This window comes from Vigna umbellata, chromosome 10, assembly GCF_029865625.1.
Source record: "Vigna umbellata cultivar VRB3 chromosome 10, Vumbellata_1.0, whole genome shotgun sequence".
NCBI lineage: Eukaryota > Viridiplantae > Streptophyta > Magnoliopsida > Fabales > Fabaceae > Vigna > Vigna umbellata.
In genome coordinates, this window is record NC_142174.1 from 22,195,793 (window position 1) to 22,267,881 (window position 72,089).

The following is a 72,089-nucleotide window of genomic DNA, read 5'->3' on the forward strand; positions in this document are numbered from 1 at the left end:
TTTAAGATTATATATTATATATTAATCTTTATATAATATAGTTATATTCATGTTAATTAACTATACAATAAAATTTTACAACAACTTAAGCATTTGTTTTGTCTTAAATAAATTTTTAAGTAATGTGTTTTGATTTTGGCCTTTATTATTAGACCATCATCAGCCTTAATGTCAAATGTTGGTATATAAAAACTAAAGCTCATTAGTATATACTATATAAATATAACAAAAAATAATAAAATTATTATTATTTTATGTATTTTGTAGGTAATTTTATTATAAATAGCTTTTATGTATTATGTAGGTAAGTTATTATACATAGTTATTTTAGTTTTAAAATGATTAAATTTAAAAAAAAGGTCATTTAAAGAGTAAAATTGGTAAGATGATTATTTTAATTTTAAAAAATGGCTTAAAAGTAAAGAGAAAATACGTACACAAAAATATAACACTAGTGCATATATTGCATTTTAACTTGAACAATAGGTTTCAGTTTAGAAAAAACCGAAACATATCAAAACATGGTGACACTTTTGTAGTTTCGACGAACTTATATGCCTCAGTTCAAGGGGAATCGAGGCATAAAACCTATATTAGCTCAGTTAAATTAGGAATCGAGGCTTAAAACCCCTCTAAATTTCCACGTGTCCCTTTGCTAAAGAGACTTTTCACCTGACACCTCTTTGAAAAGGTCATATTGTCTCGGTTATCTGACCAACATCGATTCTATATGGAACCGAGGTAGTATGTCATGTCCAGCAGCTGACAGTTCTAATTTTTGAATGTTCCAATTCGTTTTGTCAACCCTTATGACTTCGGTTCTATTAGAGCCAATGTTAAAAGGGTTTTATGCCTCGGTTCAACCGCGAACTGAGGCGTATAGGATGAAAATAATTTCAAAATTGTCATTTCATATTTTATTTTGATTTTTTTCTGACTAGTTTAGGCATCAGTTGCATTAATAACCGAGGCGGTAAGTGGTCTATTGCCTCGATTCTTTACTTAACCGAGGTAGTATCTCTTTCGATAGTTAACATTTCACAAATGCAAAAAATTATAACCTACTTTTCCTTCTTCTTTCTCGCGCTCCCTTCTTCATTCTTCTTCCTCGCACAACCATTCTCTCAAGTGAAGTTGTTGGTCCCCATCTTTGTTTTCATTGCCTCCATTTCTCTCTCGCACGAAGTGCCTGGTGTGGTCTCCATCTTCGTTGCCTTCATTTCAGTCGTGCCAACATTGCTGCCTCCATTTCTCTCGCGCAAACTGAGCTATTCGTTGCTGCCACCGGTCGTTCGTTGGACCACCGACCATTTGTCGCCACCACTGGCCGTTTGGGCCTCCACTTGCCGTTGCTCCTTACTGCCTCAATTTCTTCCATTTTTTATCTTAAGAAAGGTGAACTAAATACAAGGCTTTACATTAGTTATTGGTTGTAGAGGATCAAAGAAAGAGGATTGAAATAGAAGGAAAATGGATTTATTGTTTGATTTAATATGGTTTAATCCTTTTCAACATCCCTATTTATGTAGGAATGTCTCAGATAGGTCCTCGTTTTCTAAAGTGTATCAAAATGGTCCTTAATTTTGAAAATTGAAATCAATTGAGACCTACCCGTTAAGTTGGCTGGACGGCGTTAAAAAAATTGATGAGTGGGATGCTGAGATGACCAAATGGTACTGACGTGGCACAGTACTGTTGTTGACATGGCTTAATGGTGAGTTTTTTATATTTAAAAAAGTTAAATTTGTAAATCAAAACGCAACGTTTTGATTTTTAACATAAACAACGAACGTTTTATTAGAAGGAGGAATCCCTAAATTGAAGAAATCCCCAAATTGGTTGACGAGAGCGAGGTTCGCGTTGGAGGTTGTTGAGGTTGTTGCAAGAAGGGAATTTTGGTTCGACGTAGGTGGGTGGGTTTAAGAACGTAGTTGTTCGAAGACGATGTCGAGGGAGCATTCTTGTTGTTCGTCGACATGCACTGTGTGGCAGAAGGAGAACCGTAATTTGTGTTCACCGATTTGCCACTGTGGACTTAGATGTGCGATGAGAACTGCTAAAACTGTGAAGAATCGTGGCAAGCAATTTTGGGGATGCTCGAAGTATAAGGTATGATTTATTTGACGTTTGTATTATGTGGAAGTGTTTTTGAGAATGGATTGTTGTTTATATAGAGTGGTGCTGAAGAGGGTGGTTGCAACTACTTCAAATGGTTCAATGATGTTGTGGAAGAGGAAAGGGGCAAATGCTTGAAGTGTGAAGGAAAGAAAGAAAGTTCGGTGCACAGTGAAGAAAGGGATAGTAATAGGAAAATTTTAGTTAAGTTTGAGAAATCTTTGTTGGTTGTTCAGAACTGGATGAAGGTGTTGATATTTTTGGTTTTTCTTTTATGTGTAATAAATACAATTTGCGTATCAATGTTGATGAGAATGGGCTGATGGGTTGTAACCGTGTTGTACTTTTCTTCCATTTCAATGAAAGTCAGACTTCTTATTAGTGAAAAATTTATTTTTGTTATGAAATGTGATGAGTAAATAATGTTATTATGTTGAAGTTGTAATGTTTTTATGAGTCTAAAAAAATCTGCATATTTGAGGTATTTTTATGAGTCTCCTATCATACACCTGCGTCATGCATATCTGAGGTGTTTTTATGAGTCTAAAAAAATCTGCATTGCTTAGGGTCACTTTTTTACGAGTGTCCTATTCTCGTTGGCCGACCGTGCACTGAGCGTTCTCTGTGGACGAGCGTCCTCTTTTCGCTGAGGGAGCGTTCTCTAGTGCGTCCACACTGGACGAGCGTCCACATCTCTCTGAGCGAGCGTCCATTGTGCGTCCAAACTCAGCGAGCGTCCTCTTCTCGCTAGGCCAGCGTCCTCTCGTGCGTCCACAGGGCGAGTGTCCTGTTCTCGCTGGACGAGCGTCCTCTCGTGCGTCCACAGGGCGAGTGTCGTGTTCTAACTGGATGAGCGTCCTCTCGTGCGTCCACAGGGCGAGTGTCGTGTTCTAACTGGATGAGCGTCCTCTCGTGCATCCACAGGGCGAGTGTCCTGTTCTCGCTGGACGAGCGTCCTCTCGTGCGTCCATACTGGACGAGCGTTCGTTCGGTGGTAATACAATTATTTAGAAGAAAAAAGAGGATTTAACATAAAAATTAGCATTATCAACTGTGTAATAGAAAAAGATTACCAAAGTACTGTCTAATACAAAAAGAGCACCAAGTTGCTGTCTAATACAAAGAGACATAAAAAAAACATTAAATTTGTTCATTTATCCCCTTAAACTGCAGCTTCTTCTTGATTTGATGATGGGATGTTTGGTTGAGTTGATGGGTTACTTTGTTGTGTTTGTTGAGAGTTGAAATCAGTTGTTTGTTGTGCTTTGGTGCAAGAAGTCCTATTGTGGCCGAGTTCCTTACAAATGCCACATCTTTTCTTTAAACCACCCTTCCTCATTCTTTTGTCATCCTTCACCAACTCCCATTGCTCCAACCTTCGCTTCTTCTTTCGTCTTCCAGGCAAAGTTCTTTTTGGTGGAGGGAGAACATCTTCATATGTGGTAATCTCCCACAGATTGTTACCATTTATTGGATAGACAATTGAAGAGTATGTTTCTTCATATGTTGACTTCCTAAAGCAACATGGAATGAATTCCTCTGCATCAAGATTTAGGAATTTCATAGCAGCTAAGGAGTGGCAACATGGTATGGCAGTGATTTCCCACTTCCTGCATGTACACAAATTTTCATCTAAATTGACTACAAATCTGTCACCAGCTTGGGACACATGGCGAACTTCAAAAATCTTGTTTGCTGACCAACTGTAAAATCAAAACAAGAAACACATTATAATCATAAACCACTAACACATTTTAAAAGAAATCATAAGTGAACAAACCTCATTCTTACCACGGTATCCAATATTTAGTTAACTGAGACTCCTTCTTTAGTCTAGTCTTGATTTTTGGACAAATGTTCCCAGAAAGTGATTGACTTTTTGTCCTGTTAGTTGCCCATCTCTTCATCAAGTAAAGCCGGATTTCCTCCATCATGCTTACGATTGGCTTAGACCTTGTATGCACCATTACACTATTGAAAGCCTCTGACAAGTTGTTAACCAAAGTATCACACTGAGGCTTGCTGCTAAATCTTGATCTTGACCAGTACCTAGAACATATATATGTTCATCAATGTTACTGTGAATATTTGCCAGATTTTTAACAATAGAAATTTAAATACAAACCTGGGAGGAATTTTTAACAAGTATTTGAAAGCCTCATCGTTAAGTTGTTTAATATTTCTCATTTCTGCTTCCCATGCTTGTGGATGGGTTGCTGTAGCTGCCTTCCACATCAAACGCTTGAGTTGTTTTCCAGGGAATTTCTTTCTAAAATTAGCGTATAAGTGCCTAACACAGAAACGTTGATCAACTCCAGGCACCACTTCTTGTACAGCTTGTAGTAGTCCCTATTGAATGAAATTATGACAGTGTTGTTAGAGATATGATTTCAACCTCAAAGATAATTAACATAATCCGGGAATAGGTCATGTGCATTACCTTTTGCTGGTCCGACATGAATGTAAATGATGAACTTACTTCCTCCCCACCGAGATCTTCAACCAGAAGTTGAAGGAACCATTTCCAAGTATCCTTGTTCTCTACTTCCACCACGGCATACGCAAGCGGTAACATTTGATCATTTGCGTCTCTACCATTAGCAGTTAACATTTCACCACCATATTTTCCTTTCAGAAAAGCACCATCCAATCTAATTATTGGCCTGCAGGACACAAAACTATCCTTGCAGGCCTTTAGACATGTATAAAACCTCATAAAACTGATTCCATCCACATTCTCTTCAACTTTGACTTTTATTGTGGATCCTGGATTACGAGCTAAAACCTCATTGGCATAATCATAAATCCTTCTATATTGGTCTTTGAAAGACCCATCAACATGGTCTGAAGCAATGGCCTTTGCCCTATAAGCCATACATCTAGATACACCTACATTCCATTTTCGATTTATCTTCTCACGAATTTCCTTTCCCTTTACTTGGGGATTTTCTCTAACAGTTTTTTCCAACCTTTTACTGAGCCATTTTGCATTAAGTAATCTTAATTTGTGCTCTCTACTACATCTGTGGTCATCAACAATAGTCCTTAATTGCCACGTATGAATGGCTTCCATATAAGCACAATATGCCATCCAGGGGCACTCTCCTTTAACACCCAAACATTTTAGCCTCATTCTCTTCTTATCATTTTTAATATATTTAATATTTCTGCCATTTGCATATGTTTTCATGGCATCCACAAAGTCTTCCTTCTTAGCAAAATAAGTTCCCACATCCCATTTATAATCTACCATTGTCTTAGGCATGCAGAAGGTTACAAACTTCCCACAACCCTCCTCTTCATCATCTTCTGCTTCACTTTCTACTCCACCGGCTAATTCATCGGATTTCCATTCATCATCGGACAAACCTCTATGATGATCACTATTCATTCCATCATCCACATCACTATCATCAGATTGCACATCAACTTCGACATTACCAAACCAATCTGCCACTCTATCTCCTACCTCCTCTTCTAAATCACACTCAACATTAACATCAACCAGACCTTCCATACAGTCGTAATTAACCTCCTCATTGCCATCATCATGACCACTACTGGTCCAGCTTCGAACATCACAACCATCCTCTTCAACCTCACCCACACCAACATGTGTTTCAATTTCTCCTTCAACAACATCATCATCCTGACCTCTCTCACCTTCATTGACAGCCACCTCAAATTGTCTTTCACTGTGTTGTTCACATTCACCCCCACCAACCTCTCTTTGAATTTCTCCTTCAACAACATCATCAGCCTCAACTCTTTCTTCTGAAACCACAATAGTTTCCTTGATTCCATCACACTGCCCTCTCTCACCTTCATTAACAGCCACCTTAAATTGTCTTTCACTATGTTGTTCACATTCACCCCCACCAACCTCTGTTTCAATTTCTCCTTCAACAACATCATCAGCCTCAATTCTTTCTTCTAAAACAGGTTCAACAACCATACCCCCAACTTCCTCTTCACCTTCACCCATAACCATACCTACAGGTTCAACTTCTACTTCATCTGTATTTTGAGGAATATATTCTAACATATGTATCACCTCAGGTTCAGAGACATTGTGAACAACAAATAGATGAACCTCACCATTAAGCCTGGCTAAGGTAATCATGTGCATGACTCCTATGTCATCCAACAAAGGTTCCAACCTATTTTCCAAAACAGAACCACCACCAACGCAGTACAACAACTCCTTAAACCCATCATAACCTAGACCTTTTACTACACTGACTACAAGGAAATAGCTCCACATGTCTGGGTCAAAGGATAAACTTGTACTCTCCCCCTCATACTTAAGTTTTCCTTCATTTATGAACTTCCCACCATGGTGAAAAACAACTTCAAAATTTCCTTCCATTACGTACAACACAACAATTATATTTTAACCTATAAAGTAAGAAAAGACTTTAACAATGGGGGACCACATTGCAACCGACCACAAAAAAAAGCATTAACAATATATACAAACCACAACCCACTGAAAAAGACAATCAAACAACGCTTTAATAACGAGGGACCACATTGCAATCGAAAACGAAACAATATACAACATACAACAGTGTACGACAACCATAAAGGACAAAATCATCACAAAATTCAATCAAAAGCACATTTACTAACCTGAACACGTGGTTCACTTCGAACACTTTCGCCACTGCTTTCCACGTGCTTCACCGCCAACACCTTCTTGATTCTACCGAAATACCACCGATAGATCACTCGCAAATCTAGAAACGATACCTATTTAGTCACCAACTACACCAAATAACACCGATATACCCTATTGTCCCCCAAATTGGAACCACAAAAGACAACCCTCGACAAAACCCTCTTCAATTTAGGGATTCCTCCTTCTAATAAAACGTTCGCTGTTTATGTTAAAAATCAAAACGTTGCGTTTTGATTTACAAATTTAACTTTTTTAAATATAAAAAACTCACCATTAAGCCATGTCAACAACAGTACTGTGCCACGTCAGTACCATTTGGTCATCTCAGCATCCCACTCATCAATTTTTTTAACGCCGTCCAGCCAACTTAACGGGAAGGTCTCAATTGATTTCAATTTTCAAAATTAAGGACCATTTTGATACAGTTTAGAAAACGAGGACCTATCTGAGACATTCCTACACAAATAGGGATGTCGAAAAGGATTAAACCATTTAATATAAAGTATGAAAACTGCATAATGGTACACAACAAATCATATTCATACATACCTTGTGTATTACAAAACAATCAAACGTCACATTATCATTTTGATTTCATTACATTTTATTATGTTATTGTGATGAATTTTATTTGATCTGCTATTATTAATCCAAGCATAGCCTTATCCAAAATTACAAATAGTTAAAAAGAGTTGTGGTGAAATAGTGGTGTGGCGTGGAAGTGGGAAACAATGCTTTCGAATATGCTAAACTTATTTGTCCCGTTGTAGATAAATAAAGAAAAAAGTTGATTTTGAATATACAATGATGATAGAAGGGTGGTGATTAAATTAAATGGAGGGTTCAAAAAGAGAAGATAAAATAAGAGCAATAAAATGAAGAATGATTAGAGGGTGAGATCACATGAAATGAGATGAAATGAAAGGAGAGACAGTTACACATATTAATGGATGCCATACAAGTGTACAAGGTTACAATAGTTGGAGTGTGTTCCATTCCATTCACACTTCAATAACAAACACTTGATTCCTGTGTGCCTGCTTGCCACATGTTCTATTTCAATATAATAAGTTTGATATGAAATTTTATAATATTTAGAACTCTAAAATTTTCTAATATAAAATATGTAGTATAAGAGTTATTATATATATAGTTATATAAATTGTTTTGAATTAGAGATATAAAAATTAGGGGAGTGGAAATTTGAATTGTTTGTATTAAACTGTTGATTTGCTGATGAAATAAACTTTAAGGTTAGGAATCATGAGACTAATTAATGTGTTGTTCGTTTTTGTCCAAATATTGTATTTTTGTGGTAAGGTTTTATAGCTTCCAAAATGTAGACATTCTCCATTGTTGACCGACTTTTACACTCCAAGTTTCTATTCTTAAAAAGTTTCTTTTAATATGAACATATAATTATTTATTTGCTTGAATATATTGTATGTTGCATATGTAATTATTTGTTTGCTTGAATATATTGTTATTTTGAATTAGTCTCAATTTCCCGTTTGAGATTTAATACAAAAATTATTTACTATCTCCAAATATTTTTTAACAAATGTACTTTTTACAAATCAATACAGAGGAGATGGTAATAATAATTTATAAGTATTGAATCTTGAATTTTTCAGTTGAACAATTTAAGAAGAGTAATAACTTTTTCATAGTTTATTATTATATATAAATTTTAATATACATGTCTTAAATTTCGTGAAATTTGCAGTTGTGTTTTGTATTGATCTTCAATTTGATTGTGATTTATAATCACTTTCATTTCGTGTAACCTAAAGACCAATGCGAAATGCTGGTACAATTTTGTGAAATTTTATATATGTTGTTTAAAATTTATGTTTAATAAATTAAAAAAAAAAGTGAATCTTCTTGAATGGGATAGGGTCACACCTCGATTACAAAAGCGATCAAAGTGATCATTCAAGATTATTGAAATTGTGTAAACAATTTCATTAAATAAGCGTACAGATCGACATTGGATTATATCAGTGTTGAGTATGAGAAAGGCGTAGAAAAATTTATACAATTTGCGCAACATAATGAGGGTAGATTTGTAGTTTGCCAAAAAATGTTAGGTACATCATAACTCGATTGTGTTCATTTTTCTTATAAATTTGTGGTAAAGTCATTGATCCTGCAAAGTTAGATGAACTTCTAGGCGTGATTATAATCATCTTGTGTCAGCTAGAAATTTTTTTCCCTCCATCCTTTTTTGACATCATGTTACATTTACTTGTTTATTTGGTCAGAAAAATCAAGTTGTGTGGACCAGTATACTTAAGATGGATATATCCTATTGAGCGTTATGTGAAGATTTTGAAAGGGTACGTGATAACAGTTGAAAAACTGTTATTTTCATGCTTAAAAGTGATACTAAAAGCAACCTTTAGACTTAGAAACTAGCTTGAAATCATGCATTTTGTTTATATTTTCAGAAATAAGAGAGCTGGACAGGTTTATGCTTGATTTAAGTGTTTTTGTGCAGGTTTTGAGGTGAATTTGGTGAAAGAAGTGAAGAATAAGAGAGAGGACATTAGAAAAGACAAGAAAGAGTGCAAAAAGGAGAAGTCGAAGGCACCGCTCAGCGGCAAACTACCGCTGAGCGGCACTCAAGAGGTGACGTTGGAACCGCTGAGGGGCAAATGGCCGCTGAGGGGAAGAAAGAAGACGCGTAACCACCGCTGAGCGGTAAATGGCGCTGAGCGGCACTTTTTGGGCTTGGACTTTTATAATCTTTTGTAACTCTAGATTAGTATTTAAGGGCTTGCACGTCCTTTAGTTAGGATCTTTGGCAGAAACGAAGCAAACACTCTCTCTTCCACCCCTTGGGGTAGATTGGGAGATGGTGACAGCTCTCCTCTTCTCTTTCACGGGTTTTTCTATCTCTTTCATTCTTTCATTGTTATTCATCTAGGTTCACCATGAATATGGTGAACTAAACCTTGTATGTTTGTTGGGGAATCAATGTAATCTCTTGAAGCTCTCATATATGGATTTGTTGAATACATCTTTGAATTAAGACATATGCTTTCTTTTCATCATTAGTTAGGGTTTTTCCTCTTTGCTCAATGCTTGCATTGTTTAACTCATTCTAATGCATGATTATTGGTTTTGTTGATACGGACACGTACGGGGAAATCTAGATCCGGGGAATTTCTCCCAATATTTTACTGACAATATTATATTGGTTGCCTTAAGCTCCTGCGGTAATGAACTAATCATTAGGAATGCTAGGAATTGTATGAACTATTTGATTAGGGAGAAGCCATCTAGAATGGTACATTAGTGAGTGGCATTAACAATGATGATTTGAATGTTGAATTCCTAAAATATATGAGAGTGGATGAGATGAAATTGACCCCCAACAACATATTCATTCATATATTCCATTGAAAGTGTTTATCTTTTATCTTTGCCATTGATCAATTCATGCATACATGTTTATTTTCTGTCTTGCATTTTAAACCCAAATATTTCGTTCGTAAGTCTTAGTTAATCAAGAAACCACATAACTAAACTAGGCCGTGAGTCCTTTGGGAAGAACGATACTTGGTCTTACCAAGTTTTATTACTTGAACGATTCGGTCATACTTGCCGATTGTGAAACAAGTTTGTGACATCATATTTTGGTGCTTACAAATTTGTCCATCAAGTTTTTGGCGCCGTTGCCGGGGACTCGTGGTTTAACTGGTTAATTTGTGTGATTATTGATTATCTTTGACTTATTTTTTTTATTTTTAATTTAAATTTCGAATTTTTTTTTATTTTTTTTCTGTTTATATTTTACAGTTTGTATTTTATTTGATTTTATTTTATTTTTCTGTTTTCTGTTTTTTTATTTTTTCTGTTTTTATTTTTATTTTATCTTTTTAGATTAGATTTTTTTATCTTTTTAGATTAGATTAGATTAGATTTGATTTTATTTTATTTGATTAGATTTTATTTTATTTTATCTTTTAGATTAGGTTAGATTAGATTTTATTTTATTAGGTTAGATTTTATTTTATTTTATTTTATTTTATCTTTAGATTAGGTTAGATTTTATTTTATCTTTTAGATTAGGTTAGATTTTATATTTTTTAGATTAGGTTTTATTTTATTCTATCTTATTTGATTCTATCTTCTAAATCTTTTTATCTTCTGAATATTTATCTATCTTCTCTATCTTTATGTGCTAACAATTATTTTCTAGAGTTTTGTGCCTAACGTTTGCAGGATGCAATTCGAACAAGAATTTAATAGGCACTCAATTCTACTAAGGTAATTTCAATCACTGGTGGGATCTCACTCAAGCATGAATGATGATCAATTTTGGCAAGCTGTCGAACAATTTAAGAATCTACCACCACAACAAAGGCAGAAAAAACCCTCTCCATCAGTAAATTTGGATGACACTCAACAATTTTTGAAAAATTTGGAGATGCACCTTCGTTTCATTAGACAAAAATTGAATGATGAGGTTAATACTGAAGTTAACCTTAAGGAGGAAGGGCAAACCAATGTTACCGAAAGTGACAAGATTCTTGATGAGGAAAAATTAGAGAGAGAGGAGGAAAAGGTAGAGAGAAAAGAGAAAGAAGAGTTGAGTGAGAAAAATAAAGATGAAGAAAAAGAGAAAGAAGTGGTTGAGAGAGAAGAGAGAAAGAAGATTTGTGTGAAAAGAAAGAAGTTGAAAAGAAAAAGAAAAGGGAAGAAAAAAATAAAAGAAAGGAAAAAGAGAAATTTTAGGGAGAGAAAAAGGAAGAAAAAGAAGATGAGAGGAAAGAAGAAGAAATCATATGAAAAATCCCATCCTCATCTAAAGAAGAATCATGGGAAGGAAAAGATATTCAAGTGCTTTATGGAAATCTTCAAGAAATTGGAGATTAAAGTTCCTATGATTGAAACACTGCAACAGGTTCCTGGTTTAATCAAATTTCTGAAGAAGTTCAGTAGAAAGAAGAAAAAGAAGAAGGAACATGAGCTTTATTGGGTCAAGCTAATGACGTTAAAAGAGCGCTTGCTGGGAGGCAACCCAGTGATTTAAGAACTTTTGATTTTATTTTGGTTTTGTAATTTTTAATTTAGGGACATTATTTTTGTAACTATTTTGTTAGAGATAGCATCTACTGAAGGATGCTAGGTGGTTGAGTATCTACTGAAGGATACTAGGTTTGTAACACCTACTGATGGGTGTTAGTGAGAAAATTTTGCACCTACTGATGGGTGCTGGTAAGTTTGAAACACCTACTGATGGGTGTTGGTGGATTTTGGGTCAGGCTCGTGACGTTAAACAAGCGCTACCTGGGAGGCAACCCAGTTGATTGATTGTTTTTGTTTGTTTTAGTTAGGGTTTGCATAAGTATTTTAAACATTGAATTGCAGGGAACCAGTGGGGGGCATGTCTAGGAGGCACGTAGGTTAAGAAAAGAAGGAGAAGAGCACATCACGCAAGTGCCGCTGAGCGGTATTTTACCGCTGAGCGGTACTCTCGCAGAATGGGCTTTAGTTCCCCTTAGCGGGACCCGAGCCCATTAGGGTATTTTTATACCCTAAGCTGCGCATAAGCTTCTATTTTCAGGCTCTTCTCTGCACACACACTCCCACATACCTTTTCCAAGGTTTTCCACATCTTTTCACTCTTCCCTCTTAAGAAAATCTCTCTTCTATTCATTTTTTCACTAGTGTGCCATCAAAGTTTGGGGTTGGAAGAGAGCATTCTAGTTTGAAGGCATTCTCATTGCATCTAGTATCTCCACCCAAGTAAGTAAAATGCATTTTGTTCATTCTAGGGTTCTTGAATTTGAATGTGATTGTCAAAGCATGAATATTTAGGGGTTTTGATTTCTATGCATGATTTGATGATATATTTGATGTTTGAACCGATTAAAACTGCATGATTATGAACTGGAAAACTGAAAATTGCATTTGGGTGGAGTTAGGGAAGCTTTAAAACTGATTTTTCAAAAATCTGCAGAGTTACCGCTGAGGGGTAAATTACCGCTGAGCGGCACTCTGCCAGATTTGGTTTTTTCTGATTTTTGCGTGTTGGAATGTGGCGCTGGTGGCGCTGAGGGGAAATTCTGGCCCTCAGCGGTGGTTTAGCTTCAAAAGGAGTTTTGTTTTGTGTTTACTAATGATTAACATCATGTTCTGTGGTTTTGGATTTATGTTTGAATGCAGGAATGGCATCCTCTTCAGGAAAGAGATTGAAAACCATGGCAACCAAGAGAAAGGAAAAGGAACCAGAGCAGCCCCATAATGGCAGGTTCCTCTCTAGGAAACATGAGAAGCACTTTAGAGTGGTTCAGGACAGGAGACTTCTAATGGAGAGAAAGGTTGGAATGATACCTAACTTTGCTCCTCAATTTGGAGAGCAAGTGTTAGGGAATGATTGGGGGAAGCTAGCCACTTATCCATCACCTGCCAACATAGCTGTGGTGAAAGAATTCTACACCAATGCAAAGAAGATTGGTGATTATCCAGCTGAGAATTATTTGGGCTATGTTAGAGGCCATGCTATCAGGTATGATCCTGACTCCATAAATAACTTTCTGGATACTGTGTGGGCTGGTGAGCAATGCCAGTTTGCTCTTAGCATGGAGGAAGGTGCTGATTATGAGGATGTGGAGAGAGTATTGTGTATACCTGGAGGACACTTCCAAAGGAATAGATCTGGCTCAGTGGTTAACATTAGGAGGACAGATTTGACTCCTCTTGCAAAGTATTGGATGGCATTTTCTCATGCCAACATTCAGCCATGTTCACATGTGTCAGATATTACTCTCAGCAGGGCACTCTTCATCTACTGTGTTATCAGAAACTTGAATGTTAATATTGGGCAGGTGATAGCTGATGAGATTAGTGTGTGTGCTAACACCTCAAACAACAAAGCACCACTGGGACATCCGTCTTTGATCACTCACCTTTGCAAGCTAGCTGGGGTGGACACTTCTGTTCCACCATTTGAGAGGCCAAGAAAAGCTATAGATGAGGCATATTACAGACAGTACTGTGGAGGTGAGGAGGCAGCCCAGCCAGTGCCACCACGCCAGGCTCGTAGAGAGAGAAGGCCAGCACAGAGCAGGACTTCTGTTGATACTCATGAGGCAGAACCATTCCAGATGAGGGACATGTATATGTCTCTTATAGGTGCTCAGTTGCAGTCCATCCACAGAGGGCAGGTGGCCACGGCTGAGATGATAGTGGGGATGTATGATACCCCTCCAGCACACAGGTGGACTATGGATGAATTCCATAATGTGGTAGCTTGGCCAGAAGAACCAGTATATGGAGGAGCTGGAGCAGCTGAAGCTTCAGCCAGAGATATGGAGGAAGATGAAGCAGAGGAGGAGGATGCATTTGATGAAGATGATGATGAAGAGGAAGAGGAAGATACAGAGAGCTCGGACTGATGAGGAGCTGAGATAGCATTTACTGATGAATGCTATCATATGATTATGCTTTTATGGTTTAAGTTTTCTGAACTTATTTGTTTTTGTTTTTAGATTAGGGTTTGATGTACTCTATTGAACACCTGGTTTGTTATGATGGTTTGCTATTAACTGTGATTGTGTGATAAGTAATGCTTGATGATGCTTATTGATTGATTAATGTTGAGATGATGTGCACATTAAAATGCTTATACAGGTGATTCACAAGCTTTGTGAACAAATGCATAATATCATGATTGTGATTGTGAAATTAAGCAGGATGTGCATGTCAAATGTGAATGAGCTTATATGTGAGGTTTTGAGCTCCAGAGTTATTATTGTTGAATGCTATTACTTTGAAAGCATGAATGACTTTGCCCAGGTTTTCTATGATTGAATCAATTGCTTGTTTTGCATCATATGATCAAAGGCCGTGTTTTTGAAACCCTTTTTATTGGCCAAATTCATAAAGTTAGCCTTCTAAAAGAGAACACGTTGTGTTCTATCCTTTGAACCTTTAGCCTTAAATATACACTGAACACCCTTGATTGAAAATCTTTACCTTGAGTTAAGTAGAAGATCTTGTGTGGTATTGTTAAATGTTCAAGTTTGGGGTTATTGGGGAAACATGAAAAAGGAAAAAGCATTGAGCTAAGAGCTAAAAAGTAAGAATATGCAAAGAAAAGAAAAGAAAAAGAAGCAAAGCTCAATGCAAATGCAAAAGCAAAGGCAAAAGAAAGTTGGGAATGAATAAGAAGATTGTGTGTTATGATTCTCTTAACTCAAGGATTTTGTGATCCAGAAAAACCAATTTTCTTGTTAGCCCAGCCACATTATAAGCCATTGAAAAGTCCTTGTGATGATGCATGCTTGTGAATGTATTGATTGTGGTTAAATGAAAGGCAAAGTTGATTCATGTGACATTGTGATAGTGGAGTGAATGAGTGAAACACTTTACCTCTTATACACTTGTGTGTTGAGTGAAACACTTTACCTAGTGAGGAAATATTCCATAAGCACATGAACATCCATGCTTAATTGATTGATCATTCATGAAAAATAGCATTTGTTGGAATTTAAATGACTTTGTGAACACTAAAGCATGTGCACATCTTGAATTAACTCTTGGTCATAAGTTTGAGTGAAGTTATTACTTATCTTGAAAAGAGGATTTTGAATGAGTGAACCATCATATGAATTGGTTGGAGATGGAGTTACATTTTGTTTGCTTGAGGACAAGCAAAGTTCTAAGTTTGGGGTTGTGATAACAGTTGAAAAACTGTTATTTTCATGCTTAAAAGTGATACTAAAAGCAACCTTTAGACTTAGAAACTAGCTTGAAATCATGCATTTTGTTTATATTTTCAGAAATAAGAGAGCTGGACAGGTTTATGCTTGATTTAAGTGTTTTTGTGCAGGTTTTGAGGTGAATTTGGTGAAAGAAGTGAAGAATAAGAGAGAGGACATTAGAAAAGACAAGAAAGAGTGCAAAAAGGAGAAGTCGAAGGCACCGCTCAGCGGCAAACTACCGCTGAGCGGCACTCAAGAGGTGACGTTGGAACCGCTGAGGGGCAAATGGCCGCTGAGGGGAAGAAAGAAGACGCGTAACCACCGCTGAGCGGTAAATGGCGCTGAGCGGCACTTTTTGGGCTTGGACTTTTATAATCTTTTGTAACTCTAGATTAGTATTTAAGGGCTTGCACGTCCTTTAGTTAGGATCTTTGGCAGAAACGAAGCAAACACTCTCTCTTCCACCCCTTGGGGTAGATTGGGAGATGGTGACAGCTCTCCTCTTCTCTTTCACGGGTTTTTCTATCTCTTTCATTCTTTCATTGTTATTCATCTAGGTTCACCATGAATATGGTGAACTAAACCTTGTATGTTTGTTGGGGAATCAATGTAATCTCTTGAAGCTCTCATATATGGATTTGTTGAATACATCTTTGAATTAAGACATATGCTTTCTTTTCATCATTAGTTAGGGTTTTTCCTCTTTGCTCAATGCTTGCATTGTTTAACTCATTCTAATGCATGATTATTGGTTTTGTTGATACGGACACGTACGGGGAAATCTAGATCCGGGGAATTTCTCCCAATATTTTACTGACAATATTATATTGGTTGCCTTAAGCTCCTGCGGTAATGAACTAATCATTAGGAATGCTAGGAATTGTATGAACTATTTGATTAGGGAGAAGCCATCTAGAATGGTACATTAGTGAGTGGCATTAACAATGATGATTTGAATGTTGAATTCCTAAAATATATGAGAGTGGATGAGATGAAATTGACCCCCAACAACATATTCATTCATATATTCCATTGAAAGTGTTTATCTTTTATCTTTGCCATTGATCAATTCATGCATACATGTTTATTTTCTGTCTTGCATTTTAAACCCAAATATTTCGTTCGTAAGTCTTAGTTAATCAAGAAACCACATAACTAAACTAGGCCGTGAGTCCTTTGGGAAGAACGATACTTGGTCTTACCAAGTTTTATTACTTGAACGATTCGGTCATACTTGCCGATTGTGAAACAAGTTTGTGACATCATATTTTGGTGCTTACAAATTTGTCCATCAGTACGTCAAAAATCAACATCGTCTAGAAGGTTCAATGATTGAAAAATATATTGCTAAAAAAGTATCAAGTTTTTTCAGATTATATGATGAAAGCAAATCCAATAGGAGTCCCTCGCACATCATGGTTGAATAGATATTCTACAAATAAAAGCATCCGAGGTGTGAATGTGGTGACGAAAGATCGTGAAGAATTATTGCAAGCACATCTATACATATTAAACAACACGTATGAGGTGATCCCGTTTTTATAAGCACACAAAAGCCGTTGTGAATGATAAGAATCCAAGAAAATCAGAGAAATAACAGTTGATAGAGAATAATAGAAAATTCCTGTCCTTGTTCAAATATGAAGTTTAGAAAGAGTCACGATCTTTTGAGACTTTGTTGTGGCTAGAAAATGATTTAAAGTTTGATGTTGTATGTCGTACAAGCTATGAAATTAATAATTACACATTCTATACGAATACTTTGGATGATAAAAGCATAATACAAAATAGTAGCATTAGTTTAGAAGTTGACTCACTACAATTTTCCACATCCAAAGATCAAAATCTTGTACTTGGATCAATGAGATATTATGGTAGAATAGAAGAGATATGGGAGGTTGATTATACTATGTTTAATGTTCCATTGGTCAAATATAAGTGGGTTGATAATAAGAGTAGTGTCAAAATAAATGAATCTGGTATGACACTAGTTGATTTTCGAAGGTTGGTTATTGAGACAAACGTTTATCAAGGCATATCAAGCTAGTTAGGTTTTTTATGTCAAAGATCCTAAGTCTAACCATTGGTATGTCGCTCTTCAAGGAAAAAAAAGAAATTGAAGTTAACGAAGAAAATCTAACTAATCTTCATATTACTAATAACCATCCATTTAAAACGACAATAAATTTAGATGACGACCCTCTAGTTGACGATGTACATGCATTTAGGGAAGATCACAATGAGGGAATATACATATGACCAATCCATATTATTATGTATGAATTTCATATTTGTGTAAAACTTTATGGCTTTTGTTAAATAATATAGGTTATTTTATAAGTTTTATATTAATCTGTCATGTTATTTATTGTGAGAGGTATATGGCTAAGGCACCACATTTATCACGGGATGAAGTTCCCACTTCTAGACCCACTAGAGGAGCGACCAGGTTAAGAAAACCTTTAGTTAGAAAAAATGCAAGTGAGAGGACACTTGTCATTGTTGACGTGGTCACCAATGTAGCATTTTGTCCAAATGCAGATGTTTTTAGGTCTTACCTTAGAGTATTGGCACATGACCGTGTATTTATCCTTACTCCATCATTTGATTATGTATCTAAAGTTGATCGGAACCTAATATGACAAGATCTATGGCTAAGTTAATGAATATTGCTCAAAATTCTAGTTTGATTGTATTGATAAAATTTTATTGATATAAGGTTATTTTCTTTCTTGTAGATGACATTTGATATTCCAAATGTCGCGACCTTAAGGAATAAGTGTTTATTTTCATTCATCGAAAGATTTCGGGATTTTAAGACGAAATGGACGTCAATATATATCTTCGAAGCAAAAAGAAATGAAACTCCATCTTCAAAATATACGACAATTGACAAAGAGACTTGACGTCAATTTGTACAGATTCGTACATCACAATCATGACAGGTAAGTGTAGCTAGAATCATTCAATTCATCATTCACAATTTTATATCATAACAATTGATTCATTATGTCACATGAAACAAGGTCTAAAGCACAAAGTATATATGCTCAAAATAAAAATCCACACTTATTATCTCGTGGATGGTACAAAAAGCTTGAAGAGAAAATAATCAAGCAAAAGTCAAACAATAGGCCCCCCACTTTCTGAGGGTCGCAGTCCCCATCCTCCTTCACCACCATCTCGGCATCAGAAGTGAAAGTTAACTCGTGTACGATCATCGAGCTCCTACACTTCTAGCAGTGTTAAAGAAATATCAGAAAGAATTGTAAGATATCATCCCTTATTTTGACAAGATTTTCGTTATACATATTACATAGATATTTGAAAATAGTTTAAAGTTTTGTTATGATACATGACTCCTTGTTGAGTTGAGCTCCTAAGGTCAATTCACTCATGAAGGTAGTCAGGATATTTTTACTACTACTATTGGACGACCTGAGCACCCAGGATGAGTGCGTGCTACTGCAACTAACATAGGCATTAAACAATTTTTTGGGAGTTCCTCACGTCACACTTCATACACACCAGTTAAGAGTATGAAGAAAGACTGACACATGAGATCACAAAGAAGGTCAAGGCGGAGTTGTATAATGAAGTCGCTTCAGAAGTGACTAAAAGGGTTATTCGCTAGTTTCAACAACAGTTTGAGAGTTATGGCATGCGTTCGCAACCATCTCTTATAGTGAAACATGTTGTGCTTCTCATAGATAAAATTAATAATAATTTTTGTTTAATAATTTACTTATTGTATAAGCTAACATTTCATTTGACAAGTAGAAGGGGTAAAGGAAGTTGTTCAGCTCCAAGTGTCCCAAGGGACGACATGAATGACACTCGTCCATGTCAGCGATATGTTGTCATGGTATCGGGACCATGCTAGTGGCTCGTGACACACTCTTTAAGGCAGTACTGTAGTTCATGGTATGAAGCTAGCAGAAAATGAAGTGAAGGTCACAGTCGATAAAATTGTCGTACCAGATGCGATAGTTCTTGTGGCAACAGATGAGATTGTTACTTTGCACAAACATTTCAGTATTTCCTTGCCTGGCCTAGATATTTGGTTGCTTCTATTTATGATTCCTCGACATGGACACTTACTATATACTTCTCAACTTTAAACTTTACTTCTTATTGACGTCAAAACATAACTATTTTTTTATGTAACAGCAGACAGGTCGAGAGGAAAGTCCTACACCGAAGAAAATTCATTTATCTGAATACGACCCTCTTGGTGCATTACACGAGCTTTCTAACATCATTGTAGATGTGTCAATGATTATTCCATGGGATTTTACTATATTTGGAAGAGACTCTGAGATCTCATTGTACTTGCATGAGCAAGATATTCAGGAGCTTGCATCGGGGAAAGAAGAGTTTAATATTACCCTCATTTAGTTGTGGATAATGTAAGTCTGTAAGCACTTATTTATATAAATTTTATTTATCAAGTTACTTGTATCAAATCATTTCTTGATTTCAGGTATATGTTTGGTGTAACTAAAAAGATGAGGTTCAATGATGTATATGGGTTCATTGACCTCCAAATGACTCACGAAGGAAATAAATTTGATGATATCTAAACATACGTCACCAATTCTTTTGCAATAGGGAAGAAACTATATTTTCTCCCTTATATAGTTGGGTAAGTGAAGTTTGTTAACTTTAAAGTTTCATTTGTGATTTTAATATATAACACTTAAGTTATTACATATTTCAGGTACCATTTACAACTACTTGTGGTTTCCATACTGGAGAATACTGTTTTGTGGTTTTGCTCATTGCACAAGTCTCCTGCCAAACATCTCAAACAAGTAGTAGATTGATAAGAACCTCAATGTTTGAATTTCTTTGTTATATAAATGTACTCTAAAGCCATTTTTTTAATAGTTCTCTTGCAACACATATGATGTTGTCCGGGAGATCAACTGTTAAGACTAAAAAGCTTGCATGGTTGATCCTTAAGGTTTGGTGTTTTAGTCCAATACTTTCTTATAATAGTTTTATTCCAATGATGTTTTCTTAACATTTTATAATTGTGATGATATATTGTATTGTCATAGACAAAACAAATCATATGAGTGTGGTTATTACATAATGTATTGGATGATGACCACTATTCGTGCATATGTTACAAGTGGATAGGAAACGATAATATTTAGTTTTATTGAATTTTTTTTCTATAATTTAGAATTCATATAAATTAATTCAAATAGTTGTGTCTTGTGTAGAGATTCAATTCTACTGTTTCAATTCCAGAGAAGTCACTTAAATACATAAGGAAAACACTTGTAAAATATGTAATTCAACTCTCTAATAGCATGTATATATTAGGATATATGTACATTGTATTGATTTATGATTCAAAGTTGATTTATGGTTAGAATTTTATGTACATTGAATTGATTTATAATTTATTATAATTTGCATTGAAAATAAGCTTCTGGATTGTATTTGGACAATTTCTGTATATGCAGGTTTGTTTCTGTATAAGGGTTGTTACAGAAACATACCTGTCTTTTAAAAAAATTCATAGTATAGACATCGGTTGTGACCAGAACTGAGGCAATATGTCCTATATGGTATCGATTCTAACAACAACCGAGGTAACAAGTTTGACGAAAAAACAAAAAATACCATCTACTGTCTCGGTTCAACCTCCAACCTAGGTACAAGACCCCTATACTACTTCGGTTCCATTGAACTAAGGCAATAGACCTTGCAGTAAAAAACATTATATGGTGATGGAAGACCATCTGAGACACACATTGGACCTCTTACTAGAGCCATGGCAAAGAGTCAAGAGGAAGAAGGATCACCTACCATTTTGCTTCTATGGAAGGTAATTTACATTAATCCTTCTTCCCATAATTAAAAGCACATTTTTTGCTTTGCTTTGTAGGATTAATAAAATTGGACGGAGCAGTTGCCAGCATAGCATTTGAGCACATGAAAAGAGAGACTTGGAGGGAGAAGCTTGCTGCCAAAGCTATCAAAAAAGCTCATAACCTAGCAAGCCCAGCTTTCACGTGTGCTGCTGAGTTGGAATAAGAATTCAGAATTGGTGTTGTTTCATGTGTGCTGCTGAGTTGGAATGAGGCATGTTTGGAGCTGAAGCAAATTGGCGCCTTTTTCATTTGCTTTTGGATTGAATTTCATTTCAGATTTGAGGCTCTTATCTTCCTATAAATAGGATACCTCTTCCTTTTGTAGACACTTTTGAGCTTAGTCTAATTGCTGCAGAAATGAAATTCCAGCTTATCTTTGCTCTTGAGTCAACCCAATTCTTCACTTTCTTTCTCCTTACCTCTAGCTTCCTTCCAAAGTAGAAGGCCCTCTGAGCTGAGAGGTTCTAACCCACTCCATTCTTCACTGAAACCATACCATTCTCTGCATCTATTTCAGAATTTCGCTGTCTCCATTGCTCACTGGAACGCCTTCTGTTTGGCTTTCTGGTTCAATGCGTCTCACCCATAGCAAGCTTCCATCAAGTGGTATCAGAGCCTGGTTGTCCACGCAAACCATAGCTAAGTGCCTTTCCATTCTGCTGTGTAATTCCAGTCCACTTTATGCTATTTATGTTTCTATTTTCAGTCCAGTTTGTGCTGTTTCTGTTTCTGTTTTGCTGTTGTTTTCAATTCTGTATTGCTTTTGCAGTCATTCAATTTTAGTTTCCTTTGTGTGCTTATATTGTCCTTTCATTTTAATCGGTGAAACCTTCTTGTTTGGGTCATTTCCAGCTTTACATTTCAATTCTGTATTGTTTTAAGTCTTGTGCAATTTACTGTTACAGTATTTTTTTTGTCTCTGTTCAGTTTTCTTTTCTGCTGAATTATTTCGTTTTAATTGATTTGCAAGTGCTAAACAAGCTGAATATATACCAAATAAGGCAATGAGGACTTGATCTAGCCTGGGTTATACAAGCTGAAGCATCAAAATGCAATTCTGTTTTGTTTTCCATTGTGAATTCTGATACAAAATTTAAATCTGGTGCTAAAATTCTAAAACTGTTTCAGTGGTTTTCTTTTGATTCTGGAGCTTGGTACAACATTGTGTAATGTTGTTGAATGTGTCTTAAGGTATAGCAAACCAAAACAAGCACTAAAATGCAATATGCATAGTGTGGTTGCTCAAAATCCTTAACCATTCACCATTTCAGCTTGAACTTCTAGCTTTTCACCGTGCTAATATACTTGATTTGGTCTAATCTGAGTTTGGTCATGCTAAGCATATTAAATCTAGCTTAGATATGTGTTTATACACTTCTTAGAGTCATTGCCTTTGCTGTCCAGTTTTTGATTCCATGAAAAGCTAAATTTGGTTGGTTCATTGATGGTTTTTGCTGCATAATTTGGCCATAGCAAGGGTGATTTTCGAATCCTGCTATTTCTGTGCTTTTGGAAAGCTTGAGCAAGTCTAAATGGATGTTTGAAAGTTGTTAATACTGCTCATTTGGTCAAAAATGAATTTATATGTAGATTGGATATTTAAACCATCATTTTTGAGTTAAAAATGGAAGTGATCAGTGATTATGAATATTAATCATTGTTTCAGCTGTTTAAGAGTTTAAACATGTTTAATATCACCAAGAAAAGTTGTTTGAACATTCATCAAAGTTGCTGAATCACTACCACTCATTTTTGGGTTTCAAAACCACCATTTTAGTTCATTTTTCTAGTGCAGTTTATGTTTTCCAGCCACTGTTTTGGTAATTTTAGTGTAAAATTCATTGCTGGATTGTGAAAAAGCTGGTTCAATGTTTAAAAATGAAAATACATGATCAAAAGAAGAAGTATCAAGTGTTAAAAAGCTGCTAGAACCAATCAATCCAGATTACAGGCCCTGAAAAATCAAAAACACAAAATCTGAAATTCATTGGGGCATTTTATCAAACACTTCTGAAAATTATCAAACAGTTTGCATTTGGAATAATTTCTGAACTGTGCTTGTGTTTTTCTTGCTTTCTTCATCCATTCTAGTGCCTTTGATAAGTTCCTCTTGTGTACCTACTTTTCATTTGTGTGTTGTCCAATTGTTTGTGTCTATTTTTTTGGCATCTAAAGTGTTCAATACAGCAGCCTATACTGGTGTAGTGTGCAGAAATTTGGTGCAGATTTTTAATCTGTTTAGTGTGATTTCTAATGAGTTTTGGAGTGTGTGTGCAAGCTGTTTGGGGCATCCAGCACCAGAGACCTACTCCTACTTTGGTAGCCTTTTAGGAAGTGGTTTAAGAATTGGAAGTGGAGCAAGAAGGAAGACTCAACAGCAGCCCAAACACCATTGTCCAACAGCCCAAACACCACTGTCCAACAGCTGAAAAACTCTGTTACAGCAGCATTTCAAACCTGGAAAAAGAGCAACTCACACCTTCATTTTGAGTAGCTTTCTGCAGCAGCAAGAAGACAAAGCTCACATTACTTCTAGGCCTCATTTCAAGTTTATTTACACCAAATATCACGGAATTTGCTGTTTGAAATTGTATTTTTTTTTCTTTGCTGCTTTTGAGCCAAGTGACTTGGAAAAATGCTCTTGAAGCAATTCCAAGTTCACAATTGAACATTGTAATAGTCCAATTTCGTTTTCTTAGTGTGGAAGTGTGTCAAGGAGCTCCAAGTGTCACTTGCACTTTCACTTAGGGCCGTCTAACATTTACATTCTTGCATCTTTATTGCTTTCTTTAATTTCTTGCTTAATCTTTTTGTTTGTTTTTTTAAGTCTCCGTGGTATATAGGATTGCATACATTTAGTCAACCTTTCTTTGGTTTTAGGTTCAATTCATAACATTTGAAAAGAATTTGAAGAATTTCTACTTAGAAACTAAGGTAAAAGATAACTCTAAGGAAACTCTGGCTAAGGAAGAACTTGGTTTCTAAGCTTGTCCATTTGTGACTCACCTCTTCTTCCTGGGAGCTACTTAGAAACATCTTTTGCCTCTAGAATCTCTTTAGAAATTTTTCACTAAAAACAAAGAAAGCTTGTGAAAATCTTTTCACTCATTACTTGTCAAATATTTTGAAAACTTTGTGAAAACCTTATCCTTTGACAAGAATGAGTCAATCAAGTGTGCAAGGAAGTTTGAAACCCCATAGTGAGAGTTCTTTAAGGGAGGAATTTGAGCAAAAATTTGAACAAAGGGATAGAGAGATTAGTGAGCTCAAAGACATGATTAGTCAACTTTTGACTAATCAAGACAAAAAGAAAGAGAGATCTTCCCATAGGAGAATAGAAGAATCATCATCTTCTCATAGTGAGCTTGAGCAATATAGTAGTCACCACAATGATGACCACTACCAAATGCCTCCTAGAAGACATCATAGAGTTAGAGAGCACCATCCAAGAGAGCCCAAAATTGATCTTCCTTCCTTTCATGGAAAGGATGATGTGGAAGAGTACCTAGAATGGGAAATGAAAGTTGAACAAATGTTTAAGTGCCACCAAATAGACGATGAAAGGAGAGTCACCATGGCTTCTCTAAGCTTTCAAGGCTATGCCTTAATTTGGTGGACAGCCTTGGTCAAGGATTATAGGCTAAGACACCTACCTCCCATCAGATATTGGAATGAGTTGAGAACCGCCTTGAGAAGAAGACATGTACCAGCCTATTATGATAGGGAATTAATGGATAAGCTCCACAAACTCCAACAAAGAAACATGAGTGTTGAAGAGTATAGGCAGAAAATGGAGTTGCTTATGTTGAGAGCTGGAATAAGAGAGGAACAAAGGATAACAATTGCTAGGTTCCAAAGTGGACTCAGCTATGACATAAGAGATAGGGTTGAACTTATACCCTACAATGATCTCAATGAATTAGTCCAACTTTGTGTGAGGGTGAAGCAACAACTCAAGAGGAAAAGCTCCACTAAGAAAGATTACCCTCATAGTTCCAACCATAAGAAAGAGTACAAGAGGGAGGGTAGTCTAACCAAGCCAAGATATGAAGAAGTTAGAGAGAGAGAGGAAAAGAAAAAGTCAAAGAACCTTCAAGAGATCATAAGAGTAAGGAGACTAAGTGCTTTAGATGTGGGGAAAAAGGGCACTATGCATCTGAGTGTCGCAATAGAAGGTCAACTTTCATCCTTGAGCATGAGAGTGAAAGTGAGGGTTCTTCATATAGTGAGTCTGAAACATCCACTTCTGAAGAAGAAGAAGCTTTACCTTGTGATGGTGACTTACTTATGGTAAGGAGACTCCTGGAAAGTAAACATGTAGAATTAGAACAGTCACAAAGAGAGAACCTATTCCACACAAGATGCAAAGTTTTGGAAAAGACATGTTCAATGATTGTGGATAGTGGTTCTTGTTGTAACTGTTGTAGTTCTAGAATGGTAGAGAAGCTTGGCTTAACCATTATTCCTCATCCTAAACCTTACAAACTTCAATGGATCAAAGAGGATGATGGAATAGTAGTTAAAGAACAAGTAAGAGTACCCATTTCCATTGGCAAATATAGAGAAACAAGTCAATGAATTATTGAATAAAGGGTGGATCCAAAAGAGTTTAAGTCCTTGTGTTGTGCCTGTGTTGTTGGTTCCTAAGAAGGATGGATCTTGGAGGATGTGTACAGATTGTAGGGCCATCAACAACATAATTGTCAAGTATAGGCACCCCATTCCTAGGCTAGATGATATGTTGGATGAATTACATGAGCAAATCTTTTCACCAAAATTGATCTCAAAAGCGGATACCATCAAATAAGAATTCATGAAGGAGATTAATGGAAAACTTCTTTTAAGACCAAGTTTGGTTTGTATGAATGGTTAGTCATGCCCTTTGGCTTGACCAATGCTCCAAGTACATTCATGAGATTAATGAATCATGTCCTTAGGGAATGCATAGGAAGATTTGTAGTGGTCTATTTTGATGACATCTTAATTTATAGTCAAAGTCTTCAAGAGCACCTTAACCATGTCAAAGAAGTCTTGCTTCTTAGAGAACATAATCTCTTTGCCAACTTTGATAAATGTACTTTTTATCAAGAAAGTGTGATTTTCCTTAGTTTCAAAGTTGGAAAAGAAGGTGTACATGTTGATCTAGAGAAGATCAAAGCTATACAAGAATGGCCAACCCCTAAAAATGTAGGAGAGGTGAGAAGTTTTCACGGGTTAGCAAGTTTTTATAGAAGATTTGTGAAAGACTTCTCCACCATAGCTGCTCCTTTAAATGAGCTAGTCAAGAAAGATATGCCTTTTCTTTGGGGTGATAAGCAAGAGTTGTCTTTTGAGACTTTGAAACAGAAGTTAACTCATGCACTTATTCTAGTTTTGCCTGATTTTTCCAAAGCCTTTGAACTAGAATGTGATGCATCTGGGGTAGGTATAGGAGCTGTTTTAATACAAGGAGGACATCCCGTAGCTTACTTTAGTGAAAAACTTAGGGGCCTACCTTGAACTATCCTACCTATGACAAAGAGTTGTATGCCCTCATTAGAGCTTTAAAAAGTTGGGAGCATTACTTGGTAACTAGAGAATTCATAATACACACTGACCATGAATCTCTCAAGTACATTAAAGGGCAAGCAAAGCTAAACAAAAGACATGCAAAGTGGGTGGAATACCTTGAGCAATTTCCTATGTCATCAAACACAAAAAGGGGAGTACTAATGTTGTTGCGGATGCTTTATCTAGAAGACATGCATTATTAGTAACCCTAGGATCCCAAATATTAGGATTTGATGACATAAAAGAGTTATATGAAAATGATGAAACATTTGCATCCATTTATTCATCATGTCTTAAGAAGCCTTTTGATGGATTCTATCTTTCTGAGGGGTATCTTTTTAATAAAGGAAAACTTTGTATACCCCAAGGATCCATTAGAAAACTTCTTATCAAAGAGAGTCATGGAGGAGGACTCATGGGCCATCATGGAGTTGATAAAACTCTAAACATTTTGAAAAGTAAATTTTATTGGCCACAGATGAGAATAGATGTTCAAAGGCATTGTTCTAAATGTATAGCTTGTTTACAAGCTAAGTCCAAAATTATGCCTCATGGACTCTATACACCTCTTCCTATAGCTAATACCCCTTGGGAGGACATAAGCATGGACTTTGTCTTAGGATTGCCAAGAACTCAAAGGGGGTATGATTCTATATTTGTGGTAGTAGATCGTTTTAGTAAAATGGCTCATTTTATACCATGCCACAAAGTAGATGATGCTAGCTATATTTCTAGACTCTTCTTTAAAGAAATAGTGAGATTGCATGGCTTACCCAAAACTATAGTGTCTGATAGAGATGTGAAGTTCCTAAGCCATTTTTGGAAAACTTTATGGGAAAAGCTTGGAACTAAACTTCTATTTTCTACTACATGTCACCCACAAACTGATGGGCAAATTGAAGTAGTAAATAGATGTTTATCTACATTATTAAGGGTAATATTAAGAGGTAATAACAAATCTTGGGATGAACATCTACCTCATATTGAATTTGCTTATAATAGAGTAGTCCACAAGACTACTAATCTTTCTCCTTTTGAGGTTGTTTATGGTTTTAACCCTATCACACCTCTTGATTTACTACCTCTTCCAGAATCACCTTCTTTTCTTCATAAAGAAGGTGCTTCTAAAGCGGAGTTCATCAAGAAGTTACATGAGAAAGTCAAAATCCAAATTAAAAAACAAACTCAAAAATATGCAGAATACAACAACAAAGGGAGAAAGAAAATAGTTTTTGAAAAAGGAGACCTAGTTTGGCTTCATTTGAGAAAGGAAAGATTTCCCTCTCAAAGGAAGTCCAAACTTAGTCCAAGAGGAGATGGTCCATTCAAGGTGGTCAAAAGGATAAATGATAACGCATACATCTTAGATCTCCCTGAAAGTTATGGTGTAAGTCATACTTTTAACATCTGCGACTTAATTCCTTTCACAGGGAATGATCAACAGGTTGAATCAGATCTGAGGACAGATCCTTTTCAAGAGGGAGGGTCTGATGGAAGACCATCTAAGACACACATTGGACCTCTTACTAGAGCCATGGCAAAGAGGATTCAAGAGGAAGAAGGATCACCTACCATTTTGCTTCTATGGAAGGTAATTTGCATTAATCCTTCTTCCCATAATTAAAAGCACATTTTTTCTTTGCTTTGTAGGATTAATAAAATTGGAGGGAGCAGCTGCCAGCATAGCATTTGAGCACATGAAAAGAGAGACTTGGAGGGAGAAGCTTGCTGCCAAAGCTATAAAAAAAGCTCATAACTTAGCTAGCCCAGCTTTCACGTGTGCTGCTGAGTTGGAATAAGAATTCAGAATTGGTGTTGTTTCACGTGTGCTGCTGAGTTGGAATGAGGCATGTTTGGAGCTGAAGCAAATTGGCGCCTTTTTCATTTGCTTTTGGATTGAATTTCATTTCAGATTTGAGGCTCTTATCTTCCTATAAATAGGATACCTCTTCCTTTTGTAGACACTTTTGAGCTTAGTCTAATTGCTACATAAATGAAATTCCAGCTTATCTTTGCTCTTGAGTCAACCCAATTCTTCACTTTCTTTCTCCTTACCTCTAGCTTCCTTCCAAAGTAGAAGGCCCTCTGAGCTGAGAGGTTCTAACCCACTCCATTCTTCATTGAAACCATACCATTCTCTGCATCTATTTCAGAATTTCGCTACCTTCATTGCTCACTGGAACGCTTGCTGTTTGGCTTTCTGGTTCAATGCGTCTCACCCATAGCAAGCTTCCATCATATGGAATACCCTTTATCGCCTCAGTTGCATTTGAATCGAGACAAAAACCTATCTCTTTTTGCTTCGGTTCTAAATCGAGACAAAAAGTCAACTTTCTCACCTGTATATACCGTGGTTGGTAAACCGCTACGTATAAATGAAAATAACTGCTCATTTTCCTTTACTGCACTAGTATAATCTCCTTTATTTTATATATGATAATTATATATATATATATGTGTGTGTGTGTTTGTTATTATCTGTTTTTTTTAATTTAAATCAAGTACGTGACATTTAGTTACCGTAAAATGAATTTTTGGAATCAATGGTTTGAAGTGATTATTTCTTTAAAAGAAAAATACAGAAAAAATCGTTTGCTTTTATATATATTGAAATCATTAATTTTAAGTTAATGAAAGACAAAATACCAACTTTTTTTTATAGAGATCAAAATAAAAAAAAACACGCTCATATTTTATTTTATATTGATTATTATTTTATCTCTAGGAACATACAAACGTATTGTTATATAAATAACATTATTCAGTTGTTTTGTGTATTTTACTTTGTAACTTTTGGTCGTTACCTAACACACTTATCTTTTGTTTCATGAGAACACCATGTTTGAACCTATAATAATAACTTCTTTTTGTAGCCAAGGGTTTCTGTTGATGTTGGTGGTTTGTCGTATTTGGGATAGACAGGAGGGGAAAATGGTTATCAAGAAGATAGTCAACATAAGTGTCGTGAAATTTATTGACTAAACAGTGTGTTTGAAATATAAATTTCTTTTCCTCTCTATAACAAAAGGCAAAGATTTTGTGCAAAATATTATATATTTTTTAAATGTTTTTATATTTAAAAGTCGAATATATAAGAGACCCTCGTTAAGATTATCACTCGATAAGACTATAAATTATTAAAAGATTTCTGTAGACTTTTCTTTTTTAGTTAAAAGAGTGAGGAAAATAATTGTGTTTTTTCAATCCAGTTCGGCAAATTACCGCATTAAGAAATTTTTAGAAATCAGCTGCACTGCTAACACGTGGCGTATATCTTGTTTCTTTTTTCTATCTGTTTTTATGTCACAATTTTGTTATTCCGTTTTATATTTAATGACAGTCATAAGTCAAACTTTAGATAATATAAAATACTCACAAGTCATTCACCACATACTTGAACGTGGGCACTTTTAGATAAATTATAGGCTTTGTCGTGGTCAACATGAAAAAAAAAACACAATTGATAAATATTTAATGGTAAGATGCTTAATTTAAAAGGTTTAATACTTATTTTTATTATTTTGGTCTCTTTATAGAGTGTGTTCAAAGTTGTCATTTTTTTCAAAAGTTCACTAATGTCCTATATTTTGCAAAAACGGTTCACGTTAGTTCTTTTTGCTTATAGCGTTAAAAAGGTTAACGACATACTTGTTTTGCTGGCAAAAACTTGATGACGTGTACAATTATTATTGACGTGGCACTCTGAGATCATTTGATGCCAATGAAAAGATGTAACATGGCAGATCCCTTTTCACCCAAAATTAGGGTTTCACAATTGCAGCATCCATTTTCTTCCTCTCTAGCATTGACACCAATTTTTTCTGATTTTCTTCCACCATCAACAACATTGTTGCTAAAGTTGTCTTGAGGTTTGTCATTTCATTCTCCAAAATGACAATCTTAGCATCCATTTTTTAATGCGACATTCATCTACCCTTTTCCTAAATTTCTGATCCCTTTCCTCCAAACTTCCCCTCTCAATAAATCCAATAGATGAGAAAAGTTTGATGCAATCAAGAAGCGTTATAGGTAATAACACATAAATCATTAAATGAAATAAAGAAACTGGTGGGTATTGTTTCTGTAAAGAACAAAATTATAGTGGAGAAACCCTTCTACAACAACCAACCAACAGTTAAGCTCCTACAAAGAACTACTGCCCCCACCTAAAATAAACATGTTTAATTTTCACCTAGAGGACTTTATACTCTGATTGCATTATCTAATAACACAAGACCCTCTTTCCTTGCTCTGTTAAAAAGTGTGAGCGAAACTAAACACAAAAATCCTGAAACAGAAACCCTAAATTGCGTATTCTTTCTCATGAGTTCATCGTTCTCGCGCAAAATAGAACTAGAAACTCATTTACATCGCGTGGACCGAATCGTAGTGCCATGGCGTTCTCCTTCGTGCAACAATCGCGTCGCCGTTTTGAATACCTGAATCGTGCTTCCACGACAATTCGTGGTATAACCTCCAGTTGCAGAGAAAGCCCTTGCCCATTCTACAATTGTGAAACCCTATATTTTGGTGGAAAGGGATCTGCCACGTACCATCTTCTCATTGGCCTCAAATGACCTCATAGTGCCACGTCAACAATAATTGTACACATCATCAAGTTTTTGCCAGCGGAGCAAGTCTGTCGTTAGCCTTTTTAACGCTGTAAGCAAAAAGGATTAACATGAACCGTTTTTGCGAAATATAGGACGTTAGTGAACTTTTGAAAAAAAAGAGGACAACTTTAAACACAACCTACAAACCGAGAGACCAAAATAGGTATTAAACCATTTAAAAATTTAAAACAATAAATGCATGCAACTAAAATTACACAATTTTATAGAAGACGACAAAAATTAACTAAATCATGTATCTCCATTAAATTTTTTCCACCTAGTGGGCTATTGAGCCCAACATGTAATGCATTCTAAAAGATAATTACCATAATATTTTTGTTATCTAGAGTTACCTTTTAAAACTATGCAATGAATAATATCAGATGTAAAGTTTTCATATAAGTATTCTTTGCAATGTTTTAATTACATAATAAGAATGAGGAAAGCATTGCCATTAATCGGCAAAGAATTAAACAATATTAGAAGAGATTATTATTTTGATTACTACGAAAAAAAATAAATAAAACAAGTATCACAACTTTACAGTAATTTACTTTCTAGATTTTTGACACATCTCGGTCCTCTTTTGAGTTGAATCCAATCCTAATGAAAAATATAAATTAATTGAAGTATAGTAAAATTAACACTAAAAAGAAAATAAAGTATTTAAAAAGAAATAAGGTAGCCTAGTGTTAAAAAAATTGAAGGGGAAGTGAGGGAGGACATAAGTTCAATTCTATTTATTATTATTTAGGAGTTCTAATTAATATTAGTTTTGTGGGTTTAAAAAGGAGGATGTGAGAGATTGTTCCTTAAAAAAATTATGTTATATATATATATATATATATATATATATATATATATATATATATATATATATATATATATATATATATATATATAATTTTAGATTTTTTATGTTAATTTTAAGTCTGACAATCATATATAAGACATGTAAACTTTTTTTACTTAACTACCATGAAACACCCATGACAATACAATTGATGCAATGAAAATCTATGAAGATATAGAACACATACCATGGAAACATAAAACACATACCTCGATGACATATTTAACCCATAAAAACATCAATGTAGTTAGAGCCACTGCCACTGGGGCTGGGCCTTATTTAACAAACTATACTAAACTACAGTTATTTATATTATATTATACTTAAAAAAACTAAATTAGTATATACTAAAATTTAATTAAACTATTCTTTGTTTAATGTGAAGAAAAACTGAACTTTACATTATTTCAGTTAAGTTAACTGTGTGAACCTATTGTACAACTATGTTGCAATTATTAAGGCACCGAAACAAAGAGTTATAATAATGTTCAAAACTCAAACTCTGCTGCAACTATTAAGATGGAAATGTTCTTCTTTCAATGACTTTGGATTTGAAATTATCTCATCTGCAACTATTAAAGAATTTTATATGTCTTTATTCTATAATAATATATTCTTTTCAAATCCGCATCTCTTGTTCAAAAGCAGGCTTGAAGAAATTTTACATAAATGGATTCAACAATTTCAATATTTTTCTCTGTTTTAGACAAAGAAAAAGCATTTAAGAAAACAAAGAGTTATAATAATGTCTGTTAAAAGGTTTGTTTGTTTTGTTAGCAGAGAAAGGAAGACGATCAATTCAGAGTTATGGCATGCTTGTGTTGGACCTTTGGTGTCTTTTGAATGTTGTTGATAATAGAAGACTTTATTATATAGTTTTGATAAAATATTATTTTTACTATTGAACAAGTTTTCATTAAAAAGGGAAAGTGTAATGATTCAATAATTAGTTATTTATGATATTACTTGCAGTGTTCTAAATTTGAGTTAATAATTCACTGAATTACACTGTATTATACCTAAACTAAAAAATAATTCAATTAAATTCGTCTAAAATATTTTTTAGCCTAATTTAATTCGAATGAACTATTTTATAGTAAACTATAAACTTTTATAGTACAGTAGTATAGTACACTTTATTCACCTCTAACTACCACGAAACACCTATAACTACACAAAAAATCCACCAACAACAAAGGGAGACATAGTTTTCAAACCAACAAAGTAGAAATTTAGAAAACTAACCTCAATATACACAAATGCAATCGGAAAATTTTTTCCCTACAATAAACCACAAAAGATTAAGAAAATAAACTATTTTGGTCACCAACGAAGTCTCCACACACCCAGGGTCATCATGGAAGAAGACAAAAGTCGCATGCATAGGTTTTTATAATAGAAAAGTAAGGAAAAAAAGTTGCACACAGTATTTAAAAAACTCATTTACACCAAACTCATTATTGTCGAACATTAAAAAACCCATTTACATTGGAATTTCTAATTGACAAAAATTTATGTCGAACGTTATAAGACCCGATTTAAAAAGTTTACTCTAATTAGAAAAACTATCACAATAATTTTTTAATGTCTTATTCTTTATTCTGACCCATAAATCATGTGACGTAAAAGGCCTCTTTTACCACTAGTGACACTTGTTATATATTATCTTCTCACATTTTACTAGCTCTAAATTCCTCTCTTCTTATGACAACTTAACCTAAATATCCTCTAAACCACTAAGATATACCTAGTCAAAGTGTGAGACTGAAAAAAAAAATGATAATCTAAATTATATTTGTGTCATTAAGATGGTATATTCATAATTGTAAATTATTCTCGTTATATATTTGTTTATATTTGATGATATATATATATATATATATATATATATATATATATATATATATATATATATATATATATATTTATATATATATATATATATTTATATTTATTTATTTATTTTGCACCTTTTCCTATTACCATAGGATAGGATTAGTAGTTATTTTGTCTCATGAAACACAATCAAAGTTAAATACCATTTTGAATTGAACTATATTAAATAGAAGATTATGATTTTTCCTACAGTACATAACCATACCTACCCCTAAGCCTAATCGACTATGTTGTTTCAAATGTTTCACGTAACTACAATATGAGTCTATATTAACATAATATGAACCTATTTAACATGATTTTTTAGTTGAAAATTTAATGTTCATTGTAAAACCTTGGAAAACTGGTATTTTATGAATAGTTTTATTATAAATAGTTTTGTTATAAACGAATTTCATTATTTTAAAATGTACCATCTCTCTAGAAAATACTATTCTAGAGTTCTCTACCTTCTCTCTAAGAGTTTTGACTCTTGAGTCATCTATTTGATGATCAGGAGGTGTCTAGACGATAACGGCATCAAGGTGTACAAATCTAACCGATCAATTTCTATCTTAGAACAAGTAAGTTTCTACTCATTTTTACCTTTTAGCTTCGGTCCATGATCATGCATAGAAACTATTTTGCATGTATCATTTAGCCTTCCTTTCTTGTTCTTGGTTGATATAGAGTTCTAAGGACTCTGTCTGTTTTCAATATGGTGTCTTATTTGTTTGTCTAGAGATTTCTTGTGTTTCAAGCAATCGACGAAATGTTTCTTTGAGTTGGGCGGATTTCTTGTGGGGTAAGGGAAGTTAGACCTTGTTTTAGATTATTTTGGTTGTCAAACCCCTGAAAATGACACTTGGAAGGAAGGGACAGATGTCTCAAATAAAAGAGTTTGAGCATTTTATAGAATTTCCCAAAGCATAGCTCATCCCATTTTCTTAGAATATGTATCTCTCTAAAACTCAAGCCTATTCTTTTCTCCTCCTTCTCTCTAGAAACTCTTCATCTCATTTCATCTTTTCTTCAACCCGCCATAGTCTAAGCAATTTTGGGAGTCAAGATCTTCTTATCCACCGATCAAAATCAAGTTTATAATCGGTAAGTTCACTCTCTTCCTAGAAATTATGTTTCCTGGTACATGCAAGCCAAGTTCCTGACTGCATGTGCTCATCATTTTCTTATTCTCGTTTCTAATCACTTTCTTGGTCTCTTGGGGTGATCATTCCTTCTCAATTGGTGAGCTTTAGGTGTTATAGGATTTTGGTGTGTGGTGCTCGCAATTCTGCAGTTTGATTTAGCTTGTTGTTCGGTCCAGTTATAAGGTAAGGGAAGCTAGCTAATTTAATTACTTGGTTTTGATGTATGAAAATGTTGTTTGATGATATTGAATGTATGTGAAATTGAATGAATTGGTGTTCGGTGTTGTTGGTGTGGAATATTGATGCTGTGTTTATGATGATTTTGTATCTGCATGATTATGGTTCAGTGGCCGAGTGAAATTGGAAGGAAGTGTGGTAGTGGAAATGGGGAAATTGTGTTCGGTTTGGGTTTGGTCTGTATAGGAAATTTGATTCTCGGTCATTGAGTTCATGATTCTATAGAATTGACTCTCAAATCTATGATGAAACTCTCTTAGCGATGTATGAAAGGTTTAAACCATCTTAGTCTAGTGTAAAGAAGGTGTTTGATATATGTTTGGAGGATTAGAAGTTGGAAGATTGTAGTGAAATTGGTAAGGTTTGGTGTTGATCATAGTTCTGCAGTTATTCTGCAGAATTATGTAGTTCGCTGAGGGTCTTTAATTGACTGTTCGATTTTTCTTTGGTGCACGGTCTTAACTGAGTTTTGCTATTGTGGATTCTCAATTAATGACCGCTCAGTCTTGTGTTGATTTTCAATTTAATATAGCATTCGGTCTAGACATAACTTTTGATTGTAAACAGCGTTCAATATGTCATATGCTTTAACTGTTAATGACTGCTCGGTCACATACTGTCCTGGTAGTGCTCGATCATTTACCAACACTCGGTTTCAGAAGCGCTCGGTCTTGTACTACCAGTTATGCTAGTGTTAGCGCTCGGTCTCGGTAGTGCTTGGTCTTGTACTAGTACTCGGTTTGTATTGGTGTTCGGTCTAAGCTCTAAGTGTTTGATCTAAATCAAATGTGTTCGGTCTAAGCCACTGGTGTTCAGCCTAAGCCAATAGTGATCGGTCTAAGGCATTAGTATTTGTTTTAAATCATAAGGGTTCGGTCTAAGATTCAAGTGTTCGTTTTAGCTTTAGAATTCGGTTGTTCTGGCATTCAGCTTCAAAGACGTTCAGCTCATGATTGAGTTTTTACTCTTTACATGACCTTTCGGTTATATTCACATATGGAGAGTGTTCGACCATTCGGTCTTGTTCATAAGATTTGTTGATCTTGTCGTTCGGTCGTGCTCAAGGGTGATGATTGTTTTACTGTTCGGTTTGATGTTGTTTAAATGTGTTATGGATGAGAAAATATGTTTGTATTAAGGTTTGGTATTTATAATGTGATATGAAAGAGAATTCCAAAGAGGAATGTCTTAGTGGTGGTTTCAATGTGGTGAAAGTATGAATATGGTCAGACTAAGTTGGCGTTCATCCTGACATTCTAATGGTCACCGAATCTCAAGTAGAGAATGGTGGCGCATGTGGTGAGAATAGCAAGAGGCCTGGTTGCGTATAGCTTGGGGTTCTAGCTATTGGACTAAATTCATGTGTAGTTTGTGGTTTCCAACTACAGTGAGGGATGAAGGGCTAACCTCGTGTGGCGGCTTGGGTTTCCAGCTATGGTATTCATGGGGTTTCCAGTTTACCTTTCCACGAGTGCAAGAACACCGTAGCTACATAATTCATACAGTCCGGACAGTCAGAGTAAAAGTGGTCAGTTATAACATGCGTGTATGATTTTCGTAGATAGATGATTGTAGTATATGATTGCATGAATTGTATGTTTACATAGTTAATTAAATTATACTAGCTTACCCTTATTTTCCTGTCTTGTCATGTTGTCCTTCTGTCGTTCTTGTCATTGCAATGATCACTCTGTGGGTGTGAGCAATAAAACAAATGTATAATACATTCTCTTCAACTAAAATATAAAGTTGTAAACTCGAATCACCATGAGCCAAGAGCAACCCGAGAGGCCTCAAACGGAAAAAGATCCAATCAAATACGACAACGTTTTAGACGTCTGATCTATAGTGTCAGACGTCTATATAGACGTTTGACCTGTATGGATAGGACATCTATATAGACGTCTGACCTGTGTGGATCGGATGTCTATATAGACGTTTGACCTATTGGGTCCGACGTCTCATTAACGTCACCCATATAGACGTCGGGCAGAGATCAGACGTTAAAAGCCCAAAATAACAAACGTCTAAAGCCCTTTCTGTAGTAGTGTACGTATCTACTGTATAATGTAAATTTGATTTTATTTCCAATTAATTTAAAATTTTCAATACACTTTATATAGATACATATACATTACTTAATACGTAAATAAGAAGTTGATTCTCTTTTTATTTTAGAAGTCCTACATCGACTAGAGATAAGGCTAAATTATAATATATAAGTGAGGTGCAAAGCTCACCTTACAAGACGGTTTTGTGCGGTTGAGTTAGGCTTAAAACCCACTTTCTAATATGAGCCGGTTTGTGGGGTTGAGTTAGGCTTAAAACCCACTATTTTAACATGGTATCAGAGCCATGGTTAGACCCCATCCTAGCGATATTTCTTGCTTCTTGGGCATTTATATTCCACCCGTTGTCGGGCCACTATCGGACCACCCATTTCTACTATCACGCTCGAGATGTCTATACCTCGGCGTGAAGGGGGTGTGTTGGAAGTCCCACATTGACTAGAGATAAGGTCAAATTATAATATATAAATGGGGTGCAAACCTCACCTTACAAGCCGGTTTTGTGGGGTTGAGTTAGGCTTAAACCCATTTTCTAATATGGTATCAAAGCTACGGTTGGAGCCTATCCTAACGATATTTCTTATTTCTTGGACATTTCTATTCCACCCGTTGTAGGACCATTATCGGACCACCCAATTTCAATTATCACGCTCGAGATGTTTGTACGTCGGCGTGAAGGAGGTGTGTTGGAAGTCCTACATCAACTAGAGATAAGGCCAAATTATAATATACAATTGAAGTGCAAACCTTACCTTACAAGCCAGTTTTGTGGAGTTGAATTAGGCTTAAAACTCCCTTTCTAATATTTTATTATTTTATGTTCCTCTTTTAGGCTTTGTTCTCTTGAGGGTAATTGGGGGAGATGTTTTGGGGGAGATGATTTGGGTGGATTTGAGGGTAATTTTGTAGTTGTTTTTTTGAGTTGATTTGTGGGTAATTGAGAGTGGATTTGGAAGTAAAGTTTGTGAGAATTAGTGTAGGATTTGATGATGTGATAGATTTAAAAAAATAGTTTAATTGTTAGAAATGAAAGATTACAAAAATGTCCCTAGTTATAAATATAATATAAAATGTAATTTATTAATGTTATATTTATTTGTATAAATGTTTATATAGAGACAAAAAATATAAAGAATTTATAAAATAATAATTATTAAATGATATAAATTATAATGCAGTATAAAATGAATTTATTTTTTTCAAAATTTAGTATTTGTTTGTAATATAACTTACTACGAAGTCGTAAAAATTTTTTTCGATAGGTAAGTGAGAGTGATTAATGTTAAAGAAATAAATAATTAAATGAAGTTGAAATATTCAAGTACGTCAAATAAGTGGCAACAATTTAACATACAAATATATGGAGTAATAGGTAAGGTAATATATCAAACACACAATTCAATTTAAGGGAAAATAAGTAATGTAATACATAATCGGAATAAAAATTAACTTAGTCATCGAAACGGTGAAGAATCTTGTTAACATTCTGATTGAGGTTAGCAAATAAAGTACTGGATGGACGAACGCGACTCTCTGTTTGGTCAGTTAAATGAACTGACTCTTATTGAAGGTATAATGATACTTAGAAAAATTTCATCATATAGATCTTGGGCCAGATTTAATGTACCAAGGATGGTCAATGACACATAGAATTTTCTTTGAAGACTTTTGCATATGAAGAACCGATGCCAGTTTTGAACGAACGTAAGAAGATGAATATTGAAATGTTGGAACGAACGCTATTTTATCAAAGTGGTTATTCAATATGACGATCGCTCTTTAGGACGAACGCTTGGTATAAGACCGAGCGCTATTTAGAACGAACGCTTGGTATAAGACCAAACACTATTTAGAACGAACGCTTGGTATAAGACCAAGCACTATTTAGAACGAACGTTCGGTATAAGACCGAGCGCTATTTAATTCAGTATTATTTAATTTAAGGCGTACGACAACTCTATGTTGAGCCGAACGCTCAAACATAGTAATTCAATGAAAACGCTCGTTCTCAAACCGAACTCTTCCCAAATGAAACAATTCTCTTCTAAGTCTTTTTCAGGGAAACCGAACAGTATAAGACCGTTCGATAACGAGCGTAATTTATCATAGGGAATTTATCAGATCCAGATTTTCACTATCTTAAATTTAACATTTATTCATACGATTTAAACTCCTATGAATTCTTATCCACATTAATTTTCATACTTTATAACCTTAATTCACATCATCAAATCCAACTATAGACTACTCATTCATCCTTCATACACATCAAAATCAACATGCAGTACAACCAAATCAAAAATCATGTTCATCCAGTACAACAGGTTTCGTTCAAACATATCAAATCAGCACATATACATATATTTCATACAGATAGACCATATCATACTTTCATACAATCGTACAAGTATAAATTAAATATATAAGCTTCCCTTACCCGGATCAGTATACGAACTTCCTAAAGCAAGGTATGGTGCGTCCTCTAACAGCGTTCTACCCTCAGTTTTACTAAACACTTTCACTTGATCTAAACACCAAAATCAGAGATGACTCAGATATAATCCATGCATGAACCCAGAACTTGTTTTCGCATGAAACCCTAATGGACGAACTACTAGAGAAGAGTACTTACCAGCTCAGATTCTAATTCTGTTCGGTCCAGAATAACGTCCGCGTCTCCGAGAACGTTCCTACGGTTCTGAAATGAAATCGGAGGAGAAGGGAATGAATTACAGTAGAGAGAAGGTGAACTGGTTCTAGAGAGAAGGTGGAGAAAAATGGAGAAATCAGTTTTGAGGAAGAAGGTGAATGCATGCAGAGAATGGGAAGGAGTGTTTTCAGAAAATTAAATTCTCTTTCCCAAGTCAAACGGACGTTCATTCACACGCGGACACCTGTCTTCCACTACTGATTTTTAGAAGGTTCCAGCATGACACATGGCAGATGGGTGGCAGAGAGTGTGAGTGGATTTTTAATGTTCTGAGTAATGGCATGGGTGCGTTTTTCAATGCTTGGCAGAGTGGTTTAATTACATTAAATCTGATTGGACAGGTGTTTTGCAGAGTTAAATATCTAGGGTCTTACATTTTCCCTAACTACAAAAATTTTCGACCTCGAAAATTAGTACTAACCCGGAAATAAATGAGGATACAAGTCCCTCATAGCATCTTCGACTTCCCACGTTGAATCACCAGTCTTCGCGTCCCACACCATTTTGACTAGACGAACGTCTTTTCCTTTGTATAGCTTGGTGCGGCTGTCTTCCACACGCACTGGTTGCAACTCCAGCGTTCGGTCGTGGCGTAGTGGAACGTCTTCCAACTCCAATATATGAGAGGGGTTGGCTATGTACTTACGGAGTTGGGAAACGTGGAAGACTGGATGAAGATTTGATAGTTGAGGAGGCAAGGCAAGTTCATACGCCACTGGTCCAATCTTCTTCAAAATCTGGTACGGTCCTATGAACTTGGGTGATAGTTTCTTTGGATGAACGGCTCGGCCTACTCCAGTGATCGGGTTATGTCTTAAAAATACATGGTCTCCTGCAGCGAACTCCAAGGGTCTTCTTCTTCTATCCGCATATGATTTCTGCCTGCTCAGGGACGTCTTTAATCTATCTTGGATCAGCTTAACCTTCTCGGTCGTTTGCTGGATGAGCTCAGGTCCGGTTAGCACGTTCTCTCCTTCTTGAAACCAACATAGTGGCGTTCGACATTTTCTCCCATAAAGAGCTTCAAACGGCGCCATTCCAATGCTAGCCTGAAAGCTGTTGTTGTAAGTGAATTCCACGAGCGGCAAGACTTCATCCCAGGCACCCAAGTGATCTAGGACGCACGTCCTCAGTAAGTCTTCCAGCGTCTGGATGGTCCGCTCAGACTGGCCGTCCGTCTGAGGATGATATGCTGAACTCATCTGCAACTTGCTTCCCAATTCGCCTTGTAAGGATTGCCAAAACCGAGATGTGAATCTCGTGTCTCGGTCAGAAATTATGCTTGAAGGCACTCCATGCAGACGAACGATCTCCTTAATATATAACTTGGCCAAATTTGACATCGACATCTTCAAGTTCACTGCCAGGAAGTGGGCGCTCTTCGTTAGTCTGTCCACGATCACCCAAATCGAGTCATGATTTCTGACCGTGCGTGGTAGATGAGTCACGAAATCCATGGAGATGCTGTCCCACTTCCATTCAGGAATTTCCAATTGCTGCAATAGGCCGCCAGGTCTTTGGTGTTCCGCCTTCGCTCGTTGACAGGTTAGGCATGACGCTACAAAACGAGCGACATCGCTCTTCATTCTAGGCCACCAGAACGAACACCGAAGGTCTTGGTACGTCTTAGTCATACCTGGATGTATGCTAAGACGACTATGATGTGCTTCCTCCAATATGATTCGCTTTAGCTCGCCATCATTAGGAACGCACGTCCGTCCCATGTATCGTAACAAGCCGTCCGTTCCAGTGTTGAAATGTTTGGCCTGATCCGTACCGAGCGCGCTTAAAATCTTCAACAATTCCTCGTCCTCGCGTTGCTTCATTCTGATTCGGTCAAAGACGTCACTGGAAATTCTAAGGTTACAACATCTGATAACGTTCGTTCCCAGATCGAACTGTAACCTTAGGTCTCGGAAACTCTCCACCAAACTTAGCTCTTTAATCATCATCACCGAGACATGAACTGTCTTCCTGCTTAGGGCGTCCGCCACTACATTAGCTTTCCCCGGATGATAGAGCAACTCAAAATCATAGTCCTTCAAAAACTCTAACCAACGCCTCTGCCTCATGTTCAACTCCTTCTGATCAAATAAATATTTGAGGCTCTTGTGATCACTGAAGACTTGGAAAGTAGATCCGTACAAGTAATGCCTCCAAATCTTCAATGCAAAGACGACCGCTGCCAATTCCAGGTCGTGCGTTGGGTAGTTTTTCTCATGAATCTTCAGTTGACGAGACGCATACGCTACCGCTCGCCTCTCTTGCATGAGCACACAGCCCAACCCTTGATGAGACGCGTCGCAGTACACTTCAAAGGGCTTGGACGTGTCCGGAATGATCAGCACTGGAGCGCTCGTTAACTTATTCTTCAACTCTTGAAATCGTTCTTCACACAAATCAGTCCACGCGAACGGTTGGTCTTTCCTGGTAAGCTGTGTTAGTGGTGCTACTATCTTAGAAAATCCTTCAATGAAGCGTCTATAGTAGCCCGCGAGACCAACGAAACTCCTTACTTCTGTGACCGAACGTGGACTTTTCCATTCCAGTACCGCTCGTACCTTTGCTGGATCTACCGAGATCCCTCCAGCTGACACAACATGTCCCAAAAACTGCACCTCCTTCATCCAAAATTCACACTTGGACAACTTTGCATATAACTCCTTTTCTCTTAATACGCTCAGCACTGCCCTCAAGTGTTCTTCATGTTCGTCTTTGGTCTTGGAGTAGATGAGAATATCATCTATGAAGACGACCACGAACTTGTCCAGGTACGGCCTGAAAATGCGATTCATACAATCCATGAATACTGCAGGAGCGTTCGTCACTCCAAAAGGCATCACTACATAGTGTCCATAACGAGATCTGAAAGCAGTCTTCTGGATGTCGTCCTCCTTCACCCTGATTTGGTGATATCCCGAACGTAAATCAATCTTAGAAAACATCGTCGCTCCATGCAGTTGATCCAACAAGTCATCTATCCTTGGCAATGGGTACTTGTTCTTGATGGTCAGCTTGTTCAATTGCCTGTAATCTATACATAACCGAGAGCTGCCATCCTTCTTTTTCACCAAGAGCACAGGCGTTCCCCAAGGTGATACGCTCGGCCTGATGAACTGCTTGTCCATCAACTCTTCAATCTGCTTCTTGAGTTCAACCAACTCTGCAGGCGCCATTCGGTAAGGTTGAACTGATATAGGTGCTGCTGTCGTCACCAAATCAATGGTGAATTCAACTTCACGAACGGGAGGCAGTCCAGGGATCTCTTCCGAAAAGACGTCCGTAAATTCATTCACGATCGTTCGTTCAATACTGCCCTCCCTAGACGTTCGTTCATTTCCCAATCCTCCGAACTCTTGGTCTTCATGCGTCATGATCAGAAAACAGCTCGCACCTTCCATTATGTCCTCCTTTAACTGACCGAGCGTTACAGATAATTCTTCTTCTTCTTCGTCCGGAAACACCAACTCCTTCTTCCCACAATCTATGAGAATGTGATTGGTAGCCAGCCAATCCATTCCTAAAATCACCTCCAACCCTTGAAGAGGTAGGCAGATAAGGTTTACTTTATACTTACGCCCTTCTACTTCTATAGGACACCTCACGCACATAGTGGACGTCCTAACCTCTCCAGCCGCTGGGGTTGACACCACCAGATCGAACTGCATCTCGCTCATTTCTAAACCCAGTTTGCCAACGCACGCCTTCGAGATGAAGGAATGTGTTGCTCCCGAATCAAACAATACGCAGCAAGATGTGCCATACACGAAGCATGTACTGATGATAAGTGTACCTGAATTGGCTGCCTCCGCCCCAGTTATAGCATAAACGCGTCCCACTGCTTGGGCTCGTCCACCTCTTTGCGGATTCCTTCCGGCGGTTGGTGATCTCATTATCGCTCGCCCTCCAAAGTTGCAATCGTTCTCCACATGTCCATTCCTTCCACATTTGTTGCAGTGTTTTCCCCCCACCAGTTGAGGACAGAACGAACGGTAGTGTGGTCCACCACATTTAAAACAGGTGACGTTTCCTTGCTGCCCAGACTGTCCGGCAGGAATCAATGCTTGAGATCCACTCGTGTTTGTTGTCGGACGAGCGTAAGGAGATCCCCTCTGATTGACATTTCCCCTTGAGACGATCGGTCCCCTTACTGTTTGTTGTTTCTTGTGTCGTTCAGCTTCTGCCATGTTCTTCTCCAACACCTTGGCCCTCTCAACCATGGCAGGAAACGTTCGTATGCACAAGCTTGAAATCAGAACTTTCAAATCACTCCTTAGACCGTTCTCAAACTTCCGACATTGCCACTCTTCACTAGTGGCCATTGTATTGAATCTGACAAGGTGTTTAAATTTGTTGGTGTATTCTGAAACAGACATACCCCCCTGAACCAGCTGTAAAAACTCAACCTCCTTTGCAAAACGGACGCTGTCAGGGAAGTACTCTTCATAAAATTTGTTTCTGAACACTTCCCAAGTGATTGGTTGTTGAGCGTCCGTCAAAATGGCCCTCGCGCTCGCCCACCAGTGGCTCGCTTCTCCAGTTAGCAAGTACTCAGTATACGCCAAGCGGTTCTCATCCGGACACCTCTTAGCATTGAAGATCCTCTCCATATCCCGTAACCATTGATCTGCCTCGTCAGGGAGACATTTCCCACTGAACTTGGCTGGATGGTGTTGTAAAAAGCTCTCCAAACTCCACTCAGTAGCAGGTTGGGCAGCGTTGGAAGAGGATGCTCCAGGCGCACCTCTTGTTGCCGCTAGGATTTCCATTAGCTGCCTTTGGGTTGTTTCAGAGTTGGCACGAGAGGCCTCCAAACTCTGCATAGCGGCCTGGTTTTGCTGCATCAGTGTGGCGTTCTGCTCCAGTAACGTTGTGTTTTGTTGATGCAATCTTTCAACCACGGTTTCCAACAACCTAGTGTTGCTGGACGTATCAGACTCGTTCGGTTGCGGAGGAGGAGGGAGTCTAGGCGCCATTAGTTCTCTGGACCAAAGAAAAACGAGCGTTAGTAATGTTCAAGAGTTAAAACAATAACTCATTAAACACATAATAAGCACACAGCAAAAACATAGTGCACTCATAACCTACAGTGTCCCTTAAAAGAACAAAACTGCTCTGATACCACTAATGTAACATCCCAAAATACAGTAATTACCATAATCAGAATTAATTACATTAAACCAGTAAAACAGTGCAGTCTTTACCATAATGGATCAAAGTTCCAAAGCCGAACGGCTTATATACAGAAAATACCATTTACGAAACGAAAATAAGGAAAGTCTAGAACGAACGGTTTTACAAAATATTTAACCGAACGTCAAAATGAAATCTAACATTTACAATCCTATCATAACGAGCGTTCTAAGGCTCGGCTTTTACTTCCACCTCGACCAAATTCTCTTCTTCAATAACGTCTTCCAGAGTGGCCTCGCCTTCTGCTCACATCCACACGGATGATCATTGCAAGACAGGACGAACGTACATAGACAGTAGACAACACAAGGAAAAACAAAAGGGTAAGCTTATATAATTTAAATTATACATCAACACATACAATAAACATATCATTCCACACAAGCGCATAGTTTTAACATATAACAATCATGTAACATTATATAAATATATATATATATATATATATATATCTATATGACGACCGTCCGGACTGTATGATCTGTGTAGTTACAAGCGTCCTTGCACTCGAGTGATGTAGTAACCGGGATACACCTAATCAGCTGCCACTCGAGGTTAGTCCGTTCTTACGTCACCCATGTTAACTTATGGACTAAGGACCTCCTGCCATTCACACGCATGACTTATCCTCTCTACGTGAGAAGAGTAATCACTGAATATCAGGATGGACAGCGAGTCTTAACTTATCCACAGTCATACTTTACCAAATTTAATATTTAACATATCTGAGACGTTCCTCCTTGGAACGCTCGTCCAAAATCCATAATCATAGAATCACTCCATATAGTGTTCACACTGTAATTTCTTATGATTTATCATCAATTTCATCTTTAACTTTAAGAGCATAAAAGTACGAACGTTCAATCCTTTGAAGAATTAGGACGAACGTCCAAATAAAGTACTGGATGGACGAACGCGACTCTCTGTTTGGTCAGTTAAATGAACTGACTCTTATTGAAGGTATAATGATACTTAGAAAAATTTCATCATATAGATCTTGGGCCAGATTTAATGTACCAAGGATGGTCAATGACACATAGAATTTTCTTTGAAGACTTTTGCATATGAAGAACCGATGCCAGTTTTGAACGAACGTAAGAGGATGAATATTGAAATGTTGGAACGAACGCTATTTTATCAAAGTGGTTATTCAATATGACGATCGCTCTTTAGGACGAACGCTTGGTATAAGACCGAGCGCTATTTAGAACGAACGCTTGGTATAAGACCAAACACTATTTAGAACAAACGCTTGGTATAAGACCAAGCACTATTTAGAACGAACGTTCGGTATAAGACCGAGCGCTATTTAATTCAGTATTATTTAATTTAAGGCGTACGACAACTCTATGTTGAGCCGAACGCTCAAACATAGTAATTCAATGAAAACGCTCGTTCTCAAACCGAACTCTTCCCAAATGAAAGAATTCTCTTCTAAGTCTTTTTCAGGGAAACCGAACAGTATAAGACCGTTCGATAACGAGCGTAATTTATCATAGGGAATTTATCAGATCCAGATTTTCACTATCTTAAATTTAACATTTATTCATACGATTTAAACTCCTATGAATTCTTATCCACATTAATTTTCATACTTTATAACCTTAATTCACATCATCAAATCCAACTATAGACTACTCATTCATCCTTCATACGCATCAAAATCAACATGCAGTACAACCAAATCAAAAATCATGTTCATCCAGTACAACAGGTTTCATTCAAACATATCAAATCAGCACATATACATATATTTCATACAGATAGACCATATCATGCTTTCATACAATCGTACAAGTATAAATTAAATATATAAGCTTCCCTTACCCGGATCAGTATACGAACTTCCTAAAGCAAGGTATGGTGCGTCCTCTAACAGCGTTCTACCCTCAGTTTTACTAAACACTTTCACTTGATCTAAACACCAAAATCAGAGATGACTCAGATATAATCCATGCATGAACCCAGAACTTGTTTTCGCATGAAACCCTAATGGACGAACTACTAGAGAAGAGTACTTACCAACTCAGATTCTAATTCTGTTCGGTCCAGAATAACGTCCGCGTCTTCGAGAACGTTCCTACGGTTCTGAAATGAAATCGGAGGAGAAGGGAATGAATTACAGTAGAGAGAAGGTGAACTGGTTCTAGAGAGAAGGTGGAGAAAAATGGAGAAATCAGTTTTGAGGAAGAAGGTGAATGCATGCAGAGAATGGGAAGGAGTGTTTTCAGAAAATTAAATTCTCTTTCCCAAGTCAAACGGACGTTCATTCACACGTGGACACCTGTCTTCCACTACTGATTTTTAGAAGGTTCCAGCATGACACATGGCAGATGGGTGGCAGAGAGTGTGAGTGGATTTTTAATGTTCTGAGTAATGGCATGGGTGCGTTTTTCAATGCTTGGCAGAGTGGTTTAATTACATTAAATCTGATTAGACAGGTGTTTTGCAGAGTTAAATATCTAGGGTCTTACATTCTCCCTAACTACAAAAATTTTCGACCTCGAAAATTAGTACTAACCCGGAAATAAATGAGGATACAAGTCCCTCATAGCATCTTCGACTTCCCACGTTGAATCACCAGTCTTCGCGTCCCACACCATTTTGACTAGACGAACGTCTTTTCCTTTGTATAGCTGATGGACAAATTTGTAAGCACCAAAATATGATGTCACAAACTTGTTTCACAATCGGCAAGTATGACCGAATCGTTTCAAGTAATAAACTTGGTAAGACCAAGTATCGTTCTCCCAAAGGACTCACGGCCTAGTTTAGTTATGTGATTTGTTGATTAGCTAAGACTTAAGAACACAATAATTGAAGTTTAATATGCAAAGACGAAAATTAAATATGTATGCATGAATTGATCAATGACAAAGACAAAAGATAAACACTTTCAAGGAAATATATGAATGAATATGTTGTTGGGGGTCAATTTCATCTCATCCACTCTCATATATTTTAGGAATTCAACATTCAAATCATCATTGTTAATGCCACTCTCTAATGTACCATTCTAGATGGCTTCTCCCTAATCAAATAGTTCATACAATTCCTAGCATTCCTAATGATTAGTTCATGAGTGCAGGAGCTTAAAGGCAACCAATATAATATTGTCAGTATAATATTGGGAGAAATTCCCCGAATCTAGATTTCCCCGTACGTGTCCGTATCAACAAAACCAATAATCATGCATTAGAATGAGTTAAACAATGCAAGCATTGAGCAAAGAGGAAAAACCCTAACTAATGATGAAAGAAAGCATATGTCTTAATTCAAAGATGTACTCAACAAATCCATATATGAGAGCTTCAAGAGATTACTTTGATTCCCCAACAAACATACAAGGTTTAGTTCACCATATTCATGGTGAACCTAGATGAATTACAATGAAAGTATGAAAGAATAAACCCAATAAAGGTGAAGAGGTAGCCTGAGCATCCAAGATCCTCCTTCAAAGGGGTGAAAGAGAGAGTGTTTGCCTCGTTTCTGCCAAAGATGCCTAACTATAGGACGTGCAAGCCCTTATATACTAATCTAGAGTTACAAAAGATTACAAAAGTCCAAGCCCAAAAAGTGCCGCTCAGCGGTATTTACCGCTCAGCGGTGATTGCGCGTCTTCTTTCTTCCCCTCAGCGGCCATTTTGCCCCTCAGTGGTTCCAACGTCACCTCTTGAGTGCCGCTCAGCGGTAGTTTGCCGCTGAGCGGTGCCTTCGACTTCTCCTTTTTGCACTCTTTCTTGTCTTTTCTAATGTCCTCTCTCTTATTCTTCACTTCTTTCACCAAATTCACCTCAAAACCTGCACAAAAACACTTAAATCAAGCATAAACCTGTCCAGCTCTCTTATTTCTGAAAATATAAACAAAAGGCATGATTTCAAGCTAGTTTCTAAGTCTAAAGGTTGCTTTTAGTATCAACTTTAAGCATGAAAATAACAGTTTTTCAACTGTTATCACAACCCCAAACTTAGAACTTTGCTTGTCCTCAAGCAAACAAAATGTAACTCCATCTCCAACCAATTCATATGATGGTTCACTCATTCAAAAATCCTCTCTTTCAAGATAAGTAACAACTTCACTCAAACTTATGACCAAGAGTTCAATCAAGATGTGCACATGCTTTAGTGTTCACAAGGTCATTTAAATTCCAACAAATGCTATTTTTCATGAATGATCAATCAATTAAGCATGGATGTTTATGTGCTTATGGAATATTTCCTCACTAGGTAAAGTGTTTCACTCAACACACAAGTGTATAAGAGGTAAAGTGTTTCACTCATTCACTCCACTATCACAATGTCACATGAATCAACTTTGCCTTTCATTTAACCACAATCAAATACATTCACAAGCATGCATCATCACAAGGACTTTTCAATGGCTTATAATGTGGCTGGGCTAACAAGAAAATTGGTTTTTCTGGATCACAAAATCCTTGAGTTAAGAGAATCATAACAACACAATCTTCTTATTCATTCCCAACTTTCTTTTGCCTTTGCTTTTGCATTTGCATTGAGCTTTGCTTCTTTTTCTTTTCTTTTCTTTGCATATTCTTACTTTTTAGCTCTTAGCTCAATGCTTTTTCCTTTTTCATGTTTCCCCAATAACCCCAAACTTGAACATTTAACAATACCACACAAGATCTTCTACTTAACTCAAGGTAAAGATTTTCAATCAAGGGTGTTCAGTGTATATTTAAGGCTAAGGGTTCAACGGATAGAACACAACGTGTTCTCTTTTAGAAGGCTAACTTTATGAATTTGGCCAATAAAAAGGGTTTCAAAAACACGGCCTTTGATCATATGATGCAAAACAAGCAATTGATTCAATCATAGAAAACCTGGGCAAAGTCATTCATGCTTTCAAAGTAATAGCATTCAACAATAACAACTCTGGAGCTCAAAACCTCACATATAAGCTCATTCACATTTGACATACACATCCTGCTTAATTTCACAATCACAATCATGATATTATGCATTTGTTCACAAAGCTTGTGAATCACCTGTATAAGCATTTTAATGTGCACATCATCTCAACATCAATCAATCAATAAGCATCATCATTACTTATCACACAATCACAGTTAATAGCAAACCATCATAACAAACCAGGTGTTCAATAGAGTACATCAAACCCTAATCTAAAAACAAAAACAAATAAGTTCAGAAAACTTAAACCACAAAAGCATAATCATATGATAGCATTCATCAGTAAATGCTATCTCAGCTCCTCATCAGTCCGAGCTCTCTGTATCTTCCTCTTCCTCTTCATCATCATCTTCATCAAATGCATCCTCCTCCTCAGCTTCATCTTCATCCATGTCTCGGGCTGAAGCTTCAGCTGCTTCAGCTCCTCCATGCCATGGTTCTTCTGGCCAAGCTACCACATTATGGAATTCATCCATAGTCCACCTGTGTGCTGGAGGGGTATCATACATCCCCACTATCATCTCAGCCGTGGCCACCTGCCCTCTGTGGATGGACTGCAACTGAGCACCTATAAGAGACATATACATGTCCCTCATCTGGAATGGTTCTGCCTCATGAGTATCAGCAGAAGTCCTGCTCTGTGCTGGCCTTCTCTCTCTACGAGCCTGGCGTGGTGGCACTGGTTGGGCTGCCTCCTCACCTCCACAGTACTGTCTGTAATAGGCCTCATCTATAGCTTTTCTTGGCCTCTCAAATGGTGGAACAGAAGTGTCCACCCCAGCTAGCTTGCAAAGGTGAGTGATCAAAGAAGGATGTCCCAGTGGTGCTTTGTTGTTTGAAGTGTTAGCACACACACTAATCTCATCAGCTATCACCTGCCCAATATTAACATTCAAGTTTCTGATAGCACAGTAGATGAAGAGTGCCCTGCTGAGAGTAATATCTGACACATGTGAACATGGCTGAATGTTGGCATGAGAAAATGCCATCCAATACTTTGCAAGAGGAGTCAAATCTGTCCTCCTAATATTAACCACTGAGCCAGATCTATTCCTTTGGAAGTGTCCTCCAGGTATGCACAATACTCTCTCAACATCCTCAAAGTCAGCACCTTCCTCCATGCTAAGAGCAAACTGGCATTGCTCACCAGCCCACACAGTATCCAGAAAGTTATTGATGGAGTCAGGATCATACCTGATAGCATGGCCTCTAACATAGCCCAAATAATTCTCAGCTGGATAATCACCAATCTTCTTTGCATTGGTGTAGAATTCCTTCACCACAGCTATGTTGGCAGGTGCTGGATAAGTGGCTAGCTTTCCCCAATCATTCCCTAACACTTGCTCTCCAAATTGAGGAGCAAAGTTAGGTATCATTCCAACCTTTCTCTCCATTAGAAGTCTCCTGTCCTGAACCACCCTAAAGTGCTTCTCATGTTTCCTAGAGAGGAACCTGCTAGAGTGAGGTTGCTCTGGTTCCTTTTCCTTTCTCTTGGTTGCCATGGTTTTCAATCTTTTTCCTGATGAGGATGCCATTCCTACATTCAAAACACAAGCAAAACCACAGAACATGATGTTAATCATTAGTAAAACATAGAACATAACTCCTGTCGAAGCTAAACCACCGCTGAGGGCCAGAATTTCCCCTCAGCGCCACCAGCGCCACATTCCAACACGCAAAAATCAGAAAAAACCAAATCTGGCAGAGTGCCGCTCAGCGGTAATTTACCCCTCAGCGGTAACTCTGCAGATTTTTGAAAAATCAGTTTCAAAGCTTCCCTAACTCCACCCAAATGCAATTTTCAGTTTTCCAGTTCATAATCATGCAGTTTAATCGGTTCAAAAATCAAATATATCATCAAATCATGCATAGAAATCAAAACCCCTAAATATTCATGCTTTGACAATCACATTCAAATTCAAGAACCCTAGAATGAACAAAATGCATTTTACTTACTGGGTGGAGATACTAGATGCAATGAGAATGCCTTCAAACTAGAATGCTCTCTTCCAACCCCAAACTTTGATGGCACACTAGTGAAAAAGTGAATAGAAGAGAGATTTTCTTAAGAGGGAAGAGTGAAAAGATGTGGAAAACCTAGGAGAAGGTGTGTGGAAGTGTTTGTGCAGAGAGAAGTCTGGAAATAAACCCTAAAACGCAGCTTGGGGTATAAAAATACCCTAATGGGCTCGGGTCCCGCTAAGGGGAACTAAAGCCCAGTCTGCGAGAGTACCGCTCAGCGGTAAAATCCCGCTCAGCGGCACTGTCGTGATGTGCTCCTCTCCTTCTTTTCTTGACCTACGTGCCTTCCTAGCATACCCCTCATAGGTTCCCTGCAATTCAATGTTAAAAATGCTTATGCAAATCCTAAAAATAAACAAACAGAAAACAATCAATCAACTGGGTTGCCTCCCAGGTAGCGCTTGTTTAACGTCACGAGCCTGACCCAAATTCCACCAGCACCCATCAGTAGGTGTTTCCAACTTACCAGCACCCATCAGTAGGTGCAAAATTTTCTCACCAACACCCATCAGTAGGTGTTACAAACCTAGCATCCTTCAGTAGATGCTTAACCACCTAGCATCCTTCAGTAGATGCTGGATCCAACAAAAATATTTACAGAATAATGTCCACAATTTAAAAGTTACAAAACCAAATCAAAAGTTTTTAAATCCACTGGGTTGCCTCCCAGCAAGCGCTCTTTTAACGTCATTAGCTTGACCCAGTAAAGCTCATGTTCCTTCTTCTTTTTCTTCTTTCTACTGAACTTCTTCAGAAATTTGATCAAACCAGGAACCTGTTGCAATGTCTCAATCATAGGAACTTTAATCTCCAATTTCTTGAAGATTTCCATAAAGCACTTAAATTTCTTTTCCTTCCTATGATTCTTCTTTAGATGAGGATGTGATTTTTCATGTGATTTCTTCTTCTTTCCTCTCATCTTCTTTTTCTTCCTTTTTCTCTCCCTAAATTTTCTCTTTTTCTCTTCTTTTATTTTTTTCTTCCTTTCTCTTTTTCTCCTCAACTTCTTTATCTTCACACAAATTTTCTTTCTCTCTTTTCTCTCAACCAATTCTTTTTCTTTTTCTTCATCTTTATCTTTCTCACTCAACTCTTCTTTCTCTTTTCTCTCTACCCTTTCCTCATCTCCCTCTAATTTTTCCTCATCAAGAATCTTGTCACTTTCAGTGATAATGACTTGCCCTTCCTCCTTAAGGTTAACATCAGTATTAACATCATCATTTAATATCTGACTAATGTGACGAAGTTGCGTCTCCATTCTTTTACATGATTCTTCAATGCTTTTCTGAGTAGAGTCGGAATTTTTCAAAAATCGTTGAAGGGTGTCCTCCAACCTATCCAAACTTCCTGATAGAAAGGGTTGTTGCTGCCATTGTTGTTGTGGTTGGTTCTCAAATTGTCCAGCAGCTTGCCAAAATTGGCTTTGATCCATGCTTGAGTGAGGTTCCCACCATTGGTTGAGATTACTTTGGTAGAATTGAGTGCCCCTATAGTTAAACTCTTGACCAAATTGCATTCTGCAGACATTAGGCACAAAACCCTAAAAACAATTGTTAGCACAAAAAGATAGAGAAAAGAAAAAAAATCAAAGGATATAATTGAAAAGATAAGAAGATAGGAAATAAAAACAGAAAAATAAAAACATAAAATAAAATAAAATAAAATAAAATACAAACAGAAAATAAAATAAAATAAAATAAAATAAAATATAATCTAATCAAATAAAATAAAATCAAATAAAAACCGAAAAATAAAAAACAGAAAATAAAAACAGAAAACAGAAAAACAGAAAACAGAAAAAAAATAAAATAAAATCAAATAAAATACAAACTGAAAAATATAAACAGAAAAATAAAATAAAATAAAAATTCGAAATTAAAATAAAATCTAATCTAAAAAGATAAAAATAAAATCTAACCTAAAGGATAAAAATAAAATCTAAAAAGATCAAATAATAAAAACAGAAAAAATAAAAACAGAAATTCAAAATTAAAGTCAAAGATAATCAATAATCACACAAATTAACCAGTTAAACCACGAATCCCCGGCAGCGGCGCCAAAAACTTGATGGACAAATTTGTAAGCACCAAAATATGATGTCACAAACTTGTTTCACAATCGGCAAGTATGACCGAATCGTTTCAAGTAATAAACTTGGTAAGACCAAGTATCGTTCTCCCAAAGGACTCACGGCCTAGTTTAGTTATGTGATTTGTTGATTAGCTAAGACTTAAGAACACAATAATTGAAGTTTAATATGCAAAGACGAAAATTAAATATGTATGCATGAATTGATCAATGACAAAGACAAAAGATAAACACTTTCAAGGAAATATATGAATGAATATGTTGTTGGGGGTCAATTTCATCTCATCCACTCTCATATATTTTAGGAATTCAACATTCAAATCATCATTGTTAATGCCACTCTCTAATGTACCATTCTAGATGGCTTCTCCCTAATCAAATAGTTCATACAATTCCTAGCATTCCTAATGATTAGTTCATGAGTGCAGGAGCTTAAAGGCAACCAATATAATATTGTCAGTATAATATTGGGAGAAATTCCCCGAATCTAGATTTCCCCGTACGTGTCCGTATCAACAAAACCAATAATCATGCATTAGAATGAGTTAAACAATGCAAGCATTGAGCAAAGAGGAAAAACCCTAACTAATGATGAAAGAAAGCATATGTCTTAATTCAAAGATGTACTCAACAAATCCATATATGAGAGCTTCAAGAGATTACTTTGATTCCCCAACAAACATACAAGGTTTAGTTCACCATATTCATGGTGAACCTAGATGAATTACAATGAAAGTATGAAAGAATAAACCCAATAAAGGTGAAGAGGTAGCCTGAGCATCCAAGATCCTCCTTCAAAGGGGTGAAAGAGAGAGTGTTTGCCTCGTTTCTGCCAAAGATGCCTAACTATAGGACGTGCAAGCCCTTATATACTAATCTAGAGTTACAAAAGATTACAAAAGTCCAAGCCCAAAAAGTGCCGCTCAGCGGTATTTACCGCTCAGCGGTGATTGCGCGTCTTCTTTCTTCCCCTCAGCGGCCATTTTGCCCCTCAGTGGTTCCAACGTCACCTCTTGAGTGCCGCTCAGCGGTAGTTTGCCGCTGAGCGGTGCCTTCGACTTCTCCTTTTTGCACTCTTTCTTGTCTTTTCTAATGTCCTCTCTCTTATTCTTCACTTCTTTCACCAAATTCACCTCAAAACCTGCACAAAAACACTTAAATCAAGCATAAACCTGTCCAGCTCTCTTATTTCTGAAAATATAAACAAAAGGCATGATTTCAAGCTAGTTTCTAAGTCTAAAGGTTGCTTTTAGTATCAACTTTAAGCATGAAAATAACAGTTTTTCAACTGTTATCAATAGCTTGGTGCGGCTGTCTTCCACACGCACTGGTTGCAACTCCAGCGTTCGGTCGTGGCGTAGTGGAACGTCTTCCAACTCCAATATATGAGAGGGGTTGGCTATGTACTTACGGAGTTGGGAAACGTGGAAGACTGGATGAAGATTTGATAGTTGAGGAGGCAAGGCAAGTTCATACGCCACTGGTCCAATCTTCTTCAAAATCTGGTACGGTCCTATGAACTTGGGTGATAGTTTCTTTGGATGAACGGCTCGGCCTACTCCAGTGATCGGGTTATGTCTTAAAAATACATGGTCTCCTGCAGCGAACTCCAAGGGTCTTCTTCTTCTATCCGCATATGATTTCTGCCTGCTCAGGGACGTCTTTAATCTATCTTGGATCAGCTTAACCTTCTCGGTCGTTTGCTGGATGAGCTCAGGTCCGGTTAGCACGTTCTCTCCTTCTTGAAACCAACATAGTGGCGTTCGACATTTTCTCCCATAAAGAGCTTCAAACGGCGCCATTCCAATGCTAGCCTGAAAGCTGTTGTTGTAAGTGAATTCCACGAGCGGCAAGACTTCATCCCAGGCACCCAAGTGATCTAGGACGCACGTCCTCAGTAAGTCTTCCAGCGTCTGGATGGTCCGCTCAGACTGGCCGTCCGTCTGAGGATGATATGCTGAACTCATCTGCAACTTGCTTCCCAATTCGCCTTGTAAGGATTGCCAAAACCGAGATGTGAATCTCGTGTCTCGGTCAGAAATTATGCTTGAAGGCACTCCATGCAGACGAACGATCTCCTTAATATATAACTTGGCCAAATTTGACATCGACATCTTCAAGTTCACTGCCAGGAAGTGGGCGCTCTTCGTTAGTCTGTCCACGATCACCCAAATCGAGTCATGATTTCTGACCGTGCGTGGTAGATGAGTCACGAAATCCATGGAGATGCTGTCCCACTTCCATTCAGGAATTTCCAATTGCTGCAATAGGCCGCCAGGTCTTTGGTGTTCCGCCTTCGCTCGTTGACAGGTTAGGCATGACGCTACAAAACGAGCGACATCGCTCTTCATTCTAGGCCACCAGAACGAACACCGAAGGTCTTGGTACGTCTTAGTCATACCTGGATGTATGCTAAGACGACTATGATGTGCTTCCTCCAATATGATTCGCTTTAGCTCGCCATCATTAGGAACGCACGTCCGTCCCATGTATCGTAACAAGCCGTCCGTTCCAGTGTTGAAATGTTTGGCCTGATCCGTACCGAGCGCGCTTAAAATCTTCAACAATTCCTCGTCCTCGCGTTGCTTCATTCTGATTCGGTCAAAGACGTCACTGGAAATTCTAAGGTTACAACATCTGATAACGTTCGTTCCCAGATCGAACTGTAACCTTAGGTCTCGGAAACTCTCCACCAAACTTAGCTCTTTAATCATCATCACCGAGACATGAACTGTCTTCCTGCTTAGGGCGTCCGCCACTACATTAGCTTTCCCCGGATGATAGAGCAACTCAAAATCATAGTCCTTCAAAAACTCTAACCAACGCCTCTGCCTCATGTTCAACTCCTTCTGATCAAATAAATATTTGAGGCTCTTGTGATCACTGAAGACTTGGAAAGTAGATCCGTACAAGTAATGCCTCCAAATCTTCAATGCAAAGACGACCGCTGCCAATTCCAGGTCGTGCGTTGGGTAGTTTTTCTCATGAATCTTCAGTTGACGAGACGCATACGCTACCGCTCGCCTCTCTTGCATGAGCACACAGCCCAACCCTTGATGAGACGCGTCGCAGTACACTTCAAAGGGCTTGGACGTGTCCGGAATGATCAGCATTGGAGCGCTCGTTAACTTATTCTTCAACTCTTGAAATCGTTCTTCACACAAATCAGTCCACGCGAACGGTTGGTCTTTCCTGGTAAGCTGTGTTAGTGGTGCTACTATCTTAGAAAATCCTTCAATGAAGCGTCTATAGTAGCCCGCGAGACCAACGAAACTCCTTACTTCTGTGACCGAACGTGGACTTTTCCATTCCAGTACCGCTCGTACCTTTGCTGGATCTACCGAGATCCCTCCAGCTGACACAACATGTCCCAAAAACTGCACCTCCTTCATCCAAAATTCACACTTGGACAACTTTGCATATAACTCCTTTTCTCTTAATACGCTCAGCACTGCCCTCAAGTGTTCTTCATGTTCGTCTTTGGTCTTGGAGTAGATGAGAATATCATCTATGAAGACGACCACGAACTTGTCCAGGTACGGCCTGAAAATGCGATTCATATAATCCATGAATACTGCAGGAGCGTTCGTCACTCCAAAAGGCATCACTACATACTCGTAGTGTCCATAACGAGATCTGAAAGCAGTCTTCTGGATGTCGTCCTCCTTCACCCTGATTTGGTGATATCCCGAACGTAAATCAATCTTAGAAAACATCGTCGCTCCATGCAGTTGATCCAACAAGTCATCTATCCTTGGCAATGGGTACTTGTTCTTGATGGTCAGCTTGTTCAATTGCCTGTAATCTATACATAACCGAGAGCTGCCATCCTTCTTTTTCACCAAGAGCACAGGCGCTCCCCAAGGTGATACGCTCGGCCTGATGAACTGCTTGTCCATCAACTCTTCAATCTGCTTCTTGAGTTCAACCAACTCTGCAGGCGCCATTCGGTAAGGTTGAACTGATATAGGTGCTGCTGTCGTCACCAAATCAATGGTGAATTCAACTTCACGAACGGGACGCAGTCCAGGGATCTCTTCCGGAAAGACGTCCGGAAATTCATTCACGATCGTTCGTTCAATACTGCCCTCCCTGGACGTTCGTTCATTTCCCAATCCTCCGAACTCTTGGTCTTCATGCGTCATGATCAGAAAACAGCTCGCACCTTCCATTATGTCCTCCTTTAACTGACCGAGCGTTACAGATAATTCTTCTTCTTCTTCGTCCGGAAACACCAACTCCTTCTTCCCACAATCTATGAGAATGTGATTGGTAGCCAGCCAATCCATTCCTAAAATCACCTCCAACCCTTGAAGAGGTAGGCAGATAAGGTTTACTTTATACTTACGCCCTTCTACTTCTATAGGACACCTGACGCACATAGTGGACGTCCTAACCTCTCCAGCCGCTGGGGTTGACACCACCAGATCGAACTGCATCTCGCTCATTTCTAAACCCAGTTTGCCAACGCACGCCTTCGAGATGAAGGAATGTGTTGCTCCCGAATCAAACAATACGCAGCAAGATGTGCCATACACGAAGCATGTACTGATGATAAGTGTACCTGAATTGGCTGCCTCCGCCCCAGTTATAGCATAAACGCGTCCCACTGCTTGGGCTCGTCCACCTCTTTGCTGATTCCTTCCGGCGGTTGGTGATCTCATTACCGCTCGCCCTCCAAAGTTGCAATCGTTCTCCACATGTCCATTCCTTCCACATTTGTTGCAGTGTTTTCCCCCCACCAGTTGAGGACAGAACGAACGGTAGTGTGGTCCACCACATTTAAAACAGGTGACGTTTCCTTGCTGCCCAGACTGTCCGGCAGGAATCAAGGCTTGAGATCCACTCGTGTTTGTTGTCGGACGAGCGTAAGGAGATCCCCTCTGATTGACATTTCCCCTTGAGACGATCGGTCCCCTTACTGTTTGTTGTTTCTTGTGTCGTTCAGCTTCTGCCATGTTCTTCTCCAACACCTTGGCCCTCTCAACCATGGCAGGAAACGTTCGTATGCACAAGCTTGAAATCAGAACTTTCAAATCACTCCTTAGACCGTTCTCAAACTTCCGACATTGCCACTCTTCACTAGTGGCCATTGTATTGAATCTGACAAGGTGTTTAAATTTGTTGGTGTATTCTGAAACAGACATACCCCCCTGAACCAGCTGTAAAAACTCAACCTCCTTTGCAAAACGGACGCTGTCAGGGAAGTACTCTTCATAAAATTTGTTTCTGAACACTTCCCAAGTGATTGGTTGTTGAGCGTCCGTCAAAATGGCCCTCGCGCTCGCCCACCAGTGGCTCGCTTCTCCAGTTAGCAAGTACTCAGTATACGCCAAGCGGTTCTCATCCGGACACCTCTTAGCATTGAAGATCCTCTCCATATCCAGTAACCATTGATCTGCCTCGTCAGGGAGACATTTCCCACTGAACTTGGCTGGATGGTGTTGTAAAAAGCTCTCCAAACTCCACTCAGTAGCAGGTTGGGCAGCGTTGGAAGAGGATGCTCCAGGCGCACCTCTTGTTGCCGCTAGGATTTCTATTAGCTGCCTTTGGGTTGTTTCAGAGTTGGCACGAGAGGCCTCCAAACTCTGCATAGCGGCCTGGTTTTGCTGCATCAGTGTGGCGTTCTGCTCCAGTAACGTTGTGTTTTGTTGATGCAATCTTTCAACCACGGTTTCCAACAACCTAGTGTTGCTGGACGTATCAGACTCGTTCGGTTGCGGAGGAGGAGGGAGTCTAGGCGCCATTAGTTCTCTGGACCAGAGAAAAACGAGCGTTAGTAATGTTCAAGAGTTAAAACAATAACTCATTAAACACATAATAAGCACACAGCAAAAACATAGTGCACTCATAACCTACAGTGTCCCTTAAAAGAACAAAACTGCTCTGATACCACTAATGTAACATCCCAAAATACAGTAATTACCATAATCAGAATTAATTACATTAAACCAGTAAAACAGTGCAGTCTTTACCATAATGGATCAAAGTTCCAAAGCCGAACGGCTTATATACAGAAAATACCATTTACGAAACGAAAATAAGGAAAGTCTAGAACGAACGGTTTTACAAAATATTTAACCGAACGTCAAAATGAAATCTAACATTTACAATCCTATCATAACGAGCGTTCTAAGGCTCGGCTTTTACTTCCACCTCGACCAAATTCTCTTCTTCAATAACGTCTTCCAGAGTGGCCTCGCCTTCTGCTCACATCCACACGGATGATCATTGCAAGACAGGACGAACGTACATAGACAGTAGACAACACAAGGAAAAACAAAAGGGTAAGCTTATATAATTTAAATTATACATCAACACATACAATAAACATATCATTCCACACAAGCGCATAGTTTTAACATATAACAATCATGTAACATTATATAAATATATATATATATATCTATATGACGACCGTCCGGACTGTATGATCTGTGTAGTTACAAGCGTCCTTGCACTCGAGTGATGTAGTAACCGGGATACACCTAATCAGCTGCCACTCGAGGTTAGTCCGTTCTTACGTCACCCATGTTAACTTATGGACTAAGGACCTCCTGCCATTCACACGCATGACTTACCCTCTCTACGTGAGAAGAGTAATCACTGAATATCAGGATGGACAGCGAGTCTTAACTTATCCACAGTCATACTTTACCAAATTTAATATTTAACATATCTGAGACGTTCCTCCTTGGAACGCTCGTCCAAAATCCATAATCATAGAATCACTCCATATAGTGTTCACACTGTAATTTCTTATGATTTATCATCAATTTCATCTTTAACTTTAAGAGCATAAAAGTACGAACGTTCAATCCTTTGAAGAATTAGGACGAACGTCCAAATAAAGTACTGGATGGACGAACGCGACTCTCTGTTTGGTCAGTTAAATGAACTGACTCTTATTGAAGGTATAATGGTACTTAGAAAAATTTCATCATATAGATCTTGGGCCAGATTTAATGTACCAAGGATGGTCAATGACACATAGAATTTTCTTTGAAGACTTTTGCATATGAAGAACCGATGCCAGTTTTGAACGAACGTAAGAGGATGAATATTGAAATGTTGGAACGAACGCTATTTTATCAAAGTGGTTATTCAATATGACGATCGCTCTTTAGGACGAACGCTTGGTATAAGACCGAGCGCTATTTAGAACGAACGCTTGGTATAAGACCAAACACTATTTAGAACGAACGCTTGGTATAAGACCAAGCACTATTTAGAACGAACGTTCGGTATAAGACCGAGCGCTATTTAATTCAGTATTATTTAATTTAAGGCGTACGACAACTCTATGTTGAGCCGAACGCTCAAACATAGTAATTCAATGAAAACGCTCGTTCTCAAACCGAACTCTTCCCAAATGAAAGAATTCTCTTCTAAGTCTTTTTCAGGGAAACCGAACAGTATAAGACCGTTCGATAACGAGCGTAATTTATCATAGGGAATTTATCAGATCCAGATTTTCACTATCTTAAATTTAACATTTATTCATACGATTTAAACTCCTATGAATTCTTATCCACATTAATTTTCATACTTTATAACCTTAATTCACATCATCAAATCCAACTATAGACTACTCATTCATCCTTCATACGCATCAAAATCAACATGCAGTACAACCAAATCAAAAATCATGTTCATCCAGTACAACAGGTTTCGTTCAAACATATCAAATCAGCACATATACATATATTTCATACAGATAGACCATATCATGCTTTCATACAATCGTACAAGTATAAATTAAATATATAAGCTTCCCTTACCCGGATCAGTATACGAACTTCCTAAAGCAAGGTATGGTGCGTCCTCTAACAGCGTTCTACCCTCAGTTTTACTAAACACTTTCACTTGATCTAAACACCAAAATCAGAGATGACTCAGATATAATCCATGCATGAACCCAGAACTTGTTTTCGCATGAAACCCTAATGGACGAACTACTAGAGAAGAGTACTTACCAGCTCAGATTCTAATTTTGTTCGGTCCAGAATAACGTCCGCGTCTTCGAGAACGTTCCTACGGTTCTGAAATGAAATCGGAGGAGAAGGGAATGAATTACAGTAGAGAGAAGGTGAACTGGTTCTAGAGAGAAGGTGGAGAAAAATGGAGAAATCAGTTTTGAGGAAGAAGGTGAATGCATGCAGAGAATGGGAAGGAGTGTTTTCAGAAAATTAAATTCTCTTTACCAAGTCAAACGGACGTTCATTCACACGCGGACACCTGTCTTCCACTACTGATTTTTAGAAGGTTCCAGCATGACACATGGCAGATGGGTGGCAGAGAGTGTGAGTGGATTTTTAATGTTCTGAGTAATGGCATGGGTGCGTTTTTCAATGCTTGGCAGAGTGGTTTAATTACATTAAATCTGATTGGACAGGTGTTTTGCAGAGTTAAATATCTAGGGTCTTACAATCCCCTTCACTGTTATTTTTTTCACTTTCATTTTTCACTTCTTCACTGTTACATTGTTTTCTAAATTCAGAATTGTAGTAGTTGTGTCCGGTGGTGGTGAGGAAGAAGGCAACGAGACTTCTCAAGTTAGTGTATTGTTTGAAGTAAACACGTAAATCGCAGGTGGAAATGCAGTTAATAATGGCGTAGTTGATACCCCCAACTGCACTTCGAATTGCGGTTTAGGAGTGCCGCACTTCCAAAGTGCAGTTCCAGTGTGCGAGACACTTTCTTTTAGCTGATCTGCACACGCTTATCATTTTATGTTTTTTAGTACATTGCATTTTCAATCTTCTCTCATTTTTTTTTTACAAATACTTAAAATAATCAAGAAAAAATTAATAACAACAAAAATTAATAATACTTAAATAATAACAACTTATAACAAAAACATTAAAAATAATAAATAATTTAAGAAACAAAATAATAATTGAAAAAATAAAAAAATTATGAATAATTATTATTATTTAATGAAATAAATAAAAAATTCAGAAAAAAAAAGTTAAAATTAAACAGCAAAATATACGTAATAAATATTATATACAAAATTTAAAATTAAGAAAAAAAACACATTAAAAGAAAATTACCAAACAAAAAAATAAAAGCACATGCTACTAAAACATATTAACAAAAGAAAACCCAAAACACTAGTACAAAATAGGGATAAGAACACGGGTCATATGTCTCGGTTTTTAGAAAACCGAAGCATATATAAAGGCGGTGACATTTTTGCAATTTCGACGAACTTATACGCCTCGGTTGTAAAAAAACCGAAGCATAAAAACCAAATTAACTCGGTTAAAAATAAAATCGAGACCTGATGTTCTGCCACGTCCCACCTTAAACGAGGTTAATTTTTTTCTACCTCGGTCCTCTAACCCAACCGAGGCATAAACGTTCCAAATACCTCGGTCCTCTAACCCGAGGCATAAACCTTCCGAAATGAAAAAAGGGGTATCCTCTACTACTCCCGTCACTTGCAACATATAGAGCACGCATCCAGAGCATGCGAAATCCAGAAGCAACTTAACGTTGGCGGCGAGTGCGGCGAGGCATGGCGAGGTGACGGCGAGGCATGGTGAGGTCGCGGCGAGGTCGGAGCAAGGTGGCGGCGAGATCTCTTCTTCCCTTGTTTCTTTTCAGGTTCAGACGCGATTTATCGTAGGTAGGGGCGGCCGCCGCGACTTTGTCTCCACGGCGTGACGGTCCCTGTTTGTGGAGGTGGGAGGTTGTCCGCGGCGTGACGGTCCCTGTCCGCGGCGTGACTTTGTCTCCGTTAGCGATTCAATTTAGGGTTTCGATTTGGGATTCGTTGGTGGCGCCTAGCGGCTGGCGGCTGGCGGTGGATCTCGCCTTCGTAGGGGATGGACCGAAGGGCGAGGTGATGGAAAACCAAAGGCGCGACGATGGACCGACAAGGACGAGCTGATGGTGCGGCAGCGGTGGCGCGGCGAGGGTTTCGTTGGCAACAAGGGTTTCGTTTTTGGCAGCGAGGGCTTCTGCGTTTTTGGGTTCTCTGCCTTTAGTTTCAAAACTCATCATTCAATTTTATTTTTGTAGATTTTGCCTATGGAATGCATGCTGGAGTGATGAGAAGGGACGAGAGAAGGCACCACGGAGGAAGCCATGGAAGCTTTGGAGATCCTGCTGGAAGCACTGAATGAGAAGAGGTTCTTTGAAGGAGAGACCATAGGATTGGAAGTTATTGCTGCATTTGCCAAGTTATTGCTGCCAGCAGGAAATTGGGTTGAGATATTGCTGCCAAGTTGAGCCAAGAGTTTCCCAGAGATGAATTGTTTGTTGTCTTCAAAGTTTGTGTAACCACTCTCTCTAGACACACTTCTACTTCCCCATGCTCCACAAGGTGTGGCAGATAAAAAAATAAAAACCACTTTACTGCCTCGGTTCATGTTTCAATTGAGATAGTATAAGATAAGATACTAACTCGGTTTACAACCGAGGCATAAGAAGAAGACTTTTTACCTCGTCCAGATATGCCTCGGTTTCTCAACCGAGGCCTATGACCAAAAACAACCGAGGCCATTTCCTTCTACTGTACTAGTGAAAAACTCATAAGAAAATAAAACCCAAAAAAACTCACATCACCCAACACCAACCGCACATCCAATTTCGGAAAATGTCCAGTGCACCTCGAAATGCGGTGCTCCTTAGCCGCACTTGACGAACTTCGGTGGAAACACTAGTCGCACCTCCAATTGCGGCACTCCTCAACCGAACCTCCAACTGTGGCTCTATGCGCATAGTAACCGTGCTTTCATGTGCGACACTGCCTTGGTGGATTAAACGTCCGTCCCTCTCGTATACTCTTCCCACCCCATATGCAAACATCACAACCTAGATCAATCAACCCCAACCACAAATCAAGCATCCAAACAGGCATGTACCATAACAACATTTAACAGAATTCATGCATTATATAACAACAACAGGAAATCACACAACAACTAAACTGGACGCCAGCTCGAAGAAAAAGAAGCACGGATATGCTAGACCTCACCACCATAGCAACACCACACAACCACCAATACCAACACCAAATAGCCACCAAACGAAAAATCACACAGGAGGAGAGGACGGGTTCAAATTAAATAGTGAAAGTAGTGAGAGAGAGAGAGAGAGAGCAGGAAGGAGTGCACGACTACTGCAAGAGGGTGAGATATGAAATTCGAGAAGAAAGGGAAAAGGGGACTCAAAGGGGTGTAGGGTTTTCAAGTTGTGAAATGCGGGACTGGAGTGGAGAAAGGGGTTTGAATAGATGGGTCAGCTTTTTTGGAAATCAAAATATTCCTGACAGGGTTCGAATTGGAAATATCAAAAGAATGAGAGATGCAGGGTGAAGTTGGTGAGGTGCAGGGAGAAACACTCCCAACTTTTTTACCGACTTGAACATTGGAAAGTCTTTTACAAATAGATATTCTCTTGTGTTCTATCCCTCAAGAGTACCCGTCAAAAACTTCAAAATCACTCTGATCATGCCACATGTCCAAAGGTCCACCATGATCCGCTAAGAACATTTAGAGCCAATCATAAACTTCAAAATCACTCTGATCATGCCACATGTCCAAAGGTCCATCATGATCCGCTAATAACATTTAGAGCCAATCATAAGGCCTGATAAAACTTTTCCTTAACCTCACTCTTCCATGGTCACCACCCAAAGTCAAGTCCAACTTTCTCACAAGATGGAATCTAACCCAGAAACGACCCTTAAGTATAAAATGCAAATGCTAATTCAGCAAAACGAAACGAAGAATAACACAAGTGCTATGATGCCGAGCTTGAAGCCCTACATGTACCTCCAAGAGCTTCCATAGAAGTTGAATGGCTTGGAGAATGGGAAATCACCTCCCGACATCGGTCTAACTCTCTGGGAGAAGGCTCGCGTAACTAACGAACAGATCGCATATCGCCAACACAACAAGATTCGCGTGAAATACGGTACCCACCATGGAGGATTCCTTTGAAGCGTTGACCATGTTCAGAGCTTGATTTACTGATCGCAAGACGGTACCCACCATGTCAGCATTTCATGAGAGGTTCATTACTGCAACGACCACGATCTCCAAAGGATACATCAATCTACTGATGACCTTCGAAATGCCTGAAGCCCATTGCACTGTGATGATATAATCCCTTATAATGGATAGAAGCACATCCTATAATATCTAGGTTTGACCAAAAATGTTTTACAAGCTCGTGTCCACCCCGAACATGAAAGTTATAATGCATAAATATTATAATTTGCTCTTTATATATTGTTAAATATATGGATTGTATATTTATGCGTATATAAAGCAAGTTAAACATATTATATATTTTTTTCTTACTCTCATTATTTGGATTGTTTAAATTATTATCATTCAAAAATTATTTTTTAGAGTACATTTTCTCAACCTTTTAAGTTATAATCAAGTTCAGATGAAACAATTTTATTTGTGAATAGTCTATCTTTTAAAACTAAATTAATATAAGTCATTTTTTAAATAATTCAATGCTTGGTATACTTTAAATAAATTTAGTATTAATTCAATTCAATTCAAATACTATTTAATCTATTCGGTAAAATGAATTAAAAAGCATAAAGATAGTATTTTTAGCGTTAAATTTTCAATAAAGATTTTAAACATAAAATATATTATCTAGAAGGTATTGTCCCATAGGAAAAGATAAGACCTTCAATACAGAATGTAGAAACTGAAATGATTTCCAAAAAATTAAAAGGGTCATTGTAAAAGTTACAAAAAAAGTTACTTAAAATTTTAAGGTCAGATTTATAATTAGAGTAAAAGTTAAATGAAATTTTAAAAGATGTTCTATCATGTGATATAGGGACATACAAAGAAGTATAATAATGCACGATCTCATTCATTAAAAATCTCAAATTCTCAACAAAAAAAATCAATATTAATTTTTACAGCGTACATAAATTATGAATGCTTATTTAAAGTAGTTTCATTTTAAACAAATTAAAGCTGTTCAAAATTTCAGAGAATACATTAAACTTTTGAACAAATAATTTAATATTTATTAAGGACAAGATCAATTAATACATTTTAAAAAAAAAATTCCTTAGCGGATTGAACGCTAACCTATGAATCTGGACATACATAAAACATGGTGAAGGTTTGGTGTGTGGGTGAACTTATTTATACCAGTTCATTTAACCATCCCATTGAAAAACACTTTCTACTTGAACATTTTTTAACTATGGTATGGAAGAGTGAAAAATTATAACCGAAAAGTAATTTTTGTGAAAATATATGTAGCAATAATAATTAATATGATGAATTGAAAGCGATATGGAAGTTTAATTATTAAAAAAAATGTTTGATTAAATTTGTTGGCGAAAGTGTGTGAGGATGAGAAATCTACTTTTCTTTAGTTTCTCCCTTTCTCTGGTGGTGTGCGCGTGTCCATCTATCAAAAGGCAACTACCTCCTTCCTACTTATCTACCCCCACACCCTTTCAATGCTAGCAGCCCTTCTTCTATTTATATACCCAACTCGTCTCTTCTTTTCTTTTCATTCTCAAACGCTATTCAATTCTCACTCACTGCCATGGCTCCTTCTTTCGACACAAACACTCAAACAGTTTGCGTCATGGACGCTTCCGGCCACCTAGGTTTCACCCTCGTCCAGCGACTCCTCCAACGAGGCTACACCGTCCATGCCTCTCTCCAAAAATATGGTAATCGATCATCTCTTTAACTCTTCATGCTACGCTTCCTTCCCTTCAATTTCGATTTCAATTTCAATTTCCGATCGTGTCTCAGGGGATGAAGACCTACTCAATGGGATTTCCGCAGACTCTAATAAGCTCAAGGTTTTTCGATCTGACCCATTCGATTACCATAGCATAATCGAGGCACTCCGAGGCTGCTCTGGTTTGTTCTACACGTTCGAACCTCCACATGACCAACCAAATTATGACGTAAGCACTTCTTTTTTTCTTCTTTCTTTATGAGATTTGTTATATTCCTCATCCTATCGCAATTAAAACAAAATAATGAAAATAGTTAAACCATGAGAGCCTTTTGTGGGCATTAATTTATTGGTGTATGCAGAATTTGCCTGAGATGCTTCATGGTGTGCTGGAATGACCCTACTCATGTGTGGGTTACTCGCCTCCATTATAGTCAAGTAAATGGTGAATTCGCCTTTATGCTAAATTAATTGTAATTAATAGAAACCAATCGTGGTAGTTTTGATTTGGTTATCCATCTCAATCACTTAATAATTCACTCATGTGTCGTAATCGTTTGTGCTGGTTAGTTTTCAGCCATGTGCTTATTTGCTTATCTCATCAAGTGTCTGATCTTATCGACATCTTATTCCTAAATTATTGCTAATCATGATGAAATATTGATACGGAAAGGTTTGCACTTCATGCGTGACGCTGATACAGAGGTTCACAACTTGATAATATAAATTTAAATTTTGCCATGTCTTAATTAGTTTAATTACTGAATTGCAATAATGAATGCACTTAGCACTGTCTATATATGTCATTTTGCTATCTTCTAAAGCATATTTTATTACATATATTTGCTTTACCATATCAGAACCTTCCTGTCAGTAAATTATAAAACAAATCTGACTTACAAAAAAAAAAAAAAAACTTCAATTCCTAATTAATTGTCCGGTGCATTTAATTTATTGGCAAGCATTTTTCGGAAAGTCTGTTTGACTAAAGAAGTAGTTTGGCAGAAAACTTATTACGGTTCAACTGTTACCAGAGTTCATAAAACGCGTTGAAAGTTTATTTTTTTAGGAAAAATTAGGTGTTTCTTCATTTCTATCATTTGTTTATCATGAATAAAAAATTATACGAACGTTTTAAAACTGAACTCTGTCAAGTCAACGGTTTTAAATATACGTGGTCATCAAAAGAGCATTTAATTCAGTTTCTGAAAAGTAGTAAATTTAGTTTGAGATTTGTGCTGAGAGCAGAAGTGATATGTGTGGTATTTGAAAACGTACAGGAATACATGGCAGACGTGGAAGTAAGAGCTGCACACAACGTGTTGGAAGCCTGTGCCCAGACAGAGACAATGGATAAAGTGGTTTTTACTTCCTCAGCAACCGCAGTAGTTTGGAGAGAGGATCGCAAGACCATGGAACTGGATCTGGATGAGAGACATTGGAGTGATGTTAATTTCTGTCGCAAATTCAAGGTATATATAACGTCTCTTGGATGCAACACTAATATTCTTTTATTATTATTTTATAGTAAAAATAGAGTTAATTAGCCTAGTTTCATGTTTGGGTATGTTGCATAATTGATTGATAGATGATGATAATAAGCAACGTGCATGAATAAAATGTGGGAAACAAAATGAGTTGTAAGGGAAGATGGGATGCGAGGAAAATGACAAAACTGAATAATTGAATGTTTTGTACAGTTATGGCACGGTGTGTCGAAGACAATGGCTGAGAAAAGTGCGTGGGCCTTGGCAATGGATAGAGGAGTCAATATGGTGTCCATCAACGCTGGCTTATTGATGACTCATGATCTCACCATCCAACACCCTTACCTCAGAGGAGCTGCTGAGATGTACGAGGATGGTGTTTTCGTCACCGTTGATTTACCTTTCTTGGTGGATGCCCATATCTGCGTCTACGAAGAAGTCTCATCTTACGGTCGTTATTTGTGTTTTAATCACATCATCAACACCCAAGACGACGCCGTTCAGTTAGCTCAAAAGTTGACTTCCTCTGCTGGTTCTTCCTCGTCGTCTTCATCCTCTCCATCGCCGCAAAGGTCAGAGGACTTTTTTTGTTTATTTTGACTTTTTTTTCCTTTTAAATGTTAACTTTGACATATTCAACTTTTTTATTTGTCTGCAGTGGTGACCTCGGTAAGGGTTTTATCGAACAGAAAATTAGCAACAAGAAGTTGAACAAATTGATGGTGAACTTTGAAGCTTGATTGAAGCAGTCACCTTGGATGTTGTTCTGCGGGAGAGTATTCGTGTGCAAAATGTAACAGAAATTTGTACCTATAATACCCTCATATTATTAGTATCATTATACACATTAATGTATTTCAATCAAATAATCATTTCTTTATTTGTTTTAATATTATATAATGTAAAATAGTTTTCCTGTTTTTAAATTCTCTTTGCCTAATGCACCGTCCATTTTTTCACCGCGAGTCACAATAGTGTTTATGTCTATAAAACAATTTTATTGGACGAAGATCGAAAACATCATTCCGAAAATAAAAACAATTGAATAAAGAGAAACTAAATCGATTTTTTTTTAAAAAAAAAAATTGCATTCTTTTTATTCTATTGAATTATATTTAAGTTTTTGTAAGACCCTATAAAATTAGCAATGATAATTCTTTGTTAAACCAGATTTATGAAGTATAATCAAATGCTTATCCTATTAAATCCCATTTCAAATCTGCTGAAATATATACTGTTATGGTGTGCACTAATACAGTGCCACATCGCGCTCTGAAACACGCACCACTGCACACATTCAGTGCATTAAAAACGCACCAATCTGTGCATGCACACACGCCAAGTGTCACGGGAGAGAATTCCAAATCAGAGTTTGATGTGCAGGTGGCAGACTGGGAGACGCTCTCCTGTTTGACGTGGAATCCACCCAAAATTCTGAGTTTTGAGAAAATCTCTCACTCATACGCACACTTCGTCTTCCTCAGAAAACCACACCTTTCATCTTCTCCAAACTTCTCTCTACGAACCTTCATCTTCCTTCTACCATTACTCACTTCATTCAACTCCAATCAGTTTTCTGAAACCATAGAAACGTTCACGGGGCAGTAAGCTTCGAATTGATCCGAACCTCTTTAGATCCTGTAACTGGTAAGTTCCAAACCATAATCTAATTCTAGAAGTTCTAGGAACACTGTTTCAGTTGCATGCAAAGAATAAAATCTGAGTTTCTGAGTCTCTTTGGTTAAATCTAGTTGAGGAGCGTAAGAAAGAGCTGATTGGGTAGAAATTCATAGTTGGACAGAATCAAGTTACACTGTTAAAAGTTCACTGCTAGACCAGGTAAGGGAAGCTTATATGTTTAATTTATACTGTTTGATTTATGATCTGAGATTCATATAAGAAAAACATGATGTTTGAGTATTTAGAACGTTTACTGATATCTGATATGTATTCTGGTTTGGATGGATCTGTCATGAACTGATACGGCTTATATGAATTTTATTTGATGATGAATTTGATTTAAATGCATGATTGAGTTGATTATGGATAAATGGAGAATGGTTATTGTGTGGTTGGAATGATTTAAATGTTGAAATTTGCATGATGATGGTGTCTGAAGGGAATTAAATCTGGAAATGAAAGTATAAAGTTGAAAAATGGAAATCTGGAAAAATTTCTACTAAGTGTGAAAACTCTGAATTTCTGATCATTCTCTGTTG

General features: G+C 37.4%; 4 protein-coding genes across 4 annotated transcripts; 1 reads left to right on the top strand and 3 right to left on the bottom strand.

The window, feature by feature from the left end:
* Positions 1-3,277: 3,277 nt before the first annotated feature.
* Positions 3,278-6,713, bottom strand: LOC148192179 (uncharacterized). The gene is made up of 4 exons (XM_088100090.1): positions 4,556-6,713; positions 4,241-4,464; positions 3,907-4,164; positions 3,278-3,818 (listed from the first exon to the last, which is right to left on the bottom strand). The coding sequence occupies exons 1-4, from the start codon at positions 6,482-6,484 to the stop codon at positions 3,278-3,280; spliced, it is 2,952 nt and encodes a 983-aa protein (XP_087956216.1). The 5' UTR covers positions 6,485-6,713.
* A 36,482-nt stretch (positions 6,714-43,195) lies between these two features.
* On the bottom strand, positions 43,196-45,279 carry LOC148192180 (uncharacterized). The gene is made up of 3 exons (XM_088100035.1): positions 44,713-45,279; positions 43,619-44,658; positions 43,196-43,298 (listed from the first exon to the last, which is right to left on the bottom strand). Exons 1-3 carry the CDS (start codon positions 45,277-45,279, stop codon positions 43,196-43,198), a joined length of 1,710 nt encoding a protein of 569 aa, XP_087956161.1.
* Positions 45,280-58,195: 12,916 nt separating this feature from the next.
* On the bottom strand, positions 58,196-59,649 carry LOC148192181 (uncharacterized). Its single transcript, XM_088100036.1, has 3 exons — positions 59,040-59,649; positions 58,621-58,946; positions 58,196-58,234 (listed from the first exon to the last, which is right to left on the bottom strand). The coding sequence occupies exons 1-3, from the start codon at positions 59,647-59,649 to the stop codon at positions 58,196-58,198; spliced, it is 975 nt and encodes a 324-aa protein (XP_087956162.1).
* An 8,414-nt stretch (positions 59,650-68,063) lies between these two features.
* Positions 68,064-70,796, top strand: LOC124848436 (cinnamoyl-CoA reductase-like SNL6). The gene is made up of 5 exons (XM_088101102.1): positions 68,064-68,369; positions 68,455-68,612; positions 69,664-69,855; positions 70,084-70,442; positions 70,529-70,796. Exons 1-5 carry the CDS (start codon positions 68,240-68,242, stop codon positions 70,608-70,610), a joined length of 921 nt encoding a protein of 306 aa, XP_087957228.1. The 5' UTR covers positions 68,064-68,239; the 3' UTR covers positions 70,611-70,796.
* Positions 70,797-72,089: the final 1,293 nt, after the last annotated feature.

Coding starts and splice junctions, on each gene's coding strand:
- LOC124848436 (XM_088101102.1), top strand. CDS start 68,240: ATGGCTCCTTCTTTCGACACAAACACTCAAACAGTTTGCGTCATGGAC. Junction 68,613..69,663: donor ATGACCAACCAAATTATGAC/GTAAGCACTTCT, acceptor GAAAACGTACAG/GAATACATGGCAGACGTGGA. Junction 69,856..70,083: donor ATTTCTGTCGCAAATTCAAG/GTATATATAACG, acceptor TGTTTTGTACAG/TTATGGCACGGTGTGTCGAA.
- LOC148192180 (XM_088100035.1), bottom strand. CDS start 45,279: ATGCAGAGTTTGGAGGCCTCTCGTGCCAACTCTGAAACAACCCAAAGG. Junction 44,659..44,712: donor TAAGGAGTGATTTGAAAGTT/CTGATTTCAAGC, acceptor GAGAGGGCCAAG/GTGTTGGAGAAGAACATGGC. Junction 43,299..43,618: donor TACCGAATGGCGCCTGCAGA/GTTGGTTGAACT, acceptor GACACTATGTAG/TGATGCCTTTTGGAGTGACG.
- LOC148192179 (XM_088100090.1), bottom strand. CDS start 6,484: ATGGAAGGAAATTTTGAAGTTGTTTTTCACCATGGTGGGAAGTTCATA. Junction 4,465..4,555: donor TCATGTCGGACCAGCAAAAG/GTAATGCACATG, acceptor TTCATTCAATAG/GGACTACTACAAGCTGTACA. Junction 3,819..3,906: donor ACTAAATATTGGATACCGTG/GTAAGAATGAGG, acceptor TTGATTTTACAG/TTGGTCAGCAAACAAGATTT.
- LOC148192181 (XM_088100036.1), bottom strand. CDS start 59,649: ATGGCAGAAGCTGAACGACACAAGAAACAACAAACAGTAAGGGGACCG. Junction 58,947..59,039: donor TCCTATAGAAGTAGAAGGGC/GTAAGTATAAAG, acceptor ACATTCTCATAG/ATTGTGGGAAGAAGGAGTTG. Junction 58,235..58,620: donor GAATGGCGCCTGCAGAGTTG/GTTGAACTCAAG, acceptor TCGCATTTTCAG/GCCGTACCTGGACAAGTTCG.